The sequence below is a fragment of the Elephas maximus genome, chromosome 3 (genome assembly GCF_024166365.1).
Source record: "Elephas maximus indicus isolate mEleMax1 chromosome 3, mEleMax1 primary haplotype, whole genome shotgun sequence".
Taxonomy (NCBI): Eukaryota; Metazoa; Chordata; class Mammalia; order Proboscidea; family Elephantidae; genus Elephas; species Elephas maximus.
Window position 1 is genome coordinate 19,138,271 of NC_064821.1, and position 72,089 is coordinate 19,210,359.

The 72,089-nt window shown below is 39.9% G+C and overlaps 2 protein-coding genes and 1 pseudogene across 2 annotated transcripts; all 3 read right to left on the bottom strand.

Annotated features, from left to right (window-relative positions):
* Positions 1–13,076: 13,076 nt before the first annotated feature.
* Positions 13,077–14,014, bottom strand: LOC126074052 (olfactory receptor 7G3-like; annotated as a pseudogene).
* A 23,326-nt stretch (positions 14,015–37,340) lies between these two features.
* LOC126074035 (olfactory receptor 7D4-like) lies at positions 37,341–38,279 on the bottom strand. The gene has a single exon (XM_049881380.1). The coding sequence runs from the start codon at positions 38,277–38,279 to the stop codon at positions 37,341–37,343; it is 939 nt and encodes a 312-aa protein (XP_049737337.1).
* Positions 38,280–67,128: 28,849 nt separating this feature from the next.
* LOC126070988 (olfactory receptor 7G2-like) lies at positions 67,129–67,890 on the bottom strand. The gene has a single exon (XM_049875304.1). It carries the CDS (start codon positions 67,888–67,890, stop codon positions 67,129–67,131), a length of 762 nt encoding a protein of 253 aa, XP_049731261.1.
* Positions 67,891–72,089: the final 4,199 nt, after the last annotated feature.

The following is a 72,089-nucleotide window of genomic DNA, read 5'->3' on the forward strand; positions in this document are numbered from 1 at the left end:
CTTGTGCCTTGAAAGAAAGCCTGATTTCTTGTAGTAACAGACCTGATGTTGCAAAAAAACAAACCCAGAGTGGCTGAATTACAGTGCCAACTGAATTCCCAATCTTCAGTGGTGTCTGCAGTTAAAGTGAGGGCATTGATTGGGAAGAAATGGGATCATGAAACTTGGGATGGGGACATGTTTCTAGGTGCCATCAAGTCGATCCCAACTCATAGTGACCCTATGTACAACAGACCAAGACACTGCCTGGTCCTGCACCACTCTCACGATCGTTATGCTTGAGCCCATTGTTGCAGCCATTGTGCCAGTCCATCTCATTGAGGGTCCTCCTCTTTTTCATAGACCCTCTACTTTACCAAGCATGATGTCCTTCTCCAGGGATCGATCCCTCTTGATAACATGTCCACAGTGTGTGAAACGTACTTTGCCCTCCTTGCTTCCAAGGAGCATTCTGGTTGCACTTCTTCCAAGACAAATTTGTTGTATATGGAAACATATAGGCAGCTAATCAGGAAGCTGGGGACACCAAACCCCTAAATTCCATTAAGCCACTCCTACCAACAGAACCTGCCCTCTCATTCCCATCTGAAGAGATTATTCCATTTTTATTTGCTAAGCCACTCTCCTCGGTAGAACCCACTTCCACTCAACCTGATGAGATTAAAGCAGCTGTGCCTAAAAAGCCTTTGTCTGAGTCACTATGCCTGGTGCATTGCCTGAGGCAGATGTCTTACAAGGCAATGCTGAATGTTCTCAAACACACAACCCCACCACCTATTTTGGCTTCTAGGCCTGGCTGACATTCCAGTTAGCACCAAACGGTGAAGTATAAAGTGTGACATCAGCAGACGATTTTTAACAATCAAGTGGATAGGACGATGCAGTCTGTGGAAACCAGTCATCCTCTTTTCCAGCTACGCCTGTCATTGCTCAATGGGATTATGAACAAAGTGGTCATGATAGCAAGGATGGAGATTACGCATTGGTTCAGAAACACTCATAAGGCCAACTTGGCTACAGCCACAGCTGAGTGCCCTATCTGCTAGCAGTAGGGACCAACCCTGAATTTCCAATATGGCACCACTCCTCAAGGTGATCAGCCAGCAACATGGTGGCAGGCTGATTACATTGGGCCTCTTCCATCAGGGGAAGTGTGGCATTTTGTTCCTACAGGAATAGACACTCTGAATAGGAATGTTTCCCTGAACACAATGCTTCTGCCAATACTACCATCCATGGACTTACAGAATGCCTTATTCACAGTTGTGGTATCCCATACAACCTCACCTCAGATTAAGGGACTCACTTCACAGCAATTGAAGTGCTGCAGTGGGCCCATGCCCATGGAATTCACTGGTTTTAGCATGTTCCCATCATCCTGAAGCAGCTGGTTTGATAGAATGATGGCATGGCCTTCTAAAGACACAATTATGGTTGCAGCTAGGTAGTAGTACCTCGCAGGACTGGGGCAATGATCTCCAGGAGGCTTTATAGATTCTAAACTAGCATCCAATATATGGTGCTGTTTCTCCCATAGCCAAGATACCTGGGCCCAGGAATCAAGGGGTGGAAATGGGAGCAGCACCATTCACTAGAGCTGGAGATAGAAAACCAAAGGGAAGAATGTGCTTGGTATTTCTAAAGCTGAAAGAACTGAAGAAAAAATTCAAGCCTTGAGTTGTAATAGTGAAGGATTCTGTGTGGAAAATATTAAACGACCCAGGAAGCATCAAAAGAAGATGAAAGGAATACACAGAATCATTACACCAAAAAAAAAAAAAAAAAATGAGTCATCGTTCAAACATTTCAAGAGATAGCATATGATCAGGAACCAATGGCACTGAAGGAAGAAGCCCACGCTGCACTGAGGGCACTGGTGAAAAACAAGGCTCCAGGAATTGATGGAATATCATCTCAGATGATTCAACGTACACATGTACCACTGGAAATGCTCACTCATCTATGCCAAGAAATTTGGAAGAGAGCTACTGGGCCAAACGACTGGAAGAAATTCATATTTATGCTTATTCCCAAGAAAGGTGATCCAACTGAATGTGGAAATTATAGAATGATATTGTTGATACCATATGAAAGCAAAATTTTGTTGATGATCATTCAACAGTGGCTGCGGCAGTATGTCTCAGGGAACTGCCAGAAATCCATGCCAGATTCAGCAGAGGACATGGATCGAGGGATATCATTGCTGATGCCAGATGGATTCTGGCTGAAAGCAGAGAATACCAGAAGCATGTTTACCTATGTTTTATTGACTATGCAAAGGTATTCGACTGTGTGGATCATAACAAATTATGGAGAACATTACGAAGAATGGAAATTCCAGAACACTTAATTGTACTCATGAGGAACCTGTACATAGATCAAGAGGCAGTTGTTGGGACATAACAAGGGGATGCTGAGTGGTTTAAAGTCAGGAAAGGTGTGTTAGGGTTGTGTCATTTCAACATACCTATTCAATTTGTGTACTGAGCAAATAATCCTAGAAGCTGGACTATTCAAAGAACAATGGAGCATCAGGATTGGAGGAAGACTCATTAACAACCTGTGTTATGGAGATGACACAACCTTGCTTGCTGAAGGTGAAGAGGACTTGAAGCACTTACTAATGAACATCAAAGACCGCAGCCTTCAGTGTGGATTACACCTCAACATAAAGAAAACAAAAATCCTCACAACTGGGCCAATAAGCAACATCATGATAAACGAAGAAAAGATTGAAGTGGTCAAGGATTTCATTGTACTTGGATCCACAATCAACACCCATGGAAGCAGCAGGCAAGAAATCAAAAGATACATTTCATTGGGCAAATCTTCTGCAAAGGACCTCTTTAAAGTGTTGAAAAGCAAAGATGTCACCTTGAAGATTAAGGTGGGCCTGACCCAAGCCATGGTATTTTCGATTGCATCATATGCGTGTGAAAGCTGGAAAATGAATAAAGAAAACCGAGGAAGAAATGACGCCTTTCAATTGTGGTGTTGAAAAAGAGTATTGAATATATCACGGACTGCCAAAAGAACAAACAGATTTGTCTTGGAAGAAGTACAACCAGAATGCTCCTTAGAAGCAAGGATGGTGAGACTGCGTCTTAAATACTTTGGACATGTTGTCAGGAAGGATCAGTCCCTGGAGAAGGACATTATGTCTGGTAAAGTATAAGGTCAGTGGAAAAGTGGAAGACCCTAGAAGAGATGAATTGACACAGTGGCTGCAACAATGGACTCAAGCATAACAACTATTACAAGCCTGGCACAGGACCGGGCAGTGTTTTGTTCTGTGGTACGTAGGGTCGCTATGTGCCAGAGTCAACTTGACAGCACCTAATAACAACAACAACAACCATTCACTGTTACCCCTTATGACCCACTCGCAAAATTTTTGCTTCTTGTCCCCTCAACCCTATGCTCTTCAGGTCTAGAGCTCTCAGTTTCAAAGGGACTGGAGACACATTACTAATTCAGTTGAGAGAGAAGTTAAGAATGCCACCTGGACACTTTGGGCTCCTTATTCCTCTGGATCAACAGGCAAAGAAGGGAGTTATCATACTGCCTGGTGTGGTTGATCCTGATTACCAAAAGGAAATTGAATTGATATTACATGATGGAGGTAAAGAAGAGAATGCCTGGAATGCAGGAGATTCTTTGGGGTATTTCTTAGTACTACCATGCCTTGTGATTAAACTCAATGGAAAACCACAGCAACCCAATTCTGACATGGCCCACCAGCAACAAAGGTTTGAGTCATCACACCAGGCAAAGAACTACAATTAGCTGAGGTGCATGCTAAGGGCAAAGGTAATATGGAATGGATGGTGAAAGGAGGTATTCTAAACACCAGTTACAACCACATGACCAATTGTAGAAACATGGACTATAATTGTTCTGAGTATTTATGTCTTGTATGTGTACATCGAATATTTTGTTTTCTTCACTTATAAAACATAAGACATAAAGAGGGCTAATGCATTTTTGGTTATACGTGTGCTCGTTGTACACCTTGGACACAAATATGACTTTATAATTATTTTTATTCAGAGATTACATATGGTTTAAGGAGATATATATAGGCATCAAGTTGATAAGGCACAGACTGTGATCATTAAGATTGCATGGCAACATGGATGGGCCAATATTCTCATTGGTTTGGCAGTTATGATGTAGTTTGACAGTTGCATAGTGATGTGATCATCTCCGTGATGAGATCTGATATAACGTGATCACCACCATTATGGGATCTGCTGTGAGTAGACAATCAGTTGAAGGGAGAGTTTCCTTGACGGTGTTGCCTGCATCCAATATAGATGGACTTTATGGCAAAGCTCCTGTGCTTTTGCTCGAACTGGCTCCTGCAGCTGGCACCTGTTCATCTAATCTTTGCTTCTTGGGACTTGAGCTAGCAGTACACCAGCTCTCTTGCCTGTCAATCTTGGGATTCATCAGTCTTCATTGCCTGTGAGCCAGAGCCCAGCTGACTTGCCATTCTTGGATTCTCTAGCTCCTGCAGCTATGTAACTCAGGAGGAGCCTCCAGCCTGACCCACAGAGTTGAGATGTTCCAGCCTCTACAACCACGTGAGCCGTTTCTTTCATACAAATCTATCTCTACAGATATATTTATACACTTTACTAGTTTTGCTTCTCTAGAGAACTCAGCCTAAGATAACACTCAAAATATGACTGGGGAAACCTTTCTCTTCAAAGTAGAGTTGACCTTAATGAAATGGGTGGAGTAAAGCTTTTGGGACTGTCATTGGCTGGTGTGGCATGACTCAAAATGAAAAAAACAGCTGCAAATATTCATTAATAATTGGAATATGGTATGCAGGAAATATGAATCTAAGAAATTGGAAGTTGTCAAAAATGAATCGGAATACATGAAGATTGGTATCTGAGGCATTACTGAGCTGAAATGGACTGGCATTGACCATTTAAAATTGGACAGTTATGTGCTCTACTATGCCAGGAATGAAAAATAGAAGAGGAATGGCAAAAAGAACATTTCAAGATCGATCCTGAAGTACAATGCTGTCAGTGATAGGAAAATATCCATACACCAACAAGGAAGACCAGTTAATACAACTATTTAAATTTATGCACCAACCACTATTTTCAAAGAAAAAATTGAAGATTTTTTACCAATTGCAGCAGTCTGAAATTGATCAAACATAAAATCAAGATTCACAGAGAATTACTGGTGATTGGAATATGAAAGATAGAAACAAAGAAGAAGGATTAGTAGTTGAAATATATGGCCTTTGTAATAGAAACCATGTTGAAAATCCCATGGAGAATTTTGCAAGTCCAAAACGACTTATTCATTGCAAACACATCTTTCAACAACATAAATGGCTACTATAAATGTGGATCTCACAGGATGGAATACACAGAAATCAAATCGACTACATCTGTGGAAACAGTTGATGGAGAAGCTCAACATCCTCAGTCGGAACAAGGCCAAGGGCTGACAGCAGAAAAGACCATCTACTACTCATATGCAAGTTCAAGACAAAGCTGGAGAAAATTTATAAAGTTCACAAGAGCCAAAGTACAACCTTGAGTATACACCAACTGATTTTAGAGCAATCTCAAGAAGAGATTTGACACCTTTGAAAGTTAATGAATGAACACTAGACCAGTTGTGAGATGACATCAAGAGAATCGTACATGAAGAAAGCAAAAGGTCATTTAAAAGACAGGAAAGAAAGAAAAGACCAAAACGGATGTCAGAAGAGACTCTGAAACTTGCCCTTGAATCTCAAGTAGCTAAAGCAAATGGAAGAAATGATGAAGTAAAAGAACTGAACGAGAGATTTTGAAGGTTCGCTTGAGAAGACAAAGTATGATAATGAAATGTGCGAAGACCTGGAGTTAGAAAATCAAAAGGGCAAAACACGCTTGACATTTCTAAAGCTGAAACAACTGAAGAAAAAATTCAAGCCTCGAGTTGCAATAGTTAAAGATCATATGGGCAAAATATTGAATGACTCTGAGAGCATCAAATGAAAATAGAAGGAATATGCAGTCATTGTGCCAAAAAGAATTGATTGCAGTTCAATCATTTCAGAAGGTAGCATGTGGTCAAGAAACAATGGTATTGAAGGAAGACATCCAAGCTGCACTGAAGGCATTGGTGAAAAACAAGGCTCCAGGAATTGATAAAATACTAATTGAGATGTTTCAACAAGCGGGTGCAGCACTGGAAGCACTCACTCTTCTATGGCAAGAAATTTGGAAGACAGCTTCCTTGCCACTGACTGGAAGAGAGATCTGTATTTGTGCCCATTCCAAAGAAAGGTGATCCAACAGAATGTGGAAATTATCAAACAATATCATTAATATCGCATACAAGTAAAATTTTGCTGAAGGTAATTCCAAAATGGTTCCAGCAGTAAATGGACAGGGAGCTGCCAGAAATTTAGGAAGGATTCAGAAGAGGCCATGGAATGAGGATTACCATTGCTGATGTCAGATGGATCTTGGCTGAAAACAGAGAATACCAGAAAGATGTTTACCTGTGCTTTGTTGACTATGCAAATGCATTTGATTGTGTAGATGGTAACAAGTATTTATGGTAACATTTTGAAAAATGGGAATTCCAGAACACTAATTCATGCTCATGAGGAACCTGTATATAAACCAAGAGGCAGTCATTCAAACAGAACAAGGGGATACTGTGTGGTTTAAAATAAGGAAATTTGTTCATCAGGGGTGTATCATTTCACCACACTTATTCAATCTGTATGCTGAGCACATAATCCAAGAAGCTTAGCTATCTGAAGAAAAGTATGGTATCAGGATTGGAGGAAGACTCATTAACAAGCTGTGATATGCAGATGACACAACCTTGCTTGCTGAAAGCAAAAATGACTTAAGCACTTATTGATGAAGATCAAAGACCACAGCCTTCAGTATGGATTACATCTCAACATAAAGAAAATACAAAAAAATCACAACTGGACCAATAAGATCTCATGATAAATGGAGGAAATATAGAAGTTGTCACGCATTTCATTTTACTTGGGTCCACAATCAATGCCCATGGAAACAGCAGTCAAGAAATCAAACAGCATATTGCATTGGGAAAACCTGCTGCAAAGGGCCTCTCTTAAGTGCTAAAAAGCAAAGATGTCACTTTGAGGCCTAAGGTGGGCTTGACCCCAGCCAGAGTATTTTCAATTGCCTCATATGCATGCAAAGGTTTGACAATGAAAAAAGAATATTGAAGAAGATTTGGTGCCTTTGAATTATGGTATTGGCAAAGAATATTGAATATACCATGGACTGCCAGAAGAACTAAAATCTATCTTGGTAGAAGTACAGCTAGAATGCTCCTTAGAATTGAAGAACGTAAGACTTCGTCTCACTTACTTTGATCATATTATCTGGAGGAACCTCTAGCTGGAGAATGGCATCACTCTTGGTAAAGTAGAGGATCAGTGAAAAAGAGTAAGGCCCTCAATGAGATGGACTGACACAGTGGCCACAACAGTAGGCTTAGGACCGGGCAGTGTTTCATTCTGTTGTATACAGGGTTGCTATGAATACGAACTGACTTGGCCACACCTACCAAGAACAAGAACTTCAATATACACTTTTTCACATTATAATCCATGGGTTGAAATTACTGCTCTTAGTCATCAACATTGTTGAGAAAATTGCAAATGATCAAATAAACAGCCAACCTGTGATACAATGTATCTTTTTGGTTATAACCAACTCTGGATTTGGGCTTGTTCATTAGAACAACAAACTTATTTTGAGCAGAAAAAGACCAACACATAAATGTGTAGTTTATTTAATGTAGAACTGGTACTACAATGAATGAATGGGTTTATTAACAAAAGTCACTGGGACATAAAATGAATTTGGATGCTTGCTCACATCGGTGGCAAAAATAGTCTCCAAGCAGATAAATGGCAAAAATGTAAAACGCAAACTATAAATCCCTTAGATTGAGGTAGGTAGGGTTTGCATAAACAAGATCTTTTGAGGTGATCCAAAGGAATGCGGAAATTATTCAACAATATCATTAATACCACATGCAAGCAAATTTTTGCTGAAGATCATTCAAAAGTGCCTTCAGCAGCCTATCAACAGGGAACTGCCAGAAATTCAGGCTGGAGTCAGAAGAGGACATGAAACCAGGGATATCATTGCTGATGTCAGATGGATCCTGGCTGAAAGCAGTGAATACCAGAAGGATGTTTACCTGTGTTTTTACAGACTACGCTAAAGCATTCAACTGTGTGGGTCATAAAAAATTATGGTTAACATTGCAGGGAATGGAAATTCCAGAACACTTAATCGTGCTCATGAAGAATCGGTACTTGGATCAAGAGGCAGTTGTTCGAACAGAACAAGGGGACACTACATGCTTTAAAGTCAGGAAGGGTGTGCATCAGGCTTGTATCCTTTCACCATACCTATTAAATCTGTATGCTGAGCAAATAATCATAGAAGACAGGCATTATCAAGAAGAACTGGGCACTGGGATGGAAGGAAGACTCTGGAAGGAAGACTCGTTAACAACTTCCGTTATGCAAATGACACAACCTTGCTTGCTGAAAGTGAAGGGGACTTGGAGCACTTACTAATGAACATCAAAGACAGCCTTCAGGATGGATTACACCTCAAAATAAAGAAAGCAAAAACCCTCACAACTGGACCAATAAGTCACATCATAAACACAGAAAAGATCGAGGTTGTCAAGGGCTTCATTTTACTTGGATCCACAATCAACACCCATGGAAGCAGCAGTCAAGAAATCAAAAGACTCATTGCATTGGGCAAATGGGCTGTGAGAGATCTCCTTAAAGAGTTATAAAACAAAGATGTCATCTTGAGGACTAAGGTGTGCCTCACCCAAGCCAAGGTGTTTTCAATTGCCTCACATGAACAAAGAATAAGGAAGACAAAGAGAATTAACACCTTTAAATTGTGGTATTGGCAAAGAATATTGAATGTATACCATGGGCTTTGTTAGGCCAGGATTCCCAGTATTCTGTGGTTGTCTTCCATTTTGTGATTGTAATTTTAAGTTAAAGAGGATTAGGGTGGGATTTTAACACCACCCTTACCCAGTTCACATGCCTGGTCTAAAATAAAGGAAGTTTCCCTTGGGTGTGACCTGCACCACCTTTTATCTCTCAAAAGATAAAAGGAAAGGGAGGTAAGTAAAGAGTTGGGGACCTCATACCACCAAGACAGCAGCACCAGGAGCAGAGCATGTCCTTTGGACATGGGGCCCCTGAACCTGAGAAGCTCCTCCACCAGGGGAAGATTAAGGACAGGGCCCTTCCTCCAGAGCTGACAGAGAGAGAAAGCCTTCCCCTGGAGCCAACACCCTGAATTTGGACTCATTACCTGCTAGACTGTGAGAAAACAAATTTCTCTTTGTCAAAGCCATCGACTTGTGGTATTTCTGTTATGGCAGCACTAGATGACTAAGACAGAATTTTGTACTGAGTGGGGTGTGGCTGAAACAGACACCTATGATGTGGGAAAGGTTTTGAAACTGTGAATGGATAGAATTGCGACAGCAGCAGAGGACCAGCACAGCAGAAAACCTGCAGCAGCAAAGAAGCGGCAACAGCAGAGAAGCAGCAGCAGAAGCAGAACACCAGCACGAGGTGGCACTGGAGCCCACCCACGGAACCAGAGAGCTGAGTGCCTGTGTGCAGGAGGCTTCCTGGCAGAGTGGGTTGCCTCCAGGCACTTACTGATGGAGCTACTGAGCTTTAGAGCACTTGCTCCAGCAAGGCAGATGCAGGTGTGAGGCCTGAGGAGCTGAGAGGCCAAGAAACCATGAAGCAGAAGCTGAAGAGACAAGGAACACAAGAAGCTGAGCTGCCTCAGTCTCAAAAGGCATAGCCAAGACCTCAGGGGTTTCTAAGGGTGGAGTTGCCACTCAGATGGTTGAGGAGAATGGTGGGCCTAAAGCCTGAGGGAGCAGAGTTGCTGTCCCAGTGGGCCTGGAAGGGCACTTGAAGCCCAGGGCCGAGGGGCCTCTACTCAGAATCTGGAGAGTGTGGCCAATGCCTAGAGTCTAGAGGCCAGGGTTATTGTGTAAATTGTCTCAGAGAACAGAAGATTATTTTCAAAGCTTTGAGGGCTAATGTAGTGTGTTCTACTGACTTGCTTGGTGCCTGCTATGCCTTCTAACAGGAGTGTAAATTGGTTCTATCACTTAGGAAGACTTCTTTTTAACTACCAGTAGGAGAATAGGCACTCCACTATACACAATAACTTCACCCAAGCATGAAACTCTATTTCTACCAGGAGACATGTATGAGAATATTCCAACAATTTTATTCATAATGTTACAGGGTAGGGCTTCCCAGCTCGAGACTAAGCCCTGCATAGATTCTTACCTTCTTCTTACCAAGAATGACCAGAAGAGGCTCAGAGATTCTACACAAACAAAGGTTCATTAGGGACAAGCAAAAGGCTCATGAGGGAGAGAGGGAGAGGGTTTCCACCTACACTAGCCTCCAGTCTCTCACTGAACAAAGGATTTCACAGGGCTTATAAAAGTTCTTAGGCAGGAAAAAGGCATTGTTTTTATTCATTAGATGGGTGGAGATTTCTAGGCGAAGGGGAGGGATTATGAAAATCAAATGCTCATACAGTTAGAATTCAACATGGACTTCCTTCCACAGGTTGCTGGAACCAAGATGGAGTCTGTCACAAAGGCTGCTGGGATGTCGATAAGGACTTATTCTGGGACGTTGTATATGCATGATGCCTCTGGACCTTGGTTCAAGCCCAGCGAGGGGACTCTGTTCATGTTAGTCTCACGTGGAATGTCATTCATAGTCCACGTGGATCTTGACTGTGCATGCCGTGCACCTGGTGAGGCCTTAGAAAAACAACTCAGAAGGATTAGCAGTAATTTATAGCTGGTCAACCACACAGGGCCTTGAAATGTAGCCCCTTATCTTGTCTAAGCACCTAGTTTGTTAATCACAAGTACTTTTCCCGTGCCAGCAGCAAAAGTTATGTGGTGCTCTGCACTTAGTTTTACATCCAGAGACTATTTAATTATAGCTGATTAAGCACAGAGGGCCTTGAAATGTAGCCCTTCTTTAATTCAGCCAGCCTGATCTCTTCCCTGTCTCAGTAACAGCAGAACACTAGTTATCAAAACTTCCATCAACATCAGAAAGGATGACATTTAAAAGTATATGGCATTGAAAATAAACAAAAGAATACATCCAACAACAAGATTGAATCTGAAAAGCGCACTGGGGAGAAAAGCTATCAAGGCACAAATTCATACATTAATACTAAAAGTTTAACAAGTTCAAAAAGGGACATTTAAGAAACTGTGTAAAAAAAACAAAAAAAACCATTGCTGTCGAGTTCACTCCAGCTCATGGTGACCCTGTAGGACACAGTAGAACTGCCCCATATGGTTTTCAAGGAGTGCCTGGTGGATTCGAACTGCCGACCTTTTGGTTAGTAGCTGTAGCTCTTAACCACTACGCAACAATGGTTTCCGATAAACTGTGTAGGGATACGTAAACTTGTGATAAAAAGATGTATTTAAATCTCATGAAAACACCAGTTTTGCAGAGCAAAAATTATCAAATAATGGCAACTTCATAGGATTCAACAGAATAGAAGGATATCAAAGAAAATGATAAATACAGAATTCAGGATCAATACAGAATTCAACAAAATGAGAAACAACCCAATCAAAAAACTGGCAAAAAACTTCAACAGATACTTCACCAAAAAGGATATACAAATGGCTAACAAACTCATGAAAAGATGCTCACAACATTAACCATTGTTGTCGTTGTTGTTAGGTGCCATCTAGTCTGTTCTTTTTTGTTTGTTTTTTAACCATAGCTATCCTAGTGGGGTTAAGGTGGTATCTCATTGTGGTTTTGATTTTCATCTCCCTAAATAGTTAATGTCCTCCACATATCTGTCAGTTTGGGGGACATTAACCATTAAAAAAATTTTTTTTTCTTTTTTTTTTTTTAGGGAGATGAAAATCAAAACCACAATGAGATACCACTTCATCCCACTGGGATAGCTAAGATTAAAAAACAAACAAACAAAATGGAAATAACAGTTGTTGGTGAGGATGTGGAGAAATTGGAACTTTCATCCGTTGCTGGTGGAACTGTAAAGTAGTACGGCCACTGTGGAAAAGTTCGGCAGCTCCTCAAAAATTAAACATATGATCCAGCAATCCTAATCCTAGGTAAATACCCAAAAGAATTGTTGTAAGCAGGAATACAAGCAGAGACCAATATTCATTGCAGAACTATTCATGTTAGCCAAAGGATCCCAATCTTTTGGCTTTAGCCCAGAAAAAAAAGATTTCAGACATCTGACCTTCAGAACTATAAGACAATACATCCGTGTTGTTTTAAGCCACTACACTTGTAATTCGTTACAGCAGGATGAGGAAGCTAATGCATGGTATATGTCCCAATTCATGCTGATGATGAAGAGAATGTCTTCTGGATGACACATTGGAAATATCATCTCTCCATTACAAAGACACCAAGGAGAGGCGATCATTTTTCTGTGTCTGGAAATGATCCAGGCACTGTTGCAGCCATTTGTGAACATCAAGGGAAAAACCTTAGGAGGAAGCCAGCACACGAGGGAGTAAAAACCACCCAGGTGGTTCTGTGCCTAAACTTACCCTACCTGTAAACTCTTTGTCAGGAAAGATGATACTTGTTTTTATTGTATGTCCCTATTTTAGTTGAGACTTTTCCCTCTTACAACTAAAAGCATCCTCACTGATAAAGTATCTCAGATCTTCCCAAATTTTGCCAAAGATGTGAGCTAATATAATTATGCCAGTTTTATAAATAAGGAAAACTGATCTTAGAGGGTTGAAATCGATTTTTAAACATCACAGAGCTATCACAGAACAAGGGATTCAAACCAAGGTGGTCAGATTCCAAAGTTCTCACCGTTAACCATTACAGTCTCTGGTCTCCTGTTTTCAAAGAACTTGGTCAGACTTTATGAATCTCTCATTATTTATTTCTTTCTGGTATGTTCCAGCAGCTTAAGGCTAAAGCCCCTGGCACGTCAATGGAAAGAGAATATTCTAGAGATGAGTTTCCTCAAAGCCCCTATCATGTCCTTGTTCCTCAGGCTGTAGATAAAGGGGTTCCCCAGAGGGGTGACCACAGTGTACATTACTGAGGCTACTGCACTGTTCCTAAAGGAGTGAGTAGCTGCAGAACTAAGGTACACCCCAAAACCTGTTCCATAGAACAAAGAAAAAACTATTATGTGTGACCCACATATGGAGAAAGCCTTATACTTTCCACCAGCTGATGGCATTTTCAGGACAGAGGAGATAATTCGAGTATAAGAAAAAACTATCCAAGAGAGAGGAACAACACCCAAAAGACTGGTCACTACATAGACCAAGATGTTACTAATGAGGATATCAGAGCAGGCAAGCTCGAGAACATGAGCTAGTTCACAAAAGAAGTGGGGTATTTCCAGATCTGGGAAGAAAGACAGCCGCAGTGCCATCAGAGTGTGCAGCGGGCATCAAGGACACCAAAGAGGAAGGACAACAGAACCAGCAGCTCACAGAGTGTAGGACTCATAATGGCCGTGCACTTCAGTGGGTGGCAGATGGCCACAAATCTGTCATAAGCCATCATTGCTAGAATTCCGTTTTCCAGTCCAGCAAAAGTCAGGACAAAGCAGATCTGGGTGAGACAGCCTGTGTAACTGATGGATTTCCTCTGTGTCTGGGTGTTCGCCAGCACCTTGGGGATCGTAGTGGTGGTGAAACAGATGTCTACAAAGGACAGGTTGGAGAGGAAGAAGTACATGGGGGTGTGGAGGTGAGAGTCAGAGACGATGGCCAGGATGACGAGCAGGTTTCCAGCTACAGTGACCAGGTGTAGGGGCAGGAACAGCCCAGAGAGGAGGGGCTGCAGTTCTGGACCCTCCGAGAGCCCCGAGAGGAGGAATTCTGCCGCGTCTGACAGGTTCCCTGGTGTCATGTTGTTGATAGGTCTGATAGAAAAGATGGGGGTGACAACAAAATCAAATGTAAGAGAAATCTTAATTTTTATTATCTGAACCTTTACAGAAGAACTTGCTTGATTACATTTAGGTACAATTTTTGGCAAACGTTCTTATGTACTTTCATTAGGACCCACATACTGACTGCTTCTCCTATTTTTTTTAATGATAATTATTATCTGGAATCCATTAATTTATTGGGGTTTACAAAACGCTGATATTCTATTTTTTTCAATTATTGGCTGAAATACTCCCATAAAGAGGAAACCATATCAGTTATACATATTTCCTTCTGCTTCTCTTTCTCCTCTCTCCTCTCCTTTATTTACCTTTTATTCCCCTCACCACTTCTCCTCGTTCCCAAGTTTTTATTCACCACACATTCTTTGTCTAGGGGTCCCTGAGTGGTACAAATCGTTAAGCATTGGACTACTAACTTAAGGATGGTGGTTCTAACCCACCCAGAATCTCCTTGGCAAGAAAGGGCTGATGATCTAACTCTGAAAAAAAAATCAGCCATTTAAAACCCTATGGAGCATAGTTCTGCTCTGCCAAACACAGGGTCACCATGAGTCAAAGCTGACTCATTGGCAACTAGTTTGGTTTCGGTTTGATATTCTTTGTCAAGTAGGGCTACTTGCTGAGAATACGATAGGAACAAGACATTTTGCTCACCCTTAGGATTATAGCAGGACTTCCAGCAAATAATCAATCCAGGATGAAATTACTAAGGCTGTATTCCAGAACACAGGTTGGCAAAATTGAGCTTATGGGTCAAGTCCTGCTGGCTTTTGTAAATAGTTTTATTGAAAGACAGCCATTTGTTTCCACACAGTCCATGGCTTTTATGTGCTACAGCAGCAGAGTTGAGTAGCTGTGACAGAGGCCTAAAATATTTATTATCTAGATCTTTAAGGGAAAAATTTGCTTGATTAGATTTAGGTACAATTTTTGGCAAACACCCTATGTATTTTCATGAGGAAGCACATACTGACTGCTTTTCCTATTTTTTAATGATAAATATTGCCTGGATCCATTATGTTACTGGGGTTACAAAATGCTGATATTCTCATTTTTTTTTTCATTTATTGGCTGAAATACTTCCATAAAGAGGAATTTTCCCTAATCAAATATACGATTACCTTGAGGTACAGTTATTATAGGCAAAGCAGACTATACCTTGATTTCTGTATCCATCACTTTTTAAAATAGTAAATTAGTTCCCAGCATTATACAAAGGCAAACACTATATCATTATGAACTCTAGGATTGTAAATACATTTGATGCATTTCAACTCATTTCAGTTATTATTCATATTAATTCTCAAATTTCCCCATCTTTGGCCAGTGGGAACTTCTTCACCTTGCTTCCTGAGTCCTTCTGAAATGAGCCTAGCAATCTCATATCTCCCTTAACTTTGGTATGAAAGATATTCTAGGCCCATCTTATGCATTTCCTATCCCAGATCTTGAACCAACCATTTCTCCAGGAAGCCATGGTTCTTTTTAGTGGTAAATGATATTTAGAGACCACAGTCTGGCCACTATAGGGTTTTCAGTGCTGTTGAGTTGGTCATTGTTTTTAGCCTTTTCCATTGGGCAGAGCCATAAAATAGTTTTTTTTTGTTTTTAATAGTAACACATTTAACCCTTTTGTATAACCTAAAGGTTAGGTTTCACTTTCTTCTATTTATGCTTGAGGAAACTGGGCAAGGGGATATTTAGTAACCTACGCAAAGACCCAGCTAGTGAGTAACATAGCTGAGATTTGATCCAGAAAGTCTTATTCCAGAACAGGCATGCTTAAACATTATGTGGTAATGCCTCCCAAAAGTCTGTAATTCAGCTTCCTATGAAATTGTTCAGATTTCCTTTGAATAATTCTAGTGACTTAGTAAATAAAATCCTGAGCACAGTCCTCGATCTTCAGTCTTCCATGTCCTGGCCCACATAGTTAGTGTGTTTCAGGTGACAACACCAAAAAGGGGAAATCTTCAGGACCTGATGAAGATTAGAAAATGCTGCCTGATAGAATAGAGGCTTGTATGAATCTGTTACAGGCCAGACAAGCTACTTGCCTATGTGATTGATTTTAAGAGATGCTGGTAACTAGGGACTCTGCTCCACAGAGTCACTTAGGGACCCAAGCTAATAGAGATTCTGCTGCCTTGAAGTTGCATCACATAGAACATGTCCCTGTTTCAGTCCTGAGTGTAGCAACTGTAGAATGTGTCCACAAATTCCTTGATATTTCTCCTTAAGGAAAGAAGGGGAGATGCTGGGCAAATATATTGCTGCAACTTTCTCATTATTTGAAGACTAAATGTCCTTCTCTGAAGTAGGATGAGGCCACTTTTCCATAACAGAATGGTGGAGGAAACTTGCCTACATGGGTGTTATAGATTGGATTGAGTCCCCCCAAAAAGATATGTTTAAGTCCTAACTTCCAGTACCTGTGACACTGACTTTGTTTGGAAATGGGCACTTTGAAGATGTTATCAGTTATCAATTAACATGAGGCCATAGTGGAGTAGAGTGGATCACACTCTAATATGAGTGGTGTCCTTATAAAAGATAAGAGACAGGGAGAGACACAAAGGGATGACAGCCATGTGAAGATGAAGGCAGAAATTGAAGTGATGCATCTATAAGGCAAGGAATGCCAAGAATCATCAGCAGCCACCAGAAGCTAGGAGAAAGGCATGGAATAGATTCTCCCTCAGTGCCCTCAGAGGGAATAAACATAGCCAACAGCCTGATTCCAGATTTTAGCCTCCAGAACTATGAGAAAATAAATTTCTGTTTTTATAAGCCACCCAGGACTTTGTTATGGTAGCCCTAGGAAAACAATACAGTAGAGTCTTAAGTACGTAAAACAAAGTAGCAATAAGTTTTAAGTTTAATCTTCAGGGTCCTAAGCAGAAAATATGTCTTAACCCTGATATTCAGGCCACTTAATAGGTAAGTTGCCAACATGCCTGGTGAAGGGTTAAAAGGAAGTTGAAGTAAATACACCTGGGTAATTACACTTACAGAGTAATGTTGGGACTCACAGTAATAAGTGCAAAGTATTTGGCATAGAGCACACTCACAGTAAAAAACCTCAGCACTTGCTACTTGGTGTTAACCTTATGTTTGAGAGAGAAGACGAAACACTTGGGTTTTTAAATTCCTTAAGTCTTCCTCAATGTTACAGTTTCTATAGTAAAAACCCATGATCTTTTCTGTTTAACTGTCTTTAACTACATGAATGAAAGCAAAAAAAAAAAATTGAAAAAATATTCAAATGTTAACAGGAGGCACAATTAATTTCCATAAATAGTCAAGCTAGGTTCATTTGCCCTTTACTTTCTTCATATGTATCCCATCAGTGTCTTTCTCCCCATCATTTTTCCTTTCTTATTACGGTTTTTTATTACAGTTTGTGAAAATAATTAGTCCCTCTATACCCCGTGGAGTCAGTCCCTGGGAGGTGGAGATAACACACTTGGCTGCTAACCAAAAGATTGGAGGTAAGAGCTCACCCAGAGATACCTAAAAGAAAGGCCTGGCAATCTGCTTCTTAATTGTATTTGTCTCAGCCCATCATTTTCATTTGCATAATTAATAGATAATACTAGAAAAGAAAATGTTGAGAGTAAAAGTCACAGAATATGAGACCATGCCTCGTATTGTTCCTAGTTGCACCACCTCAGCCCCCAGTTCAGGCTTGGCACTGATTCCTGGAGAAGTTCCCAGTGAACCATCTCAGGACTAGCTCCAGGCCTCTCTTATCCCCTATGGCTTATCAAGTTTCTTGATAAATTGATCCTGGAGTCCCCAAAAGAGACAATAAGGAATTACTGTGCACTGGCAATGTCAAAGCATCTGTTCACTGTTTTCATAAGCTAATTATTAGCAATTTCTTTAATAGCGTCTCAAATTAGGGCAACCGTGTCTTGAATCCCAGCATGTGTATAGTGAAAGGTACAGTGATTTCACATAACCCAGCCCATTGCTTCACAGATTGAGGCCCTGAATAGGGAGTTGATTTCTCCTGGAGAAAAACAAGTGATCATAAAAATGTCAACCATATAGAGATAAGGTCAGGACTCAGACACACCCTGATTCAATCATGGACCCTCTGTGCTAGCTCTGTGACATAGAAAGGTCTCTGATCCTCGATGAGCAGACTCAAATTTTTTCAGTTGTAAAATGGAAACTACTATAAAAATAGAAGACCCTGGGTGGTACAAATGGTTAACATGCTCAGCTGCAACCAAAAGTTTGAAGTTCAAGCCTACCCAGAGGTGCCTCACAAGAAAGGCCTGGTGATCTACTTCTGAAAAATCAGCCATTGAAACCCCTGTGGAGCCCAGTTCTACTCTGACTTACATGGGATTGGCATGAGTCAGAGCCAACTCAATAGCAACTGGCTCCTATAAAAATATACAGGGCTGTTGCAGGGATAAGAAATAAGGAAAAGCACCAAGCATAGTGCTCAGCCCTGCCCTGCCATGACTTTTACGATCCATCATTATTGTTTTTAGCTGTGGCCAATTCCTGGTGCCCAGGGGGGAAGTGGAAGGTAGAACAGAAATGAAAGAGGAAGAAGGAGGAAAGGAGGGAAGATACCCCAGGAATAATGTCCTAGGACTGAGCAAAGGAGAGATGTTCTCCAGCTCCCACTGGAAGCCCTCCTAGTGTAATGAAGCAGAGGGAGGAAAGAACCTCAACACACATCAGTGTGGGGATAGATACACAAAATATGGCAATGTCAGGTGATGGAATAGTCTGAAAATGTTACTTTAATATTACTTCATCATATTTAAATTAACTTGTAAAAAGTATTCCAAATAAAAATATTTAAATTATTTCCAGATGTATAAAATTAAGCAAGGAAAAAAAATGAAGAGAGGAAGCTAATTTGACAAATAAGAGCTATAGCACAGTGAAATTTATAGAAATATAAATACACCCCAAAATAACTATCATTTATTTTTATATTTCAAGCATCTTGAAAATTATAAAAGATGACAATGAAGGGCTTGAACCCACCAGCCACTATGAACAAATTCAAGCACTGTGTCTTACTTTCTTGTTTTTTTTTTTAATAAGTAAAACAATGCAGAACTTCTTGAAGCCTTTGTATATTCCTGCACAATCTCAATCCTGACCTTCCCTCCCCACAAAGCTCTGACTCCTTAATTCTAACATCCATCATCACATTTAGATGTGTTACAGTTTTCTGTTTGTTTTTTTAATAGCAGAGAAGTATTTGGTAGACACATTCAAATGAAACAACATGCTAAACTAAGGATGGTCAATACCCACCAAATTCCAGAGAGTAGTGACCTATGGGAAGGAAAGGAGGAGGAAGAAAGAAAAATAAATAGCACTTCGTGGGTATGTGTAATATTTTCTTATTTTTGAAAAGGTGGCAAAGTGTCAGTATTAATTAATTCTGGAAGGTAATTGCATGGCTGTTTTATGGTTCACTGTGCTGCTCTGTTTTAAAACATTCCATAGTATTTTTTGTTTTGTTTAAAGAAAAACAAAAATACTGGAAAGGTAGAACAACAATTCTACATGGGTCTCAACCTCCTTTCCCAGGGTACTCACAGTGTGGTGACAGGGACGAGATAGGGTTCTCTAAGTGTGAATTCTGGAACCAGGAATAGGAAATTTGGAAAGGCAACTTCACCACACCCCAGCCCCACTCATGGCCAATGAAATGAGAGAATGATAGAACATTTATCAAATTTTTGGAAGGGCTAATTCGTGTGTGGGTGGAGAAAAAGTCCTTGGAATTTAGAACACATAGTAGGGAGATGGGACTAATGAAAGCTGCTTGTAAATTGGATGCAAGAGGGAAAGTAAATATTAGCAAAAAGAGGATCATAGTTTAACTTGAGGTCTCCTCTATAATGTAAACTCATTGAACTTTCTCTTACCTCTCAAATGTCCTCCAGATAGGCTGGTAAAAAGAAAGACCTGTTCAGTTTCCCACAGCATTATGAAATGCTAATCAGGGCACTTCAGTAGACCTTGGAGCCATCGGTGAAGGATTCTTCAGTGTTCTTCTGGATAGTGAAGGAGGAAGATGGAAAACCTGTCCTCAGGAAGGGGAGATGGACAGAGTGAGGCACATGGCTCTTGGGTGAGAGGGATCATCTCTGGGAGGAGACTCAGGTGTCCTTTTCCTGCCCTAAGCAGGGCCGTTGAGCGGGATGGTCAAAGGAAAACAATTTGCGGTTTCTGTGGTCCTGAGGGCTCGATTTCCAAAGCTTCTCACTATATTTTTTACTATCATTGCTTTCCCAAGGAAGCTCCAATTCTTAAGCAGCAGAGCTCACAGAAGGAGAGAACTCCTAGAGGGCTGACTCCCTGATCCTGAGAGGCCAGGTATAAGCCATCCTCTTCCCACCATGATTTCTTTCCCCTGTGGGGGAGCCCTCTCCTGTATCCTTGCGTCTGACCTCCAGGGAGCTGGTGAGATTCTCCTTAGACCAGATTCCAGCTGTCTCTGAGCCAGAAGTGATCATTGAAGGGCTATAGAACCACAGTAGTGTGAGTCCCAAGAGGGACAGAGGCTCAGGGATGCAGATGATGTGTCATGGGATCATCTCCACAAAGTCACACTTCAAAATGTTTCTCTTTTCTTAATCTCCCTTCATGAATGAGCTTATTATAAGAAAGAGGCAGCAAAGAAATCAGCCAGTTTAGTAGTTACTGGAGCAGGCTTTTAGGAGTTGTCTGAAAAATACAGACATCAAAACCAATGATCTTAAGGCCTATCCTCTGCTCAATCTATGATAAAGTCACTCTTGAAAAAATTTTAATTCAAGCTGAGGAAGGAATGAAATTCTCTGGAGGCCATTTAATTGCACTGTTATAGACTTTAGCATTTTAAACATTAATACTCTGTAAAAAAAAAAAACTGGAAGAGATTTGGATAAATCAGTGGTAGGAGGTGGAAGAGAGGACATACTATGGAGATTGATGACTTGGCTTAGACAATCACAGAGGCATGTGTGTTTGTTCAAGAAAGTGAATTTAAACTCTAGCCCTAACACAGCGTGCTGAGTGAATGCTTTAGGTCTGCAAGAATTTTATAAAAGTTAGATTTAGGAATTGTCATATATTTAGCTGTATTTTAAAGGTATAATAAAACCTTGAATGTTCAAAAAAAAAATAAAACAAAAAGCAATGATCTGATTGAGGAGGCCACAGAAAAGAATAACTATAAAGGAAGCAGTTGATAAATTCATTACATTAACAATGTGAACCTTTGAGGGGTATGCAGAAACTATCTGTACTATCTTTGCAACTTTTCTAAGTTTAAAATTAACTGAAAATAAAATCTGAGGTTTTTTTTTTTTTTTAAACTAAAATAATAAAACATGGTACCAGTACATACTTATCAAAATGGCCAAAATGAAAAAGACAGACGTAAAATATTGGCAAGGTGCTGGAGATGTAAATTGATGCAGCCACTTTGGAAAATTGTTTAGCAGTATCAGACAAATCTGACCTATGTATTCCCTATGAGCCAGAAATCCCACTCCTGTGTATAAACCCAAGAAAAACAGGTACACCTGACAAAAACATCCATCTTATGGCAAACCCATGCACAAGAAAACAATATTGTGCTCTGCCTGGTCACACATCATTCCCATGATCATTGTGACCACTGGCTGATTTTCAGCATTAGAACACCAGGCCTTTCTTCCTAGTCTGTCTCAGTCTAGAAGCTCCACTGAAACCTGTTCAGCATCATAGCAACACACTACAACCACAATGCTTTTCTTGGGTTTAATTCACTTGTATGTCTTAAAGAATGAGTGTCCACTGAATGCCATTCCACAATGATTTTATTAAAAGGGATTCTCTGCAGCAAGAGTTCTTTGATGATGCCTGAAGAATAAACATTTACTGAAAGCTTTCTTACAGACATTGCATTAATAGAATTTTTCTTTGGTATGTATTCTTTTATGCACAATAAGATTACACCTTATCCTAAAGTATTTTCCACATCGATTACACTCAGAGCATGTCTCTCTAGTATGAGTTCTCATGTGTAGTTTAAGAGATACATGCCTAATAAATGTTTTTCCACATTGACTACATTTAAAAGGTTTCTTCTCCTTGGTGTGATTTTTCACGTTTCCTATGAGATAAGAGATAACTGAAGACTTTCCCACATTCCTTTCATTTGTATTGTTTCATTCTCATGTGAATTTCCTTGTGCCGAATAAGGAAGCATTTCACTCTGAAGGTTTTTCCACACTGATTACATGAAAAGGGTTTTTCTCCAATGTGAATCCTCCTATTTTCTTTAAAACATGAGCAATCCCTGAAGGCTTCCCTACTGTTAATGCATTCAAAGTGTTTTACTACAGTATGAAGTTTCTTGTGCATAATAAGATTAGAGCTCATCCTGAAAGTTTTCCCACATTCCTCACACTTGTAAGGTTTCTCTCCAGTGTGAATTCACAGGTGTGTCTTAAGGAATGACTGATTATTTGTTGCTTCTCCACAGTGGCTACATTTAAAATGTTTATCTACAGAGGGGTTCACTTATGTCTTCTAAGGCATGGAAGAACACTGAAAGTTTTCCCACAACCAATACATTTATAGGATTTCTCTCCAGTATGTATAATCTTGTTCATGGTAAACCTAAAGGTCCTACTGAAGGCTTTGCTGCATTGATTATATTTGTAGGGTTTTTCTCTAGAATGAATTCTTTCATGTTGTCCAAGCAGTGAGCTGTCCCAGGAGATTATTCCACAGTCATGACATTCACAGTGTTTCTCCCCGATACGATTTCTCTTGTGTCATATAAGGCAATAGCTTGAGCATAGGCTTTCTGCATTGATTACACTTGTAAGGTTTTTATCTAGGATGGGTTCTCATGTACAATTTAATGGATTAGTGGCTCTGAAATGTTTTCCCACACTGACTACATTCAAAGGATTTCCTTCTAATGTGAGTTTTCTCATGCTTCCTAAGATATAGGATTGAACTTAAGGCTTTCCTACAGTCACTGCATTCATAGGCTTTCTATTTTGTATCTTTTCTAGAGCCCAGGCTGGAGGTATGTTCATTTTGTTTACATCCAGGGGATTTTTCCCCAGGACAAATTCTATCTTGTGGTTGAGGTTGTGAAAAATCTCTAAAGGCTCTCCCAGAATCAAAGTATTACTGGGATTTCCCTCTAGTATGAATCGTCTTATTCAAGTACTCTTCATGCTCATGGTTAAAAAAAGTTTCATTACATTTAATGAGTTTATATACATGAATTCACCCCTGTTAATTAACATGAGTTATAAGCACAGAATTTATCATACTAATTGTATTGACCCCATGCATCTCTCAGTTTGTCCTACTTTGGTGGCTTCTGTGTTGTTGTGATATTGGAAGCTATGCCACTAACATTTCAAATACCAGCAAGGTCGCATGTTATACACATATTTCAGCAGAGCTTTCAAATCAAAAAAGACTAGAAAAAAGTACCTGGAAGCCTACTTCTGAAAAAATTGGCCAGTGAAAACCTCGTGAATAACAGGTGAACATTGTCAGATATAGTGCCAAAGGTGAGCCCCTTAGCTAGGAAGACACTCAAAATATGACTGGGGAACAACAGCCTCCTTAAAGTAGAGTTGAACTTAATGATATAGATGGACTCAAGTTTTTGGGACCTTCATTTGTTGATGTTCCATGACACAAAATGTGAAGAAATAGCTGAAAACATCCATTCATACTCGGAATCTAGAGCATACAAAATAAGACTCTAGGAAAATCGGAAGTCGTCAAAATGACGTGGGATGCATAAGAATCAATATGCTAAGCTTTAGTGAGCAAAAATGGACTGGTATTGGCCATTTTGAGTCAAACAATCATACAATCTACTAACCAGGAATGACGAATTGAAGAGGAATGGCTTAGCATCCATTGCCAAAAAGAAAATTTCAAGATCTATCCTAAAGTACAAGGCTGTCAGTGAAGAGATAATATCAATATGCATGCAAGAAAGACCAGTTCATATGACTATTATCCAAATTCATGCACCAACCACTAATACCAAAGACAATGAAATTGAAGATTTTTACCAACTTTTCCAGTCTGAAATTGATCAAACATGCAGTCAAGAGGCATTGATAATTACTAGTGATTAGAATGCAAAAGTTGGAAAAAAGTAGAAAGAACTGTAGTTAGAAAATATGCCCTCAATGATACAAATGACATCAGAGATCACATGACGGAACTTTGTAAGACAAATGACTCATACATTTCAAATACCTTTTTCAACAACATAAAAAATGATGATACACACGGACTTCACTGGATAGATACACTGGAATCAAATCAACTACATATGTGGAAAGAGACAATGGAAAAGCTCAATATCATCAGTCACAAGAAGGCCAGGAGCCAGCTGTGAAGCATACCATCAATTGGTCATCTGCAAGCTCAAGTTGAAGCTGAAGAATATTAAAACAAGTCCACAAGAACCAAAATATGGTCTTAAGTATATCTCACATAAATTTGAAGACCATCTCAAGAATAGATTCAACACATTGAACACTAATGACCAAAGATCAAATGAGCTGCAGGATGGCATCAAGGACATTACACATGAAGAAAGCAAAAGGTCATTTAAAAGACAAAAAATAAAGATCAAAAAGGGTGTCAGAAGAGACTCTGAAACTTGCTTTTGAACAAAGATTAGTTAAAGTGAATGGAAGAAACGATGAAGTAAAAGAGTTGAAGAGAAGTTTTCAAAAAACAGCTCAAGAAGACAAAGTAAAGTAGTATAATGAAATGTGCAAAGACCTGGAGATAGAAAACCAAAAGAGAAGAAGACACTCAGCATTTCTCAAGCTAAAAGAACTGAAGAAAAAATTCAAGCCTTAAGTTGCAATTTTGAAGGATTCAACTGGTAAAATTTTGAAGGATTCAACTGGTAAAATTTTGAAGGATGCAGGAAGCATCAAAAGAAGAAATTCTCTGAATTTTAATTTCAAGGCCTGAGTGGTTTTTCACTACAACATTCCCAGTACTCTTGTTTTCCTTCACACTGCATGCATCTTTCACATTTAACTAAAAATTACTGTGACAGTTAAGGTTGCATGTCAACTTGGCTGGGTCTTGATTCTCAGTAATATGACAGTTACATAATGATGTAATTTGGCAGTTATGTAATGAGGTAGTCATAATCCATGTTGTGATTTTATGTGATTAGCCAATCAGTCATAAGCAGAATTTCCTTGGGAGTGTGGTCTGTATTCACTATTTATATGGACATTCTGGCAAAACTTATTTGCTTCTTCTGGATCCTGATTCTGACTCATCTTCATCTGGCCTCCGGTCCTCGGGACTTGAGCCAGCAGCCTTCCATACTGCCTGCTGATCTTGAGTTTCATATGTCTCTACAGCCTGTGAGCCAGCAGCCTGCCATCTGACCTCCCAATCTTGGGTTTGTCAGTGTCTGCAACTACGGGAGTCCAGAGAAGCCTCCAGCCTGACTCCTGAGCCATGCACTTGGGACTTGCCACCCTCTACAACTGCATGAGTCATTTCCTTGAAATAAATCTCTCTGACTCACTACATATATATATATATATATATATATATATATATATATATATATATATATACACACACACACACTTGACCCAGCCAAGTTGAGATACATATATATATATATATATATATATCATGGACTGCCAAAAGAATGAACAAATCTGTCTTAGAAGAAGTACAGCCAGAATGCTCCTTAGAAGCAAGCATGGTGAGAATACACCTCACATACTACGGACATGTTATCAGGAGGGATCAGTTCCTGGAGAAAGACATCATGCTCAGTAAAGTAGAGGGTCAGGGAACAAGAGGAAGACGCTCAATGAGATGGACTGACACAGTGGCTGCAGCAAAAGGCTCAAGCATAACAAAGATTGTGAGGATGGCATAAGACCAGGCAATATTTCATTCTGTTGTACATTTGATATTTATGATTTGGAACTGACTGGACGGCACCTAGCAACAACAACAATATATATATATATATACACACACACACACACACATATATATATATATATATATATATATATACATACTTACACTTCACTGTGTTTGCTTCTCTAGAAAACCCAGCCTAAGACATTTGGTACTGAGAGTGATTCTAGAGAAACAAAATTGTAAGGATGAGTTTTCTAAACTGGTTTTCAAGTCTGACTAGTCTTAAAGGTGCTGATTACTCTGCCTCCAGTAGGAAAGAGGGTGCTGCTAATCTATGGAATGAGGTGGCCATATTAATATGCAAAATATCACTACCAATGAAAGAAGTATTCGGGAGAAGCAAGGTTCTGTGTGGTGGCATGTTTGATACTTTTTTACAATTTTGTCACAATTGTGACCAAGCTGGTTGGTTGGTCCTAGTTTCTCCAGAAAAAGTGGTTAAAGAAAGACATGAGCTCAGGGTTTCAGAGTCACAGCTCAAGTGCCACATAAAAGACCTGAAATTTGCCACTTGTGTCCTGAAGGGAATCTTTATTTCTTGAAGTAACAGAGCTGATATTGCTGAAAGCCAAATCAAGTCATATTGTAAGAATGGCTGAATTACACAGCCAACTGATTTCCCAACCCCAAATGGTGTCTGAAGTTAAAGTGAGGGCATTGATTGAGAAGAAATGGGATCCTGAAATTTGGGATAGGGACATGTGGGCAAATAATCAGGGATCTGGAGACATTGAGCCTCTGAATTCCATTGAATCACTCCTGTCAAGAGAACCAGCCCTGTTACTTCCATCTGAATGCATTATTCCCTGCTTGTCTGCTAAGCCAACCTCCTCAGTGAAACCACTATCTCCTCCACCCTCACCTGAAGATATTAATGCAGCTGTGTCTGAAGAGCGTTTGTCTGAGATGTTTACTGGTTTGGCATCTGAATCATCATCTGGTGAATCGCCTGGGATGGTTCCCCTGCCAGACATTGCTGAATGTTACCAGGACCAATACTGACCACCTATTTTTGCTTCTAGACCTGTAACTAGACTTAAGTCTCAGTGATCCCCAAAAGGGGAATTACAAAGTGTGTCCCAGAAGGAGGTACACTACACTCCAAAAGAACATGTTAATTTTTCTAATATGTACAAACAGAAACCTGGGAAATATATGTGTTAGAATGCCTATTAAGGGTGTGGGATAGTGGTACAAGGAACTTAAATTTAGATTAGTTTGAATTAATTGATATGGGCCCACTAAGCACAGATTCTTCATTCAATGTTTCAGCTCAAGATGTTGGGAAAGGATCTAACCGTTTCTTTGGCTGGTTCACTGAAGCATGGATTAGGCAGTGACCTACACTGAGTCAAGTTGAAGTACCAGGCCTGCCTTGATATACCTTAGACGAAGGTATCCAAAGGCTTAGGGAAATTGGCATGTTAGAGTGGATTTATCAGGTTAGACTTACAGACTCACACATGAAGTGGCTAGAGGACACACTTTTTACTACAATGGTAAGGGATTTGTGAAGGAAGCCTCAACATCCTTGAAGATTGCTGTGATTGTTATTTTATGTAAGTCATATTTGACAGTGGGAACTACCCTAACTGAGTGAAGACACCTAATTACAATGGGGCTGATTGAGCCCCATGGTGGTAGGAGCCAAATGGATGCACTCAACTGAAAAAGACAAGGTGGGCATGGTTACCAAAATGACAGTGGAGTCAAAGCAGTAATCAGAACAGTCTGACTCATATGAACTTACGGTGTTGGCTACTTAGTCATGGTATGTCTAGGAGTGAAAGAGATGGAAAATCTACTAAATACTTACTTGAACTGTACAAGCAGAGGAATTCTAGGTAAAGTGAACAGCAGTCTAACTCAAATTGCCATATAAGAGAGTCATGGCCCCTAAATCAATTCCAAGACTTAAGCCAGTTTATAGACCCACAAGGGGATACCAAGTCCCCCTGGTGAAGGACCCCACTATACTGTCAAAAACATATACTGTTTATCTTTCTCCCCACCCTGCCACATGTCTGTCAGTTTGTCATACTGTGGTGGCTTGCACATTGCTGTGATGTTGGAGGCTAAGCCACTGGTATTACAAACACCAGCAGGGTCACCCATGGTCGGCAGGTTTCAGCTGAGCTTCCAGACTAACAAACTAAGAGGAAGGACCTGGTGGTCTACTTCTGAAAAAATTAGCTAGTGAAAAGCTTCTGAATAGTCTGATACAGTGCCAGAAGATGAGCCCCTCAGGTTGGAAGGTACTCAGTATATGACTAGGGAAGAGCTGCCTCCTCAAAGTAGACAGACAAGAAAAAAAAAACAAACCCCTGCCACTGAGTTGATTCCAATGCATAGTAATGTTATAGCACAGAGGAGAACTGCCCCATAGAATTTCTAAGGAGTAGCTGGTGAATTCAAACTGTCCATCTTTTGGTTAGCAGCCTGAGCTCTAGTCGACCTTAGTGATGTGGATGGAGTCAAGCTTTCAGGACCTTCATTTGCTGATGTGGCATGACTCAAAATCAGAAGAAACAACTGCAAGTATCCATTAATAATAAGAACATGGAATGTACAAATTATGAATCCAGGAATATTGGAAATAGTCAAAAGTGAAATGAAAGGCACAAACATCAATGTCCTAGGCATTAGTAAGCTGAAATGGACTGGTATTGGCAATTTTGAATAAGGCGATCATATGGTCTACTATGCTGGGAATGACAAATTGAAATTAAAGACTTTTACCAACTCCTGCACTCTGAAATTGATCAAACATGCAACCAAGGTGCACTTATAATTACTGGTGACTGTAATGTGAAAGTTAGAAACAAAGGAGGATTGGTAGTTGGAAAATATGGCCTTGGAGACAGAAATGATACCAGAGATCACGTGGCAGAATTTTGTAAGACCAACTACATCTTCGTTGCAAATGCCTTTTTTCCCCAAATGTAATTCTGTGACTATAGAGGTGGACCTTGCCAAGCAGAATACACAAGAATCATACTGACTACCTCAGTGGAAAGAAATGATGGAAAAGCTCAGTATTATCAGTCAGAACAAGACCAGGGGCCGACTGTGGTACAGACCATCAATAACTCATATGCAAATTCAAGGCGAGGCTAAAGAAAACAAGAACAAGTCCATGAGAGCCAAAGTACGACTTTGAGTATATCTCATATACCACCTGAGTTTAGACACCATCTCAAGAATAGATTTGATGCGTTGAACACTAATGACCAAAGACCAGATGAGTTGTGGAATGACATCAAAGACATCATACATAAAGAAAGTAAAACATCACTAAAAAGACAGGAAACAAAGCCCAAAATGGATATCAGAAGAGAATCTGAAACTTGCTTTTGAACATATAGTAGCTAAGGTGAAAGGAAGAAATGATGAAGTAAAAAAGTTGAACAGAAGATTTCAAAGGGTGACTGGAGAATACAAAATAAGTATATAATCAAATATGCAAAAACCTATGGTGTAGTGGTTAAGCGCTACAGCTACTAACCAAGAGGTTGGCAGTTCGAATCCACCAGGTGCTCCTTTGAAATGCTGTGGTGCAGTTCTACTCTGACCTATAGGGTCACTATGAGTCGGAATCAACTTGATGGCAGTGCGTTTGGCTGAAAGAGATCCATATTTGTGGACATTCCAAAGAAAGATAATCCAACAGAATGCAGAAATTTTCAAACAATATCATTAATGTCACAAACAAGTAAAATTTTGCTCAAGATCATTCCAAAGTGGTTGCAGCAGTACACGGACGGGAAACTGCCAGAAATTCAAGCTGGATTCCAAAGAGGGTGTGTTACGAGGGATATCATTGCTGGTATCAGACAGATCTTGGCTGAAAACAGGGAATACCAGAAAGATGTTATCTTAGTTTTCTGGTACTGCCAATACAGAAATACCACAGGTGGATGGCTTTAACAAGTAGAAATTTATTCCCTCACAGTCTAGTGGGCTAGAAGTCTGAATTCAGGGCACCAGCTCCAGGGGATGGCTTTCTCTCCCTGTCAGCTCTAGAGGAAGGTCCTTCTCATCAATCTTCCCCTGGTCTAGGAGCATCTCAGTGCAGGGAACCCTGGTCCAAAGGATGCACACTGCTCCCAGCTCTGCTTTCTTGGTGATAGGAGGTCTTTTCAGATTCTGCTTCCGGGTTTCTTGGCCTCTTGGCCCCTCAAGCCTCACTGCCTGCATCTACCATGCTGGGGCAAGTGTTCTAAAGCTCTGTAGCTCAATCGATAAGTGCATGGAGGCACCCCACTTTGACAGTAAAATTCAGCTGGAGGACACACAGCTCTCTTGCTCTATGGGTTTTATTTAGCACATACTATAAAACTATGACAATCATAATATTCTGTATTCCCAACGTGTAGAATACTTGTGTCTGGAAACCAAGGGGTAAAAGTATAAATGACGCAACATAAAATCACTCCCAGTGACACACTTCAGGAGTTTGTGCTTCAGGTTTCCTCCACTCTGGCCTGTTCAGGTTTAGAGGTCTTAATTCATAAAGGGAAAATTCTTCCACTTTACATTCCCACCAGATTTATCTCCACATTTTCACCAATACTGTTATTTTCTCTTTTATTATTTCTTTTATTATCAAAATCATCCTCATGGAAGTGAAGTGGTATCTCAATGTGGTTTGATATGAATTTCTTTAATGACTAATTATGTTGAGCATTTTTCATGTGCTTCTTCACCCTTTGTATATCTCCTTTAAAGAAGTGTCTATTCACATCATTTGCCCAGTTTTTATTACGTTATTTGGATATGGTTGTTGAATTGTAAGAGTTTCTTTTATTCTTTTGTTCCCTTTTATATCATTTTGTTATCTTCCACCATAATACTGCTGAACTAGTATATTGGGACAACCCTATGGTACAGCCAGAAGTAAACTAACTGTGGAGGCATCACAGTCATGTGAGACTGCCTGGGATGAGTCCTTATTGCACATGTTCATTTGACTTGGTTCATTTTCCTAAGCCAGATTTCCCACTTTGATGTTGAGTCTGTAAGCTAGTAGATATTCATCCTATAACATTAATTATCCCCTTAATTTTTGCCAAAAGGCAAGGGCAAGGATGTCATTTTCTATAATTATCTTTTAGGTCTAGTTGCTTTATAATAATATTCAAGTTCTTTATTTCCTTACTGGCATTTTTGTCTAGATGTTCTAATCATTTTTGACAGTTGTCTATTGAAGTCACCAACTATTATTAAAGAATTGTCCATTTTCCCTTCAGTTCCATGTTTGCTTCATATATTTTGGCGCTCTGTTGTTAGGTAGGAAAACCTGGTGTAGTAGTGGTTAAGAGCTACAGCAGCTAACCAAAAGATCGGCAGTTCGAATCCACCAGGTGCTCCTTGGAAACTCTATGGGGTGGTTCTACTTTCCCTAAGGGATGTGCTAATGCTACAAGGGATGTGTTAATGCTATCAATAGCTGTGACTCTCAAAATCCCATTGTGACAAAAATGGAATGTATTTTGGTTAAGCAATCTTTGGCAGATCATGGAAGCAGAATAAGGTCCCTACTTCAAGAAAAAGAATGCAGTCATTAGTAACTTTGCTAATGAAAAACCAAGCAGTGTGAATGCTAAAAGCATCCCTTAGAATTTGTTGAGGATAGAAGGTCACTGCAGACCTCCGGGAGCATGACCGAGATGGAGGTAGAAAGACTCCAGATCAGCTTGGTTGAGGAGAGAGTAAGCAGTGTGGAAAAGAAAAAAACAAGTGCAGAACAAATATTTAGAAGTTTGCAGCAATATTCAAAGAGGAATGGGGGTGATGAGTGAGTCTTATTTACATTGAAAGATATGGGAATATGTTTGACTACATTGCAAATTATAAACTTGCATGCAGACATTGGAACATACAGGATAAAGAAGGGATAAGTGATAGTGTAAAATACTAATACATCAGGAAACCCTGATGGCATAGTGGTTAAGTGCAACAGGTGCTAACCAAAGGATCGGCAATTTGAACCTGCCAGGCACTCCTTGGAAACTCTGTGGGGCAGTTGGATCAGGAATGGATTGAATCCAAAAGTCAGGTGGATATTTTGAAGAGACATTCATCGATAAAATAATTGTGTACAATGGTGGCTGATATTGTGATGGATGGCTACAGTGTCCAGTGAGAGCATATGTCTGGTGGGGACACTATAACTGAGAACTGAAGAATCATGGGTAGGATTCAGCCAAGAGTCATCTCTTTCTAACTCTAGACTAAGCACTATTTTCTCCCTCTATCTGGGCAATTAATTGATTACATTGCCACAAGTGCAGACTGATGAATGCCAAACCATTATATTTGACATCTGAAATGATAGCACCAGTGAGGAATTCTGTGGTCTCCACTAACTCAACAATTCCTAATAATAAGCTGATGTTTTGTTGTTCTTGTTGCTGTTGATAGGTGCCATCGAGTCCGTTCCGACTCACTGCCAGCCCTATTCACAGCAGAATGAAACACTGCCCAGTACTGAGCCATACTTACAATCGTTGTTATGCTTGAGTGCATTCTTGCAGCCACTGTGTCAATCCACCTCATTGAGGGTCTTCCTCTTTTCCACTGACCCTGTACTCTGCCAAGCATGATGTCCTTCTCCAGGGACTGATCCCTCCTGACAACATGTCCAAAGTATGCAAGACTCAGTCTCGCCATCCTTGCCTCTAAGAAGCATTCTGGCTGCACTTCTTCCCAGACAGATTTGTTTGTTCTCTTGGCAGTCCATGGTATATTCAATATTCTTTGTCAACACCACAATTCAAAGGCGTCAACTCTTCTTCGGTCTTCCTTATTCATTGTTCAACTTTCACATGCATATGATGTGATTGAAAATACCATGGCTTGGGTCAGGAGCACCTTAGTCTTCAGGGTGACATCTTTGTTCTTCAACACTTTGAAGAGGTCTTTGCAGCAGATTTACCCAATGCAATGAGTCTTTTGATTTCTTGACTGCTGCTTCCATGGCTGTTGATTGCGGATCCAAGTAAAATGAAATCCTTGATAACTTCAATCTTTTCTCCATTTATCATGGTGTTGCTCATTGGTCCAGTTGTGAAGATTTTAGTTTTCTGTGCTTTGAGGTGCAATCTATACTGAAGATTGTGGTCTTTCATCTTCGTCAGTAAGTGCTTCAAGTCCTCTTCACTTTCAGTAAGCAAGGTTGTGTCATCTGCATAACACAGGTTGCTAATGAGTCTTCCTCCAATCCTGATGCCCCGTTCTTCTTCTGGTATTATTTGTTCAGCATACAGATTAAATAGGTATGGTGAAAGAATACAACCCTGACTCACACCTTTCCTGACTTTCAACCAGTAATATCCCCTTGTTCAGTCCAAACAAACGCCTCTTGATCTATATAAAGGTTTCTCATAAGCACAATTATGTGTTCTGGAATTCCCATTCTTCGCAATGTTTTATCCTCCCTTAAATGTTGTGTCTCCTATTTTCCCTGTCTCCTGGAATATTAAGGCCATCAACTCCTGCACCTTTTAGACCAGTGGTTCCCAACTTGGGCTATTTTGCCCCCTAAGGAACAATTGGTAATGCCTTGACACACTTCTGGTTGTCACAAATGATGAGTAGAGTTCTGGCATGCAGTGATTAGAGGCCAGGGATGGTGCTAAACATCCTACAATGTACAGAATAGTTCTCCACAACAATGAATTATCCAGCCCAAGATGTCAATAGTGCTTAAGTTGAGAAACACTGGTCTAGACTGTTAAACAATCATATTAAAAATATTATCTAAAATATCCCAGCAGTTTTCTATTATTTCACCATGTTATTGAAAATGTTATTTAAAATAAATCTCACAATCTTTCTCTATTCTTTGGTGCTTCTTCTTCTTTTTTTTTTTTTTTTTATGGTCCTTTCTGTAATTCTAAAGTTTTTATTGGTTCACTTGTTTGTCTTTTTTCTTCCCCAATGGAATGTAAGCTATATAAGGACAGGATCTATTTTTTCCTCACATCTTTGTTCCCAGCACCTAACACATAGTAGATTCTCAATAAACATTCCTTCTGTAAAATGAATGTATCACTTTGATGGCTATGAGGGTGGTGAAGGAGGAAGACTGGTATTCACCAACTAGATGGTAGACAAGAATTACTTTAGGTGAAGGGAAGGACAATGCACGATACAGGGGAAGTCAGCATGACTGGAGTAAACCTAAAGCTAAGGAGTTTCCATAATGCAACAAAACACTTAGAGGGTCAGAGTAGCAGGGGCAGGGGTCTGGGGACCATGGTTTCAGGGGACACCTAGTTCAACTGGCATAAAAAGTTTATTAAGAAAAGATTCTGCATCCCACTTTGGTGAGTGGCACCTGGGGTCTTAAAATCTAACAAGCAGCCATCTAAGATGCATCAATTGGTCCCACCCCACCTGGAGCAAAGGAGAATGAACACCAAAGACACAAGGAAAATATGAGCCCCAGAGACAGAAAGGGATACATAAACCAGAAACTCCATCAGCTGGAGACCAGAAGAACGAGATGGTGCCCGGCTACAACCAATGACTGCCCTGACAGGGAACACAACAGAGAGTCACTAATGGAGCAGGAGGAAAGTGGGGTGCAGAACTCAAATTCTAGTAAAAAGGCCAGACTTAATGATCTGATTGAGACTAGAGGGACCCCAGAGGTCATGGCCTCCAGACTCTCTGTTAGCCTGAATCTAAAACCATTCCCGAAGCCAGCTCTTCAGACCAAGATTAGACTGGAGTATAAGACATAAAACGATACCAGTGAGGAGTGTGCTTCTTAACTCAAGTAGATACATAAGACTAAATTGGCAGCTCCTGTCTGGAGGCCAGATGAGAAGGCGGAGGGGGACAGAAGCCATACATGGGAAATACAGCGTGGAGAGGAGAAGTGTGCTGTCACATTATAGGGAGAGCAACCAGGGTCACAGAACAATGTGTGTATATGTTTTTGTATGAGAAACTGACTTGAACTGTAAACTTTCACTTAAACCACGATAAAAAAGAAAAAAAAAAAAATGAATGTACCAGTAAATCTCCTGGAAGTCTAAGATTGAAAGAGACTGAAAATAAAACAAATAGGACAGATATTCTCCCTATGGTAATTAAAATTTTACAAATACACTATTTTTTTCCAAATACTACTAGGAAGCAGTCCCAATGATAAGTACATTCAAGGTAACAAGTTGTACAGGGTAAATCTGGAACTCCTGGGGTGTTTTAATAAATTATTCAACATAAAAAAATCACAGAAAGGGCGGGCACTCTCCTTATCTACTTGTTTCCTATACAGTTATGGAAAGGAGGTCATTACCGGAGGAGACTAGGAAAACAATACCAAACATTGCTTTATAAAATATTTATGAAAGATTTTTGATAGGACCTGGAGCACTGCCCAACCCCAATGTCATTAGAGATGCCATATATTCAAACAATCTAAGATTGCTCTGACCAAACGGACTCTGTCTGTAATACCTCACTCTCTGAAACTGGATTTGGGTGACGAATGTACAACTAAATAAATTTGCTAAAATCATTGGATTATAGCAATGGGACTATTTCATGGTATGTAAACTGTACCTCAGTAAAGTTGTCCAAACTACCTTCAGAAAGTTTTCGATAGAATCATTCAAGGTGAGTTGAAAATACTTACTTTTGTTTACAACAGTTTCTAGTACACATCAGTATGATTATGCCTACTACTTGGAATTGAAATCTTTTTTTTCTCTTTTTTTATACCTCTCTGCCCTCCTCCTCACTTTGTACAAGTAGATAATAAGCTAACCAATTAAGATTTTTCAGTAAATTATTTCTTCTTTTTTTAGTTTTGTATTGGCCACAAAGAACCCAGTTCCTTTCATGTCTCCCTTAATACCTGTTGGTCTTTATCAACTGTCCTAGTTTTGGTTCCCACAGAAGCAGACACTGAAACAAGGATTCAAGTGCAAGCAATTTACTTGAAGGAGCAAGGAATATGTATGGAGAGTGGAGAAGTGACACAGGAAAGAAAATACATCCAGTAAAGTGTGCATTAAGTCAGCTACCACAGTGAGTGAGCAGAATTTTCAACCCTTGGGGAGATTTTGGAAAATGTGCAAAACCCACATCTAAGAATTACCCCCAAGTAAAGAGGTAAATCCCACACCTCTCAGTGAAGGCTACCCCAGAAATAAATAATTACAGATCACATTTGCTACTATGCATTTGGCAAAGTAGGTTCCAGCTGGTGCTGTCCATAGGCAGTCAGACTGGGGTACAATAGAGATGGTGAGAGGACCCCAGGGAATGTGATAGGAGCATCTACTACTCCACCAATCACTGGGTAGACTTAATTCTACCAATATTCTTCTCAAAAAATGAATATCTGAATGCATTCCACAAGTGTGTAACTACCTTTCCGGATGACACCTCCAGAGAGTCCCAGAAAATTAAACCACTTGTGGGAACAACTCTTATTCCACTGTATTCAATACTACATTGTTTTACTATCTTGGGGAGTATATCTAAAAACTGCAATGATGAGACATAAAGGTAAAATGAAATAAGGAATTGGAGAAAGTAAGGAAGAAAGAAAGGGGAAAAGAAGGAAGAAAAGAACCAAGAAAGGACCACAGAGAATGAATCAACATCTCAGGTCATCCAAGGCAGTATATTACTATGAATCATCTGCAAAAACCATCTATCAAATCTAGATTACCACCCTTGAACTTGAAAACCACATCATTGTTCTTATACAAAGTAGGATAGCAAAGTATGGTTGCCAGTTTGAAACCATCCCAATCTCAGACTCTTCTCTGAAAAATGGGGTGAATGAGAATATATCTCAAAGAAATATTGCCATGGTTAAATGAAATCATATGTGTAAAGCAGTAAGGACAGTCCAGATGGGGAAAGCAGTTTGTGATGACTGTTGTATGATTTTGATTTTATTTTGTTCAGGGAAAAACACACACATAACCAAATGAAGGTGAAATGCATCAATGGTTGAGAGATTAACTTTTGGGAAAATCATGTCTGCACTTAACAAGATTAATGATGTCAATCTAAGGTTGGATTTTCTAGGAATGGCTCTAAGAAAGCTGACCAAAGAAAGAACTTTATGGACAGCACATAGGAAAGAAGAGTCAAAAAAATTACTAAGTCAAAACGGTACAATAACAAGTAGAAGGCCAATTATAGTTGCTTTGGGATTGGAAGAAACGGTGCATGTCTTCTGAGGAAGAAAAAAGATCAGGATATTTAAATTCATGATATTTGGCTTTGGGGACTGTGAAGCCCATTTAGCCCTGAGGCCAGTGGCCATCATCATGGACAAAAAGCTGCTCTACAGAGGAGCCTTCCCAGGGCTCCCTTCACATCCTTATTCCTTAGGCTGTATATGAAGGGGTTCAGCATGGGTGTGACCACACTGTACATCACTGAGGCAATAGAGCTTCTCTGGGAAGAATGGGTCACAGCAGAACTGAGGAAAACCCCAAGACCTGTCCCATAGAACAAAGAAACCACGGAGAGGTGAGACCCACAGGTGGAAAATGCCTTATACTTGCCCCCAGCAGAGGACATCCTCATTAAGGTGGAGACAACCTGAAAGTAAGAGAAGAGGATCCCTGAGAGGGGAAACACACCCAGCAGGGCAGTCAACACATACAAGAAGACATAATTGATGTGGGTATCAGAACAGGCCACTTTGATAATCTGAGTCAGTTCACAGAAAAAATGTGGTATTTCAGTGTCTATACAGAAGTTCAGCCGTGTGATCAAGACAATATGAAGCAGGGAGACCCAGAAAAAGATGACCCAAGACACCAGAACCAACAAAACACAGAACCGGGGGCTCATGATGACTGTATAGTGCAGGGGGCGACAGATGGCCACAAATCGGTCATAGGCCATCATGGTCAGGAGGAAATTGTCCAGTCCAGCAAAAATCATGAAGAAATACACCTGAATGAGGCATCCTATGTACGAAATGTCTTTGTTCTGTGTCTGGATGTTCACCAGCATTTTTGGGACCGTGGTAGTAACGAAACAGGTGTCAACAAAGGACAGGTTGGAGAGGAAGAAGTACATGGGGGTGTGGAGGTGAGGGTCAGAGGTAACCGCCAGTATGATGAGTAGGTTCCCAAGCACAGCGACCAGGTACATAGACAGGAAGAGTGCAAAAAAGAGGGGCTGAAGTTCAGGATCCTCTGAGAGGCCCAGCAGGAGGAATTTTGAAAATTTTGTTTGGTTTTCTGCTTCCATGTATTTAGTGTGTAGGCTGGAGAAGGTAAGAGCAACATTCAATGAACTGCCAAATGGCATCTCAGCTAGTCATCACCTTTACAGTACCACCTGCATTTTGTTATTAAGTCCTTCCATTGACTGTGACTCTCAGTTACAGGTAGCCCTTTTCATTTTAAACATATATAATTATTCAGACACTTTAATTCAGCAGAAATTTCTCTTTTTAGCTTCTATTCACTGGTTCTAATTATCCTATTTGAATCTATACTCATAAACCAATTTCCAAGCTAATTGGAAACATGTAATGTGAACTCCTAAGTATGATCTTTTCCCTGATAATCTCCATGCCTCATCCATTCTGGTAACTCTATGTTAGTGATTAAAGGTCATCTGAGCTGAAAATCCATGTCTTAAATGTGACCTGTCACATCCTATTGATGTAACAGTTAACTTTTTGTGCCTTATTTTTTTTCTTTTTTAAAAAATCTGGTTATTGCTATTACCTTCTTTGCAAGGTTTAGAAATGCCTTTGTGAACGGGAGGATCTGTTTTAAAAATAACCCCCACCCCAAAAAAAAATCCAAACCCATTGCCGTTGAGTTGATTCTAACAAAAACAACTCTATAGGACAAAGTAGAACTGCCCTACCATGTTTCCAGGGCTGTTATCCTTAAGGAAGAAGACTGCCACATCTTTTTCCTGTGGAGTTGCTGGTAGATTCAAACCGCTTACCTTCTGGTTAACACTAGAGTGTTTAGCTCCTGTGGTACCAGGGCTTCTAATTAGTAACAGCTATTATCTTTTTTTTTTTTTTCTTATTATCGATGGCAATGGGCTTGGGCTTGGCTTCTTCATTATTATTATTAATCTGTTCTTTTTATGATAACTATTTTAGATACATAATTCTCCAAAGCTACAGTATAAAGCTGTGATTTCAAAAATGAGGGTTTGAATCATACTGCCCAGAATAGAATTTTGGCTTTACCAACTTACTATCTTATGTGACCATGAGAAAATTACTTAATCTCTCTTAACTGCAGATACCACCTTCTCAAATGAGAGTGCTAAATATTCCCGACATAATGAGATCGATGAGTGAATTAAATGAGATGATGCATGTCATTTTTCTAGTGGTGTGCATGTGATATAGAGCAGGCACCTGATAATTGTGAGCTTCTGTTTTTTTTTTTTTTCACTATCACAATAAACCTGCCTTGCATGTCCATCGATTATCAATAGCTCCTTTAAACTATGGCAGCCATAAAGCAAGGATGGAATTGTGATAAGTATAAACAAAACAGGTCTGTTACCTCTTTTGATCTCCATGCAGCTCTTCCAATTAGTGAAGATCCCTATGGCTCCTTATTGCAGAAACCACCTGCCAAATGGATTCTTCCAAGAAGGGGAAAGGCCAAGTGGACTCTGTAAATAAGAGGAGGAAATAGAAGAGCACAACCATTGAAATGAAATACAAACTATGTGTGTACTCATGTGTACATGCTCTTGAAGAAGGATGTGTTGCACTAAAATCAGTGGAGTTTATTACAAAGTATAGGATGGATAAACTAGATTAAAATATCAAAAACTTCTATACAGCAATTATACCAAAGAAAACTAAAAGTCAAACTTAAGATATGAAAATTTAAACTTAAGTCAAAAAGTCAAACTTAAAAAACCAAAACCAAACCCAGTGCCTTCGAGTTGATTCCAATTCATGGAGACCCTATAGGACAGAGTAGAACTGCCCCATGGAGTTTCCAAGGAGCGCCTGGCAAATTCGAACTGCTGACCCATTGGTCAGCAGCCTTAGTACTTAACCACTACGCCACCAGGGTTTCCAAACTTAAGTCAAACTTAAGATTTGAAAATTTCCAAAAAAGAAAAATAGTATTATTCATGCATAAAATATGGAAATTAATTAAAAAGAGAAAAAAAAAACATTGTGGATATATAATTTAGGCTGGGTCTATGAGCAAAAAAAAAAAAAAAATTTGTTTTTTCTTTTTTTCCTATGAGTAGGAAAGATTTTCTCTGAAATAGGATTCTTTGAATTGACAGAGGAAGAATAGGTAATTGTTATTCACAGGAAGTAAGAAAAGGGAAAGCACAATAGACTGAGAGAATAGAAGGTTAATTCCCTGTGAGGCAGTGAGCTTGGTAACCGAAGGGATTTGAGAGACCAGTGAGATGAAGAACAGAGAATGACAGATAGGAAGGACTGAGCTTATGACTCCCACAAATAGAGCATGCAGAACTACTCATTGATGTGTCTCTTACACGGGTACTTTTATGTTTACTTGTGTGTCAGAGGTTGTGACTTTGTTTTCTCACCATTCCCTTAACCCAATATAGAGTGGCTGTTTTTAAACCACAGCCAACAGGATAATCTCTATTAAAACACTAAAATATTTGTGCTAAATTCATGAATAAGCCAAGGAAATCTAATTCCACTTTAGTCATTCTCCTGTATCACTTAAGATGAGAAATGAAATAAGTCTGAGTATTAAAACCTCAAAAATAATTTTACTATTTACAGATGATATTGAGGACACTGAGGAGAAATAACGTGAAAATAGAACTTTTAAGTGCTATCAGTAAGTTGGCAGTGTATTCAACAAATATTTAAAAAGCAGTAAATTTCCATTTGGAGGAAAAATACTTAGGGAATATATAGAAAAACCCAAACACTTCAGGAACAAAACAATACTTCCCTTATAGTAGATTTTCTTTGAACAGGTAATAGAAAAATTACTGGATGTACGAAATCTAACAGCAATCTTTAATTTATAGAAGACAGAAGAGAAGTGATGTTTGATGAGAGAGATAAGATAAAATGTCATAACTGGGTGAGTCAGAGTTTCTTTGGAAAAATTGCACATTCAAGAAATGGCCATTTCCCTTCGGGGGTCTTAAATGCTAGCAAGCAGCCATCTAAGATGCACCAATTGTTCTCAACCCACCTGGAGCAAAGAAGAATGAAGACCACCAAAGACACAAAGTAATTATAAGCCCAAGAGACAGAAAGGGCCACAAACACCAGCGCTTATATCAGCCTCAGACCAGAAGAACTAGATGGTGCCTGGCTACAACCAATGACTGTCCTGACAGGGAACACAACAGAAAGCCCTTAGGAGCAGGGGAGCAATGAGATGCAGACCTCAAATTTTCGCAAAAAGACCAGACTTAATGGTCTGACTGGACTAGAAGGACGCCAGAGGTCATGGTCCCCAAACCTTCTGTTAGTCCAAGACAGGAACCATTCCCAAAGCCAACTCTTCAGACAGGGATTGGACTGGGCTGTGGGATAGAAAATGCTACTGGTGAAGAGTGAGCTTCTTGGATCAAGTAGACACATGAGACTATGTGGGCAACTCCTGTCTGGAGGGGAGATGAGAGGGTGGGGGAGGGTCAGAAACTGGCTGAATGGACATGAAAATAGAGTGGAGGGAAAAAGTGTGCTGTCTTATTAGGGGTAGAGCAACTAGGAGTATATAGTAAGGTGTATATAAATTTTTGTATGAGAGACTGAATCGATCTGTAAACTTTCACTTAAAGCACAATAAAAATTTTTAAAAAATTCTACATAAACAAATTGAAAGAGCCCTTGAACCAGACAAAATTCAGGACACCCAGTTAAGCTTCAGATAAACAATGAATATTATTTTAGTATAAATATTCCATGTGACATGCAATATTGCATGGGACATAGTTATATTAAAAATAAAAAGTATTATCTGAAATTCAAATTTAAATGGATGTCCTGTATTCTTATTCAATGAATTTAGCAATCCTACCCTGAGCATATGGCAGAAAATTAATATCAAGAATGCTTATCTGAATTATATGAACTCTCTAGACATGAGAATGTCAGAGAAAGCTATCAGAAGGCTAGAATCTTCTTGGAGACCATGTGTCAATATTCATGTTGGGGAGGAAGTTCCTTGATTCCCATTCCATCTCTGGGGCCATGTTATTCCTCTAGCTGCTGTACCCTGAGGAGTCCCCCTAGGTCAATAAAAATGAATGACATTGCGTATTTCCCCCTTTGCACAAGTAAGTGTTGATCATCTATCATCTTTCCCTTTTCTCCCAGTGCTTCTTAGTAACAACCTCAGTTGCTAATGTCAAAAAGGAACAAAAAAGATTCTCTTGTCATAAAAGTTCTTCTAACACTTTTTTTTGTTATACACTGTGGTGGCATAGCTAGCTGAAAAAGGAATCTTTCAAACCATCAAGGGAGGAAGGAACGGCTGTTGCAAACTCAAAATTACAAAAAAACAGAAAAAATGTTAAAGCTGCAACTGATGCCATTCTAGCACTTTCAACAGTTTCTTTCCTCTTTCAGAATTTTGACAGTTTAACTTTTAAGAAAAATTGGGGACAGGAGTAGACAAAAGATAATAAACTAATAAAGTCTATAGCTACAAAAAAAAAAAAAGAAATGGCCATTTCCAACTCTTCTTGGAAAGAGATTCTAGATTACAGAAAGACAAAGAAGAAACAGAATGAGAGCTGGAAAAGACTGGCTACAGTGGAAAGTAAAGTGCGTTCAAGGGACAGGGAGCTCACATTCCTAAGCAAATATGGAAGGTTTCAGTATCCTTACCAGAGAGATGAGGCCCAGTACATACTTTTGTTCCTCTTGTCCTTCTTACTCCACCAGCTCTGAAGGGAACACACTAACTCTTTCTAATGGTGTCACTGAACCAGTTTCTCTTCTCCATTGTCTGTCTCTGACAAGCCAAATTTGGTTTTCACCAAGGCTAGGGTCAAATATTTACATGGTGAGGGACAATGATGAGATGTTTAGAGTTTGCTGAGTCTCCTGGGTTGACTCTCAGAGCTCTTCATTAAAAAATTGTTCTATTCTCCCCTTACTCTCTAAATAATTCACCTCCCATGGGGTACAAAAAAATAAAAACCCATTGCCTTCAAGTTGATTCCAACTCCTAGCGACCTTATACGACAGAGTGGTGTTGCCCGAGAGGGTTTCCAAGGAGCAGTTGGTGGATTCGCCCTTTGGGTTAGCAGCCAATGTCAAAAAAAAAAAAAACCAAACATTTTTTTTGCCAATTTTGTCTCTTTGTAGAGAGCAATGGGGGGAGGGGTGGGGAAGGGTTTCTGAGATGGATTTTTTCCTCCAAGGAGAAATTCTTCTGTTTTTAGTTTCATTTTAAAGTAACAAGCTGTCCTTTAAGGAAAGTTAACTGCTACAAGGAACCAAACCTAGGAACCATCTTTCTTAGAGTGAAATCCCACATTGGGAAGTGTTTACCTTAAAGAATATTTGGCAATTTTATGGAACACTTGGTGTCCTCAAGGTTATGGAGGCAAACGGGTTCTACCTGAAGAAAGGCAAGCTGGTCAATAGTTTTAATGCTGTTAAAGAACTAAGAAGACAAGGACTGAAAAATACCCCTTGATATGCACTTAGTGACATGAAAACTTTGTTGATCTTAGAGAGTGCTCCATTTATTTCCTGGCTCTCTAAATAAAGAGGTAGGGTTAGAAATAATTCAGGTGCAGTGGCTAAAGAGTGATTGAGTATTGAAGAAAAGTAGGCGGCGGGTATAGACCTGTTTTGCAAAAGTTTGTAAGGAAAGGGAAGGAAAGAGGCAAAGTATAGCCTAAAGTGAATTTGAAGTTCAGAAGAATTAAAAAAAAAAAAAAAAACAGTGGTTGTATAGGAAGATAATTAATTACAAAGGTAATCATCATATATAGCACAACATTTGAATACACAGGCAGTTATGACTACATAATTTTCCAGATGGTATATACACTGAAGAAGCCCTGGTGATACAGTGGTTAAGAGATCAGCTGCTAATCAAAAGGTTGGTGATTCTAACCCATCAGCCTTTCTGCAGAAGAAAAATGTGTCAGTCTGCTTCTGTAAAGATTACAACCTCTGAAGCCCTATGCGACAGTTCCATTCTGTCCTATAGGGTCACTATCAGTTGGAATAGACTTGATGTCAATGAGTTTGGATTTCGTTTAGTATATACTGTAAATTAATGACAATCATAGTATTCTGTTTTCAAAAAGTGTAGAATACCTGGGTCCAGAAATCAAGCGGTGGAAGCATAAATGGCCCAACATAACATCACCCCCAGTAACCCACCTGGGGAGTTTGTGCTTCAGATTTCCTCAACTCTGGACCCAACTCATAAAGAGAGTTTTTCCATTTTATATTGCCACCAGAAATATCTACACATCCTCACCAAATCTGTTATTTTATCTTTTTTTTATTATTTATATCATTATAAACCCTCAAGTGTCTGTCAGTTTGCCATACTGTGGGAGCATGCCTGTTGCTGTGATGCTGGAAGCTCTGTTACCAGTTTTCAAATACCAACAGGGTCACACATAGCAGACACATTTCAGCTGAGCTTTCAGACTGAGGGAGACTAGGAAAAAGGGCCCGGTGGTCTACTTTGGAAAAGAATTAGCCACTGAAAACTTTTTGAATAGCAGCGGAGCATTGTCTGATACAGTCCCAGAAGTTGAGTCCCTCAGGTTGGAAGCCACTCAAAACACAACAGAGGAAGAGCTACCTCCTCTAAGTAGAGTCAACATTAATGACGTAGATGGAGCCAAGCTTTCAGGACCTTCATTTGCTGATGTGGCATGACTGAAAATGGAAGAAACAGCTGCAAACGTCCATTAATAATTGGAAGCTAAAATGTCCAAAGTACGAATCAAGGAAAATTGGAAATAGTCAAAAAAGAAATGGCAGGCAGAAACATCAATATACTAGACAATAGTCAGCTGAAATGGACTGGTATTGGCCATTTTGAATTGGACAATCATGCAGTCTACTTTTGGGAATGAGAAGTTGAAGAGAAATGGCATTGCATTAATCATCAAAAAGAGCATTTCAAGATCTATCCTGAAGTGCAATGCTGTCAGTGATAGAATAACATCCATAAGCCTACAAGGAAGACCAGTTAATGCAGCTGTTATTCAAAGTTATGCATCAACCACTAAGGCCAAAGATGAAGAAATTAAAGATTTTTACCAACTTCTGAAGTCTAAAATTGATCAAACATGCAATCAGGATGTATGGATAATTACTGGTAACTGGAATATGAACGTCGGAAACAAAGAAAAATAACTGGCGTTTGGAAAATACGGCCTTGATGATAGAAACAATTCCAGAGATCACATGATGGACTTTTGCAACACCAACAACTTCTTTATTGCAAATATCCTTTTTTTTCACCAACTAACACATGGACCTTATGAGCCAGAATACACAGGAATCAAATCAACTACCTCTGTGGAAAGAGTCGACTGAAAAAATATCATCAGTCACAACAAGGCCAGGGACCGAATATGGAACAGACTATCAACTGCTCGTATACAAGTTCGGGTTGAAACTGTAGAAAACCAGAACAAGTCTACAAGAGCAAAAGTACGACCTTGAACATATTCCTCCCAAATTTAGAGACAATCTCAGCAATAGATTTGACGAGTTGAACACAAATGATTAAAGAGCAGACAAGTTGTGGAATGCCATCGAGTACATCATACATGAAGAAAGCAAGAGGTCATTAAAAAGAGAGGAAACAAAGAAAATTCCAAAATGGATGTCAGAAGAGACTCTGAAACTTGCTTTTGAACGTTGCGTAGCTAAAGTGAAAGGGAGAAACAACTAAGTAAAAGAGCTGAACAGAAGATTACAAAGGGCAGCTGGAGAAGTCAAAGTAAAGCGTTATAAAGACTAGCGCTAAGACCTAGGGGTAGAAAACCAAACGGAAGAACACACTTAGCATTTCTGAAGCTGAAAGAACTGAAGAAAAAATCCAAGCCTGGAGTTGCAATACTGAAGGATTCTACAGGGAAAATATTAAAAGATGCAGAAGCATTAAGAGAAGTGAGAAATAGTTTAAACTGAGAAGAAAACATTCTTTTGTGGTTAGGAGAGGGGGGAGGGAGAGAGGGTGGGAGAGGGGCATTCACTAATTAGACAGCAGATAGGAACTACTTTAGGTGAAGAGAAACACAGCACACAATACAGGGGAGGTGAGCACAACTGGACTAAACCAAAAGCAAAGAAGTTTCCTGAATAAACTGAAAGCTTTGAAGGCCAGTGTAGCAGGGGCAGGGGTCTGGGGACCATGGTTTCAGGGGACATCTAAGTCAATTGGCATAATAAAATCTATTAACAAAACATTCTCCATCCCACTTTGAAGAGTGGCGCCTGGGGTCTTAAACGCTAGCAAGCAGCCATCTAAGATGCATCAATTGGCCTCAATCCACCTGGATCAAAGGAGAATGAAGAACACCAAGGACACAAGGTGATTACAAGCCCAAAAGACAAAAAGGGCCACATGAACCAGAGACTACATCATCCTGAGACCAGAAGAACTAGATGGTGCCTGGCTACAACCGATAACTGCCCTGACAGGGAACAAAACAGAGAACCCCTGGGGAAGCAGGAGAGCAGTGGGATGCAGACCCCAAATTCTCATAAGACCAGACTTAATGGTCTGACTGAGACTGGAAGGACCCTGGTGGTCATGACCCCCAGACCTTCTGTTGGCCCAGGACAGGAACCATTCCCAAAGCCAACTCTTCAGACATAGATTGGACTAGACAGTGGGTTGGAAAGGGATGCTGGTGAGAACTGAGCTTCTTGGATCAGGTGGACACTTGAGACTATGTTGGCATCTCCTGCCTGGAGGGGAGATGAGAGGGTAGAGGGGGTTAGAAGCCGGTGAAATGGACATGAAAAGAGAGAGTGGAGGGAGAAAGCAGGCTGTCTCATTAGGTGGAGAGTAATTGGGAGTGTGTAGCAAGGTGTATATGGGTTTTTCTGTGAGAGACTGACTTGATTTGTAAACTTTCACTTAAAGCACAATAAAAATTATATAAAAAAAAGAAGATGGAAGGAATACACAGAGTCACTATGCCAAAGATAATTGGTTGACATTCAACCATTTCAGGAAGTAGCATATGGTCAGCAACCGATGGTACTGAAGGAAGAAGTTCAATCTGTACTGAAGACTTTGGTGAAAAACAAGGCTCCAGGAGATGGCAGAATACCAGTTAAGATGTTTTGACAAATGGATGCAACACTGGAAATTCTCACTCATCTATGCCAAGAAGTTTGGAAGATAGCTACCAGGCCAATTGAATGGAAGAGATCCAATTTTTGCCTATTCCCAAGAAAAGTGATCCAACAAAATGAGGAAATTATGGGAAAATATCATGAATGCCACACACAAAATTTTGTTGAAAATCATTCAAAGGCCACTGCATCAGTGTATCAACAGGAAGCTGCCAGAAATTCAAGCTACATTCAGATAAGGACATAGAATGAGGTATACCATTGCTATTGTAAGATGGACCACAAAGATGTCAGCTGTTTACCTGTGTTTTATTGACTATGCAGTGGCCTTCCATTATGTGGATCATAACAAATTATGGATAACATTTGGAAGAACGAAGATTTCAGACCACTTAATTGTGCTCATGAGGAACCTGTACATAGATCAAGAGGCAGTGGTTTGAACAGAACAAAGGGATACTGTGTTGCTTAATGTCAGGAAAGGTGTGTGTCAGGGTTGTATTGGACATTTTACCAGAAGTGATAAGCCCCTGGAGAAGAAGATCATGCCTGGTAAAGTGGAGGGGCAGTGAAACAGAGGAAGGTCCTCAACCAAATGTATTGACACAGTGGCTGCAACAATGGACTCAAGCATAACAACAACTGGGAGGATGGCACGGGATCAGGGAGTGTTTCATTCTGTTGTACATAGGGTTGCTACGAGTCAGAACTGACTCCATGGCACCTAACAACCTAACAACAACTTTATTATTAAAGTCATCCTCATGGAAGTGAAGTCACATCTCAATGTGTTTTGATTTGAATTTCCTTAACGAGTAATATTGTTGAGCATCTTTCATGTGCTTCATACCCCTTGGTACATCTCTTTGAAAGAAATGTTTATTCACATCTTTTGCCCATTTTTATTAGGTTATTTGGATGTAATTGTTGAATTGTAAGGGTTTCTTTTATGCCCTTTTGTACCCGATATCTTCTGGCTCCACACCCTCCCCACCCCGCACATGGAAGAGGATCCTCCATCCAGCTACAGCAGATGACATTTTCCAGATTGTTATGTCCAGTTGTTCACAAAACCTCCTATCCTTGGAATACGTGTTCCATGCCCCAACCACCAGCAGAAAAGTTACTGTTAAAGATCTCAGTTCAAGCATCATCCCCTCTATGGAAGGCTTTTCCAATTCTCCTTCCCAAGGGTATAATGAAAACTTTCTCCTTTCTGTCCCCAAGGTCTCATCAACAAGTGTAGTCTTCCATCATCATACCTGTGAAACTTATTGACCCTGTTCACAGGCCTGACAAAGTACAAAGAAAACCATGGCCTGGCTGATGTCATAAATAAATAAATAAATAGAAGAAGAAGAGATAAGATTCACCTGGGGGTTTACTGAAACATAAATGGCTAGAACCCACCCACTTGCACAGTTTGTCTCAGTAGTTCTGTGGTGTGGGTCAAAGATTTGCATTTCTAACAAGCTCCCAGGTGGTGCTGAAGCTGCTGGTCCAAGGACCACACTTTCAGAGATTACTGGATGTTGGCTATGAATTGACTCTAATTCCAGGAGACCCAAAATGCCACTGTGGCCCGCCAGTCAGAGTGGGGGCATAAGGAGGTCAGGTTATTAATGGGGTCTTAGCTCACATCCATCTCACAGTAGGTCCAGTGGGTCTCTGAACCTGTCCTGTAGTGATATGTCCAGTTCCAGAATATATAATTGGAATAGATATACCCAGTAATTAGCAGAACTGCTGCATCGAATCCTGACAAATGGTGTACGAGCTATTACAGTAGGAAAAGGTGACTGGAAGTCATTAGAACTGCCTCTACCTAGGAAAATAGTAAAATAAAATCAATGCCACATTCCTGGAGGGATTGCAGAGATTAATGCCACCATCAAGGACTTGAAGGATGCAGGGATGCTGATTCCCACCACATCCCCATTCAACTCGCCTATTTCGTCTGTGGAAAAAACAGATGGATCTTGGAGAATGACAGTGGATTATCAAAAACTTCACCAGGTGATGACTCCAATTTCAGCTGCTGTTCCAGATGTAGTCTCATTGCTTGAGCAAATTACTACATCTCCTGGTACCTGGTATGCAGCTATTGACATGGCTAATGCCTTTTTCTCCACACCTGTTTTGAAGAGCTGTCAGAAGCAGTTTGTCTTTAGCTGGCATGGCCAGCAATACACCTTCATTTGCCTACCTCACTGCTACATCAACTCTCCAGCCCTACATCATAATTTAGTCCACAGGGACCTTGATCACATTTCCTTTCCACAAGATGTCACACTGGTCCATTACCTTGATGACATTATGCTGACTGGACTTGATAAGGAAGAAGTGTCAAGGACTTTGGACTTAACTGATAAAACACTTCTGTGCTAGAGTGGGGGAAATTAATCCCACAAAAATTCAGGCATCTTCCACCTCAGTGAAATTACTAGGGGCCCAGTGGTGTGGGGAATGTCGAGACATTCCTTCTAACGTGAAGGGTAAGTTATTGCATGTGGCTCCCCTCAAAACTAAAAAGGAGGCACAACACCTAGAGGGCCTCTTTGGATTTTGGTGCAACATATTCCTCATTTGAGTATGCAGCTCCAGCCTATTTATCAAGTGACTTGAAGAGCTGCTAGTTTTGAGTGGTACTGAGAACAAAAGAAGGCTCTACAACAGGTTCTGGCTGCTGTGTAAGCTGCTCTGCCACTTGGGCCATATGATCCAGCTGATCCGATGGTGCTCAAAGTAACCATGGCAGATAGAGATGCTGTTTGGAGTTTTTGGCACCTCCTTTTGTTAAATCACAGAGTAAACCATTAGGAGTTTGGAGCAAAGCCCTGCCATCCTCTGCAGATAACCACTATCCTTTTGAGAAACAGCTTTTGTTGTTACTGGGCCTTAACAGAGGCTGAATGCTTAACCATGGGACGCAAGTCACCATGCAGCCTGAGCTGCCCCTCATGAACTGTGTGTTGTCTGACCCACAAAAGTCATAAAGTTAGACATGCACTGCAGCTCTCCATCATTAAATGGAAGGGGTAGTTATGAGATACAGCCTGAGCAGGACCTGAAGGCACAAGTAAGTTGCGTGAGGAAGTGGCCCAAATGCACGTGGTCTCCACTCCTGTCACATTACCTTCCATCTCCTAGTCTGCATCTATGGCCTCATGGGGAATTCTTTATGATCAGATGACTGAGCAAGACAAAACTTGTGCCTGGTTTACAGATGGTTCTGCGCCATATGCAGACACCACTCGAAAGTATACAGCAGCAGCACTACAGCCCCTTTCTGGGACACCCCCTAAGGACAGTGGTGTTGGGAAATCCTCCTGATGGGCAGAGCTTTAAGCAGTGTGCCTGGTTGTTCACTTTGCTTGAAAGGAGAAATGGCCAGATGTGTGATTTTATACTGATTCATGGGCTATGGCCAATAGTTTGGCTGGGTGTTCAGGAAGTTGGAAGAAACATGATTGGAAAATTGGACACAAGAATTTATGAGGAAGAGGTATGTGGATAAATCTCTCTGAATGGGCCAAAGAAGTGAAGATATTTGTGTCTCATGGGAATGCTCGCCAAAGGTAACCTTAGCAGAGGAAGATTTTAACAATCAAGTGATTAGGATGACTAGTTTCCAGAAAACTAGTCATCCTCTTTCCACAGTTACTCCTGTCATTGCTCAGTGGGCTCATGAACAAAATGGTCATGGCGGCAGGGATGGACTTCCATTCACAAAGGCTGACTTAGCTACAGCCACTGCTGAGTGTGGCACCATCCCTCCAGGTGATCAGCCAACAACCTGGTGGTAAGTTAATTACATTGGAGTACTTCCATCATGGAAAGGGCAGCATCTTGTTCTTATTGGAATAGACACTCAGGATATGGATTTGCATTCCCTGCATGCAATGCTTCTGCCAAAACTATCATCTATGGACTTACAGGATGCCTTATCCACAATCATAGTATCCTGCAAGCATTGCCTCAGATTAAGGGACTCACTTCACAGCAAATGAAGTGCAGCAGTTGGCTCATGCTCTTGGAATTCACAAGTCTTACCATGTTCACCACCATCCTGAAGCAGCTGGCTTGATAAAGATGCAATTACAGCACGAGCTAGGTGTCAATACCTTACAGGGCTGGGGCAATGTTCTCCAGGAGACTATTGCTCTAAACTAGTGTCCAGTATGTGGTGCTGTATCTCCCATGGCCAGGATTCATGGTCCGGGAATCAAGGGGTGGAAATGGGAGTGGCACCACTCACTAATACTCCTAGTGACCCACTCACAAGATTTTTGCTTCCTCTCCCTGAGACCTTATGCTCTGCAGGTCTAGAGGTCTCAGTTCTAAAGGGAGGAATGCTCCCACCTGGAGACACATCACTGATTCCACTGAACTGGACACTAAGAATGCCAACTGGCCACTTTGGGCTCCTTATTCCTCTGGATCAACAGGCAAAGAATGGAGTTACCATAGTGCCTGGCTTTTGTGATTGATCCTGATTACCAAGAGGAGATCAGGTTGGTATTATGTAATGGAGGTAAGAAACGCATCATGGATTGAATTATGTCCCCCCAGAAATGTGTGTATCAACTTGGTTAGGCCATGATTCCCAGTATTGTGTGGTTGTCCTCCATTTTGTGATTCTAATTTTATGTTAAGAGGATTAGGGCAGGATTAGGGCACCACTCTTATTCAGGTTACCTCCTTGATCCAATGTAAAGTGTGTTTCCCTGGTGTTTGTCCTGCACCACCTTTATCTCAAGAGATAAAAAGAAAGAGAAGGAAGCAGACAGTGGGGAACCTCATACCACCAAGAAAGAAGCACTGGGAGCAGAGCACATTTTTGGGTCCAGGGTTCCTGTGCCGGAGAAGCTCCTCGACCAAGGGAAGGTTGAGAACAAAGACCTTCCTCCAGAGCCAACAGAGAGATAAAGACTTCCCCTGGAGGTGATGCCCTGAATTTGGACTTTTAGCCTACCTTACTGTGAGGAAATAAATTTCTGTTTGTTAAAGCCATCCACTTCTGGTATTTCTGTTACAGCAGCACTAGATGGCTAAGACTAAGAGTATGTCTGGAACGCAGGAGATCCCTTAGTGCACCTCTTAGTACTACCATGCCCTGTTTTAAAGTCAACCCAAAACTACAGCCACCCAATTCTGACAGGACTACTTCAGAAATGAAGGTTTGGGTCACCCCACCAGGCAAAGAACCACGACTAGCTGAGGAGCTTGCTGAGGGCAATGGGAATACGGAATGGGTAGTGGAAGACTGTAGTTCTAAACACCGGTTATGATCATGTGCAGAAACAAGGGCTGCAATTGTCATGAGTGTTTCTGTTTTTTATGTGTGCATCAAATATTTTTGTTTTCTTCACTTATAAAATATAAGATGTAAACAGGGCTAGTGCTTTTTTGGTTGTATGTGTGTTCATTGTATCATGTTAAGCGTAAGTTTGACTTTATAATTGTCTTTATTCAGAGATTATGTCTGGTTTAAGGAGATGTGTACAGGTGCCAAGTTGACAAGGGGTAGACTGTGGTGGTTAAGATTGTGTTTCAACTTGGTTAGGCCATGATTCTCAGTGTTTTGGCAGTCGTGCGATGTTGCGGTCACTTCCCCATTGAGATTTGATGTGATCACCCCAATGCTGGGATCTTGTGTGAGTAGCCAATCAGTTGAAGGGGAGTTTCCTTGGCCATGTGGCCTGCATGGAATGTGCAACAACACTTTGACAGCCTGCGGAGGCTTTTACTCATTCTGGACACTGCACCTTCTTCCTGTTCATCTGACCTCTGGTTCTTGGAACTTGAGTTAGCAGCTTACCTGCAATCTTGCCTGCCGATCTTGGAATTTGTCAAACTTTACATTCTGTGAGCAACAGCCCTGCTGTCCAGTCTGCCAATCTGGGGCTCACCAGTCCCTGCGGCTGCATGAATCATGAGAAGCCTCTATCCCTGCCCACCGACTTGGGACATTACAGCCTCTACAACCTCGTGAGTCATTTCCTTGATATAAATCTCTCTCCCTATGTATATATCTATTTACACTTTTTCTTGGTTTCGCTTCTCTAGAGAACCTGGCCTAAGACACCCACCAATGAATATTCAGCCCAAGATGTCAGTAGTGCTTAGGTTGAAAAACCCTAGTCTAGCCTGTTGAGGAATAATATTAAAAATATTACCTAAAACATTTCAGCCATCTTCTATTATTATATCGTGGTATTGAAAATATTATCCCAAATAAATTTCAGTTTTTTCCATTTATTTGGTGCTTCTTCATTTTTTTTTTCATATCACTTTCCACAATTCAAATGTTTTTATTGGTTCTTTTGTTTGTGTTCTTTCTTCCCCACTGGAATGTAACCTATATAGGGACAGAAACTATTTTTTTTCATGACTTTGTCCCTAGCACTTTAAACATTGTAGCTTCTTGACAAACATTCCTTCTGTTTAATAAATATATCAGTAAATCTCCTGGAAGCCTGAGATTGAAAATAAAACAAATAGGACAGACATCCTCCCTACTCTAATGAAATGTTTACAAATACACTAATTTTTTCCAAATATTTTAGAATGCCATCTGAATGGTAACTACATTTGAGGTAATAAGTCTTACAAGGGGTCATTTTAATAAGTCATTCAATATAAAACAGAGAGCAGCAGGGTACTCTCCTTTTCTGCTTGTTTCCTATACAGTTATGGAAAGGATGTCATTTCTGGAGGACACTAGAAAGGCAATATACAATATTGCTTTATAAAATATTTATGGACCTGGAGCACTGCCTGACTCCTATGTCCTGGGGGATGCCACATATTCAACACAATCTAAGATTCCTCTGACCAAATATCTCTGTCTTTGCAGTACATGAGTGTCTAAAACTGGATTGGGGTGACGATTGCACAATTCAAAAATTTACTTAAACCATTGGATTAAAACGATGGGTTAATTTCACGATATGGATTTATTCAAGGTGAGCTGAAAATATTTCCTTTTGTTTACAACAGTTTCTAGTACACATCAATATAATTACCATGATAAAATGACAAAAAACAAAGCAGCATTAATGGGATATTGCAATGATGAGAAATGTGCAAAAGTGATGGTCCCTTGGCTCTGGTGCTCAGCCAATGGGCTTGGGTAGGGCTGTGCAGTAGGGTGGTCACAGAGGGGCTCTCTGCAGTCTTTGCAGCCCTTGAGGGTTCAATATCCAAAATTCCTCATTAGTAAAACTCTTTTGCTCTCATTATAATCTTAGAGCATTTCAATTCCTTAAGGAGCAAGGCTCAGGCAAGGAGGAATATTGGGTTGGCTGATGCCCATACCCTGAGGTCAGAAATATGCCATCCTCTTCCCTTTAATTCTCCCTGCTCACATTCATTTCAGGCCCTTTGCACATGGCCAACCTCTCTCTGTAACTGCATGCTAACTTTCTTTCTTTAGGTGTACTCAAAGGCATCCGTATCCTAACAATATCAGGAAGACTGACTCCACGTTTAGGTTAAAAAAAATAGTTTGTATTAATATTAAATATATGTATCTCCTGTATAAATACAAGTGATAATATTTCAAATGCACCCTCAAAGTACTAATTTTAAAGGCTAATTTTACATATAGCTCATTGAATGTTGCTGTTATTTCTACATATTATATTCAGCACTGCCTAATATAATCTTTGTAATCAAAATGGACTGAGGATATAATAGCCATTTTATGTCTTTTTTGAATTTTACTACCAACTTTTCCTAATTTCAAAATTCTAGCTTAAATATACTTTTTTTTTTTCCATTACAGATCATAGGTTGAACTGATGGCTTTTTGTTATCAATGATGTTGTAGTAAATTAAAAATTATCAGGAAATTGTGAAGCTGTGACATTCTTGTGGTACTAAGAGTGATGCTGGGCCTTGTTTGTTATGACAACAAAGTTTTTGTACCTGAATGTTATTTTGCAGTAATTAAAACATATAATATGGGTTCAGGGATAGACACAATGGCCCTATTGACCTTAAGAGAGAGCCTAGATATAGATCAATACATAAATGGACACTTTATTTGCTACTGAATTGAATTGATGGATTATTTTAATAAAAGGTGCTACAACATAAAAATGAATTGAAATTCTTGCCTCATATCAAAGGCAAAAATAAATTCTAGGTGGGCTCAACCCTCAAATGTAAAAGACAAAGCTATAGATTGAGTTAAGCAGCAGTTTCAAAAACAACACCTACTGAGCACAATTCACTCAGGAAGTTCTGAGAAATACAACTATGTTAAAACTAAGAACATATAAAAAAAAATACTATAAAGGATATGCAGAAATCAAGACATTCACCTAAAGAATAAGTTAGCATTACCTATAACTGAAAAAGATTAATATCCTGGTTATATAAAGAACGGACATAAATTAATAAGAAATAGATAAACAGCTCGATAGAAATACAGGAGAGGAAATGTCCACAAGAGGGAAAGTAAATAAATATGTGAGAAGATGGCTTTACTTCATTAAAGACATGTCAACTAATGAAATCATTTTTATACCCACTAAATTGTCAGAATAAATGAAAATGTGTTGACGATTAGGTGTATCACCAGGAACTTCTTTGAAAGTTTAAAATGTTTCATCCACTTAGACAAACTCTTTGGAAGTTACTGAAAGAGAGTAAGTGACTCTCTTGCACCCAAAAAGTCCACCCCAGATATCAAACAAACTCTCATTTCCACCAGGAGACAGGCAAGAGAATGTTCAAACAGATTTATTCATAATAGAAGGACACTAGCTACCAAAATTTCCAGCAACATAAAAAATGATATTTTGTAATGTCATGATACGTAACATAAATATATATAGCATTTAAATAAATGAATTACTCTTACACCCAGCAACACAATTGAATTTCAGAAGCACAATCAGGATACAAATTTTATGCACTAATATTTAAATATTAACAAGCTCAAAAAGATGCAAATTTATAAATTGGATATGGATACACACAAACACAACACACAGTGATGATTAAACAATAACCTTAAATCCCATTGACAGTTTCATAGAACATGATCAAATACTGGCAATTTCACAGATGTCTCACTTTTATCATGTAATCAGGGTACATTGATAATTACTGGTGATTGGCATGCAAAGGAAACGCTGGTAGCAGAGTGGCTAAGTGCTATGGCTGTTAAACAAAAGGTCAGCAGTTCAAATCCACCAAGCACTCCTTGGAAATTCTATGGTGCAGTTCTATTCTGTCCTATAGGTTCACTATGAGTCAGAATCAGCTCAATGGCAGTTTTCTTTTTTTTGTAATGAGAAAGTTGGAGACAAAGAAGGATTGGTAGTTGGAAAATATAGCCTTGGTGATGGAAACAATGTTGGAGATCGCGTGATAGAATTTTGCAAGATCAATGACTTCTTCTTTGCAAATACCTTTTTCAGCAACATAAATGGTTGACTATACACCTGCACCAAGCCACAGGAATCAAATCGACTACAGTTTTGGAAACAGATGGTGGAAAAGCTCAATACCATCAGTCAAGACAAGGCCAGGGACCAACAGTGGAACAGACCATCAATTGCTCATATGCAAGTTCAAGCAGAAACTGAGGAAAATGAGAGCGAGTCCATGAGAGCCAAAGTATAACCATAAGCATATCCCACCTGAATTTAGAGACCATCTCAATAATAGATTTGACGTACTGAACACTAATGAGCAAAGACCAGAAGAGTTGTGAAATGATATCAAGGACATCATAAATGAAGAAAGTAAGAGGTCATTTATTAAAAAGACAGGAAAGAAAGAAAAAACCTGAATGGATGTCTGAAGAGTCTTTGAAACTTGCTCTTGAACTTTGAGTAGCTAAAGCAAAAGGAAGAAATGATGACATAAAAGAGCTCAACAGAAGATTCCAAAAGGCAGATCGAGAAGACGAAGTAAAGTGTTATAATGACACAAACAAAGACCTGGAGGTAGAAAACCAAAAGGGAAGAATGTGCTCTGGATTTCTCAAGGTGAAAGAACTGAAACAAAAATTCAAGACTCAATCTGCAATATTGAAGTATTCCATGGAGAAAATCTATGGGGCAGTTTTACTCTGTCCTATAGGGTCGCTATGAGTGGGAATCAACCCAAAGGCACTGGGTTTTTTTGGGTGTGGAGAAAATATTAAATGACTCAGGAAGCATCAAAAGAAGATGAAAGGAATTCACAGAGAGTCACTAAACCCGAAAGAATTGGTCTACATTCAACCATTTCAGGAGGTGGCAGATGATCAGGAACTGATGGCAATGAAGGACGAAGTCCAAGCTGCACTGAAGGCATTGACAAAAAACAAGGCTCCAGAAACTGACAGAATAGCAATTGAGACGTTTCAACAAACGAAAGCAGCACTGGAAGTGTTCACTCATCTATGCCAAGAAATTTGGAAAACAACAACCTGGCCAACTGACTGGAAGAGATCCATATTTATGCCTATTCTCAAGAAAGGTGATCCAACAGTATGTGGAAATTATTGACCAATATCATTAATATCACACACAAGCAAAATTTTGCTGAAGACCATTCAAAAGCGACTGCACCAGAAATTCAAGCTGATTCAGAAGAGGACGTGGAACCAGGGATATCATTGCTGATGTCAGATGGATCCTGGATGAAAGCAGAGAATACGAGAAAGATTTTTACCTGTGTTTTATTGACTATGCTAAGACATTCAACTGTGTGGGTCATACCAAATTATGGATAATATTGTGGAAAATGAGAATTCCAGAACACTTAATTGTACTCATGAGAAACCTGTACATAGATCGAGAGGCAGTCATTCAAACAGAACAAGGGGATACTGAGTGGTTTAAAGTCGGGAAAGATGTGTGTTAGGGTTGTATTCTTTCATCATACCTATTCAGTCTATATGCTAAGCAAATAATCCAAGAAGTTGCACTATGTGAAGAAGAATGGGGCATCAGGATTGGAGGGAGACTCATTAACAACCCAAGTTATTCAGATGGCACAACCTTGCTTGCTGAAAGTGAAGAGGACTTGAAGCACTTACTGTTGAAGATCAAAGACCACAGTCTTCAGGATGGATTACACCTCAACATAAAGAAAACAAAAATCCTCACAACTGGATCAATAAGCAACATCAGGATAAATGGAGAAAAGATTGAAGTTGTCAAGGATTTCATTTTACTTGGATCCACAATCAACACCCAAGGAAGCAACAGCCAAGAAATCAAAAGACACATTTCATTAGGCAAATCTGCTGCAAAAGGCCTCTTTAAAGTGTTGAAAAGTAAAGAGAGCACCTTGAAGGCTAATGTGCCCCTGACCCAAGCCGTGGTGTTTTCAATTGCCTTATATGCATGTGAGAATTAGACAACGAATAAGGAACACTGAAGAATTGACACCTTTGAATTGTGGTGCTGGTGGAGAATATTGAATATACTGTGGACTGCCAAAAGAATGAACAAATCTATCTTAGAAGAAGTACAACCAGGATGCTCCTTAGAAGCAAGGATGTTGGGCCTACATCTCACATCCTTTATACATGTTATCAGAAGGGATCAATCCCTAGAGAAGGACATAAAGCTTGGTAGAGGACCAGCAAAAAAGAGTAAGACACTCAACGAGGTGATTGACGCAGTGGCTGCAACAATGGGTTCAAGCATAAGAATGATTGTGAGGAGGTGCAGGACTCGGCAGTGTTCTGTTCTGTTGTACGTAGGGTCACTATGAGTCTGAACCAACCTGATGGCTCCTATCAACAACGACATTTGCTTTATAGGGCTACCATATCAAAGTACGACAAAGCGGGTGGCTTAAAATGAGAAAAATCTTTTGTCTCAAGGTTCTGGAGGCTCAAAGTCTGAATTAAGGTTGTCAATAGGACGCTGCTTTTTCTTAAATCTCAAGGGGAAGATTTTCCCTCATCTCTCCCAGCTTCTGGCATACCCAGTCATTCTTTGTTTTACAGCTGCAGCCTAACTCCATCTTTTTCCTCTGCCCTCACATGACCGTCTTTCCTCTGTAATCCTCTCTGTGTCTATACTCGTTTATAAGGACACCACTCATATTGGATTAGAACACACCCTACTCCAATAGGATCTCAAGTTAACTGAAAATATCTTCAAAGACTCTGTTCTGGACAAGGGCACATTCACAGGTACCGGGAGTTACAATATCAGCTTATCTTTTTGGGGGGCATAATATAATCCATAACAGGAGGATTCAGCAAAATAGAAGTAATCCCATGTTTTTCAAATATTAACTTCACGCTCCTCAGATTTCAGCACGGGTCAAAACCTCACAAAGTAATTTTTTAGAATGCTTATCTCTCTGATGTCTCCCCAGAGATTCAAGTCCGTAGTTCTTGGGTGAGATATGGAAACCTGCAGTATGAATAAAGGCCTTAGGTGACTCATCTTTGTAGTTGTTCTGGGGACATAAATGGAGGCAGCTTTGGATGAGAGGTCACCTGGTGTGCCAGGTGAGAGGCTGTCTTCACAGTGTGATGCTGAACACAATTCCATCACTATCATCAGTGATGACCACAACAGAAGGCTCTCCAGAAACTCCACTGATTCTCCTACAAGACCTATGTAGTTGCCACCCCTGCACCACAGAGATGATTCTGACTGAATGTCCTGCTTTTTTTCTAACTCGTGGGAAAATGATCTCCTTAATCCTGCTAACTTTGCTGTTCTCACATTCTGTTTTATACTCAACACCTCTTCCCTAAAATAAAGTTCATCTCCACAGATAAATTCTTACCCTAATAAATTCACAATAAACAGCTAGGTATACATGACAGTCATTAGAGATCAGACTTCCCCTTAAGACCTCACTGACATTTCATTTTACTTAATCATATTTCTCTGTTTGAATACCACCATAAATTACAAAGAAAAAATGTAAGATTAGTTGAATAAGGGGAAAAGTTAAAAAAAAAAAAAAAAAACTCGTATACACTGTGTTATGAATTGAATTATGTCCCACAGAAGTATATGTTGTAATCCCTAACCTCTATACCTGTGATTGGAGCCCTGGTGGCACAGTGGTTAAGAACTCAGCTGTTAAGCAAAAGATTGTCAGTTCAAATCCACCAGCCACGCCTTGGAAACCCTATAGGGCAGTTTTACTCTGCCTTTAGTGTATCTATGAGTCAGAATCGACTCAAAGGCATCCGGTTATGGTTGTGGTTACAATCTCATTTGGGAATAGGTTGTCTTATGTTAATGAGACAGGATTAGTGTAGGGTGTATTTTCAGTCAATCTCTCTTGAAATATGAAGGAGATTAAACAAGCAAGCAGAGCAGAGATTGGGGAAGATTGATGGCAAGCCACATGGAGATCTCTAGAGAACCGGGAAACAAGCTGAAGAAACAAGAATGTTCCTACAGAGCTGACAGAGAGAGAAAGCCTTCCCTTAGAGCCGGCACCCCGAATTCAGACTTCTAGCCTCCTAAGTTGTGAGAAAATAAATTCTGTTTGTTAAAGTCGTTCACTCGCATCATTTCTGCTATAGCGGCACTAGATAAATAAAACACACTTTTTTTTTTGAACAATTTATTGTAGACAACAAACTAGTTTCCCATTCAGGAATTTGAATACAAACTGTTCCATGACCTCGGTTGCTATCCCCACAATGCATCAGCACTCCCGCCTTTCCACCAGGACTTCCTCTTTCCATTCCTCTCGTTCTCCTGCCCCCTCCTTGCCTTCTTCTCTTTGTTTTTGGGCAAATGTTGCCCACTTGGTCTCTTAGAGTTGATTGTTCTAAGGAGGGATCACTTTCCTCATGGGTGTTATTGTTTATTTCAGTCTATTATTTGGCTGAAAGGTGACCTCTGTGATGACTTCAGTTCCAGACTAAAAGGGTATTCTTAGGGCAGTAGTCTCAGGGGTTCCTCTAGTCTCTATCAGTACGTTAAGTTTGGTCTTTTTTTTTTTTTATGAAATTGAGTTGTGTTCTATATTTTTCTTCCATTCTATCTGGGAACTTCTATTGTGTCTGGAAAGACACACTTCTTATCAGTAAATCAGTGAAAAGGAATCAGACGAATAAGTTGACTGAAAGTTTACCAATGTTGCCTACTGATTATATTATTAAGACTAGGAAATAGATATTATATTTCCTGGTGATGGATATTATGACAAAGGTAAACCAATAAAACTGCTGATACAAGGGGTAGAAATACATGAGAGTGAAGAACTATAAGTCTTACAAATGATAGCAAGGTATAGAACACAACGATCCTAGTTAAATTTTATTGCGCATCATGTACCAAACCTGCAGTGGTTATGGGGATTGACATTCCCACAGAAAATATACTCTACGAAGTCTATGGGGCAGTTCTACTCTGTCCTGTAGGGTCGCTATGAGTCGGAATCGACTCGACTGCACTGGGTTTTTTGGGTTTTTTTAGTCAGTCTAAGTCTGTCAAAGTAATTATTTTTCACCATACCAGAAATTTGATTAGGAAGGAATATATGATCCTATTAATTTGTGATGAGATGGGAGGAGTGTCTTCTGTATGACTCCATGGAAAGGATCTATTAATAATAAAACTCTGTTGCCAATGATTCAGTTTCAACTCATACCAAACCAAAACCATTGCCATCGAGTCTATTCTAACTCATAACAACCCTATCGGACAGAGTAGAACTGCCCAATAGAGTTTCCAAGGAGTGCCTGGTGGATTCGAGCTGTGGCCTTTTGGTTAGCAACCATACCACTTAACCATTACACCACCAACTCATAGCAACCCTCTATTAATAACAGACACTACTTGTCTGTCAGTTTGTCATACTGTGGTGGCTTGTGTGTTGCTGTGATGCTGGAAGCTATGCCACCAGTATTTCAAATGCCAGCAGGGACACCCATGGTCAACAGGTTTAGGGGCACTTCCAGACAAAGACTGACTAGGAGGAAGGACTCTGTTATCTACTTCTGAGAAAAATTGGCAAGTGAAAACCTTATGAACAGAAGTTAAACATTGCCTGATATACATCTGGGAGATGAGACCCTCAGGTTGGAAGGCACTCAAAATATGACTAAGAGGCTCCTCCTCAAAGTAAGTCGACCTTAATGATGTGAGTGGAGTCAAGGTTTCAGGACCTTCATTTGCTGATGTGGCACCACTCAAAATGAGAAGAAACAGTGGCAAACATTCATTAATAATCAGAAAGGGGAATGTACGAAGTATGAACATAGGAAAATGAGAAGTCATCAAAAATGAAATGGGATGCATAAAGATCAATATCCTAGGAAGTGTTGTTGATGCTGCAGTTAGGTACCATTGAGTTGGTTCTGACTCATAGTGACTGTATGTACAACAGAACTTAACACTGCCCGGTCCTGTGCCATCCTCATAACCATTGTTATGCTTGAGCCCATTATTGCAGCCACTGTGTCAAACCATCCGGTTGAGGGACTTTTTCTGTTTTACTGACCCTCTAGTTTACCAAGCATTATGTCCTTCTCCAGGGACTGGTCCCTCCTGATAACATGTCCATACTATGTGAGATGTAGTCTCCGCATCCTTGCTTCAAAGGAGCATCCGGGTTTTACTTCTTCCAGGATAGATTTGTTCATTCTCTCGGCAGTTCATGGTATATTCAGTATTCTTCACCAACACCATAATTCAAAGTTTTCAGTTCTTCTTTGGTCTTCCGTATTTATTGTCCATCTTTCACATGCTTGGGGTAATTGAAAACACCATGGCTTGCGTCAGGTGCACCTTAGTCTTCAAGACGACATTTTTGCTTTTCAACACTTTAAAAAGGTCTTTTGCAGCAGATTTTCCCAGTGCAATGTGTCTTTTGATTTCTTGACTGCTGCTTTCATGGGTGTTGATTGTAGATCCAAATAAAATAAAATCCTTGACAACTTCAAACTTTTATCCATTTATAATGATATTGCTTATTGGTCCACTTGTGAAGACTTTGGTTTTCTTTATGTTGAGGTGTAATCCATACTGAAGGCTGTGGTCACTAGCTCACTAGATATTAGCTAAAATGGACTGGCATTGGCCATTTTGAATAGGACAATCATATGGTAAAGTATGCCCAGAATGATAAAATGAAGAACGGTGTTGCGTTCATCATCAAAAAGAACATTTCAAGATCTATCCTGAAGTACAATGCTGTCAGTGGTAGGGTAATATCCATAAAACTACAACTAAGATCAGTAAATTAAACTATTATTCAAGTTTATAAACCATCACTAATAACAAAAATTAAGAATTTGAAGATTTTTACCAACTTCTGCTGTCTGAAATTGATCAAACATGCAAATTAAGATGCATTGATTATTATTGGTGGTTGGAATGCAAAAGTTGGAAACAAAGGAGAAAGATCAGTAGCTGAAAAATACAGATTGGTGACACAAAGGATACCACAGCCATATGATAGACTTTTGGAAGACCAATGACTCGTTCATTGCAAATACCTTTTTAAACAACCTAAATGGCTACTATACAGATAGACTTTACCAGATGGAATACACAGGCATCAAATCTGTTACATCTGTGGAAAGAGATGATGGAGAAGCTCAACATCATCAGTCAGAACAAGTCCACTGTCCATCTGTGGGACAGAACATCAATTGCTCATATGTAAGCTAATGTTGAAGCTGAAGAAAATTAGAGCAAGTCCATGGGAGGCAAAATATGACCTTGAGTATGTCTTATCTGAATTTAGAGACCATCTCAAGAATAATTTCATGCATTGAATACTTATGATGGAGGACCAGACAAATTGTGGAAAGACATCAAGGATATTGCCCGCAAAGAGCACAAAACGATGTTAAAATAACAGGAAAGAACAAAAAGACCAAAATGGATGTCAGAAGAGACTCTGAAGCTTGTTCCTGAAGATAGAACAGCTAAAGTAAATGGGACAAATGATGAAGAAAAAGCTGAACAGAAGATTTCAAAGGGTGGCTTAAGAAAACAAAGCAAACTATCGTAATGAAACCTGTAAAGATCTGGAGTTAGAAAACCAAAAAGAAGACCACTGTAGGCATTTCTCAAGCTGAAAGAACTGAGGAAAAGTTCAATTTTGAAAGATTCTGTGGTGAAAATATTGAAGCATCCAGGAAGTGTCAAAAGGAGATAGAAGGAATACACAGAGTCACTGTACCAAAAAGAATTGCTTGACATTCAACCATTTCAGGAGGTACCATATGCTCAAGAACTGATGGTCTTGAAGAAAGACGTCCAAGCTGCACTGAAGGCATTGGCTAAAAATGAAGTTCTAGGAGTTGACAGAATACCAATTAAGATTTTTCAACAAATGGATGCAGCGGTAAGGTGCTCACATGTCTATGCCAAGAAATTTGGAAGACAGCTACCTGGCCAACCATCTGGAAGAAATCCATATTTGCACCCATTCCAAAGAAAGATGATCCAAAGAGTGTAGAAATTATCAAACAGTATCATTAATACCACATGATAGTAATATTTTGCTGTGGATAATTCAAAAGCGGTTGCAGCAGTACATCCACAGGGAACTACCAGTAATTCAAGCCTCATTCAGAAGAGGTCATGCAATGCAGGATATCATGGATCTTGGCTGAAGGTAGAGAATAAAAGGAAGATGTTTACCTGTGTTTTGTTGACTACGCAAAGGCATTCAACTGTATGGATCATAACAAACTATGGATAACATTGCAAACAATGGGAATTCCAAAACACTTAATTGTGCTCATGTGGATGGAATCTGTACATAAACTGAGGGGCAGTCATTACAGAAAAATGGCATACTGTGTGATTTAAAATCAGGAAATGTGCTTGCCAAGGTTGTACCCTTTCACCTTACTTATTCAATCTGTATTCTGAGCAAAATAATCCAAAAATCTGGACTGTATCAAGAAGGACTAGCATCAGGATTGGAAGAAAACTCATGAACAATACAGGTGACACAAACCGCTTGCTGAAAGTGAAAAGAACTTGAAGCACTTACTGATGAAGATCAAATACTGCAGCCTTCAGTATGGATTGCACCTCATCATAAAGAAAACTGAAATCCCCACAACTAGACCAATAAACACCATGATAAATACGGAAAGGAAGGAAGGAAGTTGCCAAGCATTTCATTTTAGTTGGATCCACAATCAGTGCCCATGGAAGCAGCAATTAGGAAATCTAATGAGGTATTTCATTGAGCAAATCTTTTGCAAAAGACCTCTTTAAAGTGTTAAAAAGCAAAGATATCACTTTGAGGCATGCATGTGACCCGTGCCACAACATTTTCAATCGATTCTTATGCATGTGAAAGCTGGACAATGAATAAGGAAGACTAAGGAAGAATTGATACCTTTAAATTATGGTGCTGGGGAAGAATATTGAATATACCATGGGTTGCCAGAAGAGCCAATAAATCTGTCTCTGAAGAAATACAGACAGAATGCTCCTTAGAAGCAGGGATGGGGAGACTTTGTCTGATATGCTTTGGACACGTTATTATGAGGGACCCGTTCCTCGAGAAGGACATCATGCTTGGTAAAGTAGAGAGGGGGTCAGAAAAAGAGAGGAAGACCATCTACAACATGGTTTGACACAGTGGCTGCAACAATGGGTTCAAGCATAAAAATGATTGTGAGGATGGCACAGGACCAGCCAGTGTTTCTGTTGTACATAGGGTTGATTTGAATCAGAATCAACTTGATGGCATCTAACAAAAACATTTAACAACAGGTTTAGGGACAAATTTTCAGCCTTGTGTACTTGAGCATCACATCTGCACAGGATGCCTCAGTCCATTGCTGCCATTCCTGAGGGTAACCATTCCACGAATGAAGCTACCTCTTGAAGGACTGAATAAAGTCTTTCTTTCTATCTTTTTTTTTTTTTTTTTTTTGCATTCTCTATCTCTGAAGTTCTTGTAATTAAGAGTAACTCTGTGGTTTAAGCATTTTAGAGTCAGCGCTTACATTTTCTTATTAGAAACAAAGACTTCCTCGCTAGTAGGATTCAGTTATCACACAATCATCTGAAGCCACTGTGATAATCCAAATATGACAATTTTATGGATAATGTAGGGGGAAATTATGGTTCACCTTCCATGTGGGAGACCCGAGTTTGATTTTTGGCCAACGAACCTTATGTGGAGCAACAACCTGTCTGTCAGTGGAGCATCCAGTGTTGTTATAATGCCGAAGAGGTTCCAGTGGGTGTTTCACACTAAGATGCACTAGAAACAAAGCCCTGGCAATTTACTTCCAAAATTTACTTCCAAAATGAGACCCTATGGATCATGAAGGCCAGCTTGATTTCAGCTAACAACAATGCCAACAATAGCAACAACCACAAAAATATGATGAATGCTAATGTTACCCTGGACACTCATGGTTTACCAGTGACATGTCATGGTAATAACTAAATTTGGGCATGAAAGGTCAGCTGTCTTGCCTTGCAGTGAGATTAAGCCTAGTTTTCAGTCACAGAACTCTACCCATGGCATCAGGCTGAAGCTAGTCTCTATTCCCACAGCTTTATCTACATCCTGCTTTCTTTATTTTGAGAATGTGCTACCAAAATAAATCAACCCTGCCTTAGGCTCTGCTTCTATAAAACCTGACCAAAGAGATTCAGCTTAGAGAATAAAAATAATTTGTCAAATAGCACAGAGCTACACAAAGAGAAAATTCAAATTTCAAACCTACATTGAGTTGCAGTTAGCCACTAGGTTATGTCATTATTTTAGAAGAAAGTGTTGGTGGAAGAGTCAGGCATGCTGTCTCACAATTATTCTTTCACTTTGATGCAGTCTAGAAAGCCAAGCCAAATGTAGGTAATGTAATCACTGAAAAGCAGGTATGCTCCTCATAATTTTTCTCAAAGCCCCCTTCACTTCCCTGTTTCTCAGGCTGTAGATAAAGAGGTTCATTACGGGAATGACCACGGTGTACATCACTGAAGCTACTGCAGTCCTCCTAGAAGGGGTAAATGCAGCACTGATATATGAACCAAAACCTGTCCCATAGAACAAAGAAATTACTGAGAGATGAGACCCACAAGTGGAAAAAGCTTTATACTTTCCAACTGCTGATGGCATTCTCAAAATGGAGGAGACAATTTGAGCATAAGAGAAAATGATTCCAGAGAGAGGAACACCACCCAGTATTGTAGCTGCAAAGTATGAGAAGATGTTATTGATGAGAGCTTCAGAACAGGCAACCTTGATGACCTGAAGAACTTCACAGAAGAAGTAAGGAATTACTAGCTTTGTGCAGAAGGACAGTAGCAATGACATCAGACTGTGGAGCAGGGCGTTCGTGATGCTAATGAACAAGGAGAGTAGAATCAGCAGGCCACAGATGTGGGGGTTCATGATGACAGTGTACTTTAGTGGGTGACAATTGGCTACAAAGCTGTCATAGGCCATCACTCCAAGGAGAAAATTTTCCAAAGCAGCAAAAACTAGGACAAAGCACACCTGGGTGAGGCAGCCTGCATATGTGATGCTGTGATTCTGTGCTTGGAGGTTCACTAGCATCTTTGGAATTGTGGTGGTATTGAAACAGATGTCAGTGAGGGACAGATTGGCAAGAAAGAAATACATGGGGGTGTGGAGGTGGCAGTCAAAGATGACAGCCAAGACAATGAGCAAGTTTCCTAGGACAGTGACCAGATATACGGACAGAAACAGACTAAATAGGGGGGCTTGCAGTTCCGGATCTTCTGTCAGTACCAGGAAAAAGAATTTTGAAATATCTGTTTGATTTCTGGTTCCATATTGTTGATGACATGACAGAAGAAATATAAGAAAATCAAATGTATGGTTCCTGGACCAGCAGCAGCTACATCACCAGAGGCAAGCACGATCTTGGGAAAGTAGGAGAAGAAAATAAATGGGGTGTCTTCATTATGCATATTTTGTTACTTAAAAAAAAAACAACGCTGATATAGCAGAGCATTCTGGAAAGAGGAAATGGTGGTCATGGTCTTTGATTCAGTAGGTATTGTTTTTGCACAGTCTGCGGATATGATCATTTATAAATTTTGCAATTTTTTACGGACAAATATATAGACTAGGGGAGCAGCCAGATGTGTCTGTCTGAGTCTCCACCACCTTTTTCACAGATCAGAGCTAGACAACAGAGATAATATGAAGGTATGTTAAGAACCAGAAATGGGAAGATAAGGTGAAGCCAACCCCCTCCCCCACAAGAATGCAAGTAAATGTCAGAGGATTCTATAGCAGTCCTCCTGTTTGCTCAGGAGGAACACGGCCCATATCATTACAGAGTGAGAGAAGGAGACTACCGGAATGAGAGCTGCTTGAGCATTGATGCTAAGATACAAGGAAATATGTCAGGAAGATGGCAGAGAGCCAATTGTCCTATGGGAGACTCCGTTCATTTTATGAACGTACCCTAGTCACAGCTTCATCTGGATAAATCTGTACTAAGATATCTGCCCTTAGCCCTCATTTTTAAGCAGTTTTAAGTTACCTGGCTGATATCACTGAAGAATGATGCCTGAACTCTGCCCTGGATGGGAAAGGTGGAAGATGTGTCCTGAAGAAAGACAGACGGACTGAATGAAGCAGGATGCTTCTGAGCAAGAAGGATCATCTGTGGGTGGAGTCTCAGGTGTGCTGCTTCCTGATGGGGGAGGACTGTTGAGTGAGTTAGTCATGGGAAGACTATTTCCAGTCTCTGTCCCTGGGCAGGTACTATCCAATGTTCTTCATTAGCCAAACTGTTTTATTGTTACTCTGATCCCAGGGCAATGCAAATCTGAAAAGACCAAGGCAATTAAAAACAAAAAACAAAAAAAATCTGTTCCTGTCCAGTAGATTCTGACTCATAGCAACTCTAAAGGACAGAGTAGAATTCCCCATAGTGTTCCCAAGGAGTGCCTGGTGGATTCAAATTGCCCATCTTTCAGTTATCAGCCGTAGCTCTAAACCACTGCACCACCAGGGTTTCCGACCAAGATAATAAAAAAAAAAAAAAAAGAGGAGAACTCAGGATGACTGATTCCCAGTAACTGGATTCCACTTCTCTCCACCTCTTTCTGCTCACCTTCCTGGTGCATACTTTGTATAAATTGACACGCCATCCTTCTCTAACTGAACTCTTATCTTCTTTATTTATATGCAACTAAAAGCATCTCTATTTTACCAATGATATAAGGAAGCTTGATGTTGATTTTATAAAAATACAGTTTATATATGTGGATATAAATATTATATTAAGATATTATACAAATGTAAACATTAAGAGTTGTTTCTTTTTATGAGTCATTAATGTTTCATGAATGTTAATCTTCATCCTGTGTGTATTGCACAGAAGATTCTAAGCTATTCTCTGTAGTCAATTCTGACTATAATCACTGTTGAGAGACATAAAACCCACCCAGTGCCGTCGAGTCGATTCCGACTCATAGAGACCTTATAGACATATTACTCCCTTTTTAGGATTTACAATTTCATCACAGTTTTTCCAGTTTCATCATGATAGTTTCAATCTACATTGTTCTTCAATCTACATTAGTGGACGGTGGGTTGATAATTTGGCTTTTGATTTTAATAGAGTTGTAAGAAATCACAATGTCATCACTAGTGTGCAGGTTTATCCACATTCTCAGTAGGCTTAGATGGCAGATGGTGAAGATGGTGTTCCATGTGAATACTTCCTTAAACACCCTTCATATTAAAGAAAAAAATTTTAACTCTGGTGAAAGTATAGTCAGCCAAAGTTACAGGATTTCAACAATTTCTACAGGTTCAATTCAGTGACATTGATTGCATTCTTCAAATAGTGCTACCATACCTGCTACCTCCAAAACTTTCCACTACCAATGTCTTAAACTCACTACCCCCTATACTCTCCATCCGAACTTTTGAGTTGCCATGGTCAATTTGACCTCACATAGATAATTCTTTAAAAGTGTACAATGCTCAAAGCAGAAGTACTTTACTAATTAAGATAAGCCATGTTTTGTTTTGTTTTAAATTACCATTCAAAGAAGACTTTAGTGTATAATATTGGTTTATGGTTTAAAGTTTAAAGATTATTTCAGGGCCATAGTTTCAGGGGTTCATTCAGCCTCGATGGCTGCAGAAAGTCTAAAGCCATTAAGAATTTGAAATTCTGTTCCAAATTCTCCCCCTCCCGCCACCCCATTTGATCAGAATTTTTCTATACAATTTTTGATCAAAACATTTGGTAATGGTAATCAGGCATCATCAAGTTATGGTCTCATGGTAAAGGAGGCAGTTGTTCATGAAGGCAGCCAGGCACACATTTGATATCCTTCTCCTATTTCTGACTGTCCTTCTTCCCCAGGTGAATGAAGACTAATTGTTGAGTTTTGATGGCCACTTGCAAGTTGAAACACCCCAGTAACTAGGCAAGAAACTAGGAGGTAGAACAGAAATACTGAGAAAAGAAAATTGGCAACAGATACAAGTGTTTAGGATTTCAACCTATCTTCCTGGAGGACATAACTCAATCCATAGTAATAGGATTCAACAAAATAGAAGAACATCACAGAAAATGATAAATACAGAATTCAGGATAGTGCTTGCTACTGGGAGGAAAGAGGAAAATGTGAATGGAAGACACTTGAAATGGATTCCATGGTGATGGCATTACTTCATTTCTTAACCCAGGGGTAGAGATATGAGTTTTCATTGCATTGCCATTCTTTAAGAGCTACAAATACATTTCATACACTACTTTGAAAATGATATGTTAATAAGTAAAACTGAGAAGATTTTCAAATTCCAGATTCTTTCGTAGCCCATATTCTAATACATTCTTCCATGTTCTAATATTTACATCATGCTTCTCAGATTTCAGCACACATCAAAATCTCAAAAAGGAGTTATTAACAATGCTCATCACTGGAATGTATACCCAGAGATGAAAGTCAGTAGTTCTTGGGTGAGGTATGAACATACAGTATGAACATAAATGGAGCATCTTTGTACTAGAAGACACATGTTGTGCCAGGTGAGGTGTCCTCCGAGTGCGCAGGTGAACACAATCCCACCACCACCATCAATGACCTGAACAGTAGGCTCTCTATACACTCCACTGATGGTACAAGACCTGAATTTTTGTCACACCCGTACTACAGAGATGATTCTGACTGATGACTCTGCTTCTTTGTGCCTGTGGGAAAAGCCACCTTCCTGAGCCTGCCACTTTCCCTCTTCTGCTGTCCTGATATGCAGTCAACACGTCTTCCTCAAAATAAAATCCATCCCCACAGGAAAAGTATTTTCCTCACAAACACACATTAAAAAGTTTCACATGAGATCTCTAAGAGCACAGGAAGCCCTCTAAAACTTCAGCGATTTAATTAATTTTATTCAACTTCTGTGTAGACTCACCAGGGTTGAGAAAGAAAAACTGCAAAATAAGGTGACTAAGGAGAAAAGTCTTTTGATTTCTTGACTGCTGCTTCCATGGCTGTTGATTGTGGAGCCAAGCAAAATGAAATCCTTGACAACTTCAGTCTTTTCTCCGTTTATCATGATGTTGCTCATTGGGCCAGTTGTGAGGATTTTTGTTTTCTTTATGTTGAGGTGTAATCCATACTGAAGGCTGTGGTCTTTGCTCTTCATTAGTAAGTGTTTCAAGTCCTCTTCACTTTCAGCAAGCAAGGTTGTGTCATCTGCATAACGCAGGTTGTTAATGAGTCTTCCTCTGACCCTGATGCCCTGTTCTTTCTCATATAGTCCAGCTTCTCGTGTTATTTGTTCAGCATACAAATTAAATAGGTATGGTGAAAGAATACAACCCT

Bases quoted from the DNA above. Each gene is read 5' to 3' on its own strand.
- LOC126074035 (XM_049881380.1), bottom strand. From the start codon at position 38,279: ATGGAAGCAGAAAACCAAACAAAATTTTCAAAATTCCTCCTGCTGGGC.
- LOC126070988 (XM_049875304.1), bottom strand. From the start codon at position 67,890: ATGTATTTCTTTCTTGCCAATCTGTCCCTCACTGACATCTGTTTCAAT.